Source organism: Pseudopodoces humilis, chromosome 9, assembly GCF_049639895.1.
Source record: "Pseudopodoces humilis isolate 2021_Gansu_Grassland_sample_001 chromosome 9, ASM4963989v1, whole genome shotgun sequence".
NCBI lineage: Eukaryota > Metazoa > Chordata > Aves > Passeriformes > Paridae > Pseudopodoces > Pseudopodoces humilis.
Window position 1 is genome coordinate 32,667,316 of NC_142208.1, and position 72,089 is coordinate 32,739,404.

The 72,089-nt window shown below is 43.4% G+C and overlaps 1 protein-coding gene across 2 annotated transcripts; it reads right to left on the reverse strand.

The window, feature by feature from the left end:
- Positions 1 to 4,462: 4,462 nt before the first annotated feature.
- On the reverse strand, positions 4,463 to 48,380 carry CHST15 (carbohydrate sulfotransferase 15). 2 transcript variants are annotated; one of them, XM_014257685.2, is made up of 9 exons: positions 48,310 to 48,380; positions 24,149 to 24,301; positions 22,343 to 23,410; positions 21,271 to 21,610; positions 17,443 to 17,589; positions 12,848 to 13,004; positions 8,832 to 8,988; positions 6,247 to 6,394; positions 4,463 to 5,103 (listed from the first exon to the last, which is right to left on the reverse strand). In XM_014257685.2, the coding sequence occupies exons 3-9, from the start codon at positions 22,883 to 22,885 to the stop codon at positions 4,913 to 4,915; spliced, it is 1,683 nt and encodes a 560-aa protein (XP_014113160.1). In that variant the 5' UTR covers positions 22,886 to 23,410; positions 24,149 to 24,301; positions 48,310 to 48,380; the 3' UTR covers positions 4,463 to 4,912. The 2 variants fall into 2 exon arrangements, with proteins under 2 accessions (XP_014113160.1, XP_005528885.1); XM_005528828.3 differs by lacking the exon at positions 24,149 to 24,301 and having other exon boundaries at positions 48,310 to 48,375.
- Between the last annotated feature and the right edge of the window lie 23,709 nt (positions 48,381 to 72,089).

Below are 72,089 nucleotides of genomic sequence, written 5' to 3' on the forward strand. Positions count from 1 at the left end.
ACTAGACACAGCTGCAGGATTTCTTTCTTACTTTCCCCCTTTCTCCATTCCTTTCTGTAGCTGTTTTACCACAGCCTTTGCCTCCTTGCCCTGTGGGAGTGCCCAGCTTGTATTGATGGCCAGAAGTTTTCATTGCTTTCTATCTCTGATTCCAACAATCTAGAGGAGGAAATAATGTGTGTCAACCCAATTAAGCACCCAGACAGTGCAGCACCGGCCTCAAATCTTTGGTCTCTAAGTCACCCAGTGTGTTCAATAATCAGGATGTGCTGGCTTTAGCTTCTTTAAAAGCTAAACTCCAAGTTATTTGCAAGTCATCTATGGCTTAGGCCTCTGTAGCCTGAATTAAATGGAGTTTTGGGAGCTGCTCTGAGGCTGTTCATCTGCTGCAATATTCTGAGTAGCAGCAGAACCTTTCCCTTTCCTCATTGCTATTCATTAATAGAGGAAGAAATAATTTTCTAAGTGTGTCAGACGTTCCCAGACTGAGTAAAGAACTGGAAATCTGCCCTGTTTTCCTCAAGGAAGGTGTCCTGTGCAGCTGCCCTGCTGTTCAGTGTCACACAGCAGCTGCCCCCTCAGTGACCAAACTGGAATTTTAAACCTCCCAAGTTGTATTTTTAGCATTTTTTTCAGTAGATCTTCCACACCTCTGCCAGTGCACCTGAGGCACCATCACACCAACACCTGCTGGAAGATTTTCACCAGCAAAGGGCAGCTCAGAACTGATGAGGGTGAGGGTAAAAGTCTTTCCTCTGAGCTGCCATGCAGTGATTACTATTTGTGCCTCTTTCAGACCTTATTTTCTGCTAATTGTGCTTTAATATATACACAGCAGGCCTCTAATTTTAATGGCAGCTTCCAGCCTGGCAGCCCATTAAGCCCCTGCCACGCTGGCAATCATTTTGAGGGTTTTTCTATTGATTGAGGCAGTGCAGGGTTTTCACAGGAGCTGTGATTTAAAAGCATCTGTCCCCAGCAGGACACAGATGAATTGAGCAGAGGTGAGCAGCTCCTGGCCTCAGCTGCTGGTGACATCTTTCCCTGGATGAGGAGGATTTGGTCTCTTCTCCCAAGTAACAAGGGACAGGACAAGAGGGAATTTGCAACAGGGGAGGTTTAGATTGGATTTTAGGGGAAATTTCTTCATGGAAAGGTTTGTCCAGCCCTGGCACAGCTGCCCAGGGCAGTGGTGGAGTTCCCATCCCTGAAGGGGTTTAAAAGCCGTGTGGATGTGGCACTTGGAGACATGGGGCAGTGGTGGCCTTGGCAGTGCTGGGGTTTCTGACTTTATGATCTCGGAGGTCTTTCCCAACCTAAATGATTCTGTGATTCCACGAGGCTGAGGCTGTGCCAAGCCAGCACGTCTCCACACTCTCCTGAGCTGCACTGGAAATTTTATTCCTGCGAGCATCTGAAAAGAAGTAGAAATTATCTTTTTCCTTTTGCACCTTCCTCTTACTTTTCCAGAGTAGGAAAAAGCCACGTTCATGGCACAAAGCAGTGCTGGGGTTGGCCACAAGATGGTACTGCAAGACAAGAATTCCCGTTGGAAACACACTGCTCGTGGAATTAAGGTTGGAAAAGACCTCTGAGATCCCAGAGCATCCACCAGCACTGCCAAGGCCACACTAACCCATGTCCCCAAGCTCCACATCCACAGGTCCTTCAAATCCCTCTGGAGGTGATTTCACTGCCCTGCACAGCCTGTTGCATGCTTGACAACCCTTCCAATGATGAAATTTTTCCTAAAACCCAACCTAAAGCTCCCCTGGTGCGAATTGAGGCTGTGTCTTATCAAACATCCCCTCACCTGTGTGAGGGGCACCAAGCACGAATGACTTGTCATGACGCTGCTGTGCCTGGTCTTTAACAAAAGAACATTTGACTTAGTTGGAAAATGGATTAATTTCTTGGCAGAAAGATACATTCAGAACTGCACCAGCTTCACCATTTATCCTGTTTGCCAGGCTGAAGATAGCACACACAGATAACACCACACCCTTCTCCACACCAAGCAGTGCCTGTTTTCCCCTGCAGGAGATCCTTTGTTTTTATTGTACTTCTTCCAGACAGCCACGATGCTTGGCCCAAACACTCAAGGTCTTACAGAAAACACATTTCACATTCCTCTGCAGTAGCAGTGAGAATATTTGGAAACGAGCCTTTCCTCAGTGCCTTTGCACTCGGCAAAGCTGCACCTTTGTCTGATCAGTTTTGTTCTGCAGAGATAAGAGCAAAAGCACGAGACACAGATTTTCTGAGGTCTTTGCAAGGAGCCACTGCTAGATTTTGGCACAAAACATCAAAAATGAAAACATATTGTCTTGATATTAATTCCAACTTCTTGGCAAATTGCTCTTTGGGGGATGTGGCTCACCTCAGTGCTACAGTGACTAATAACAATGAAACTGAATTTTTTCACAGCTAGGATTGTCAGCAGAAAGGGAAAGGGAGCTGGGAGAACTTGGGTGAGCCTTGTCCTGTGTAGAGATTTGCTGTGAAGCCACTGACTGGCTGTGGCTGAGGAAGAGGGGCTCTGACACCCAGCACTCCACATCACTTGAAGGAAATGCTGTTTTATTTCATTCTGACTCACCAGATCAATTTCATTTTTACAGCCTGAGCTAGATAGTGATATCCTTACCTCCAAAACGACTTCTTGACCAATATTTGCTGCTGTTTGATTCTTGGTCATGCCACAACCCAACAGCATAAGGCTGCAATGTGTTAAAATCAGGAGATTCTGTTTTGGAGCTCACGAAGGTGATGGAGACATAAAAGCAGCCTCCATGAAGACTCCACTTTCAGAGGGACCACAGGCACAAACCAGAGTGTGGGAGCTGTTTGGTGCTCAAGTTAATGATAAGGACAGATGTATTATAGCTTTTAGGGCTGGTAAAATAATATCATTAGATCATGGCTTGACAATTAAATGGAAATATTTGACCGTGGCAGACCAGGTTAGGAAACATCTGTATAGAGTCATCCTGACCACACGGTGTTGATTCCAAATCAAAGCACAGCTGGGTGACCTCTTTGGTGTAAATAAGTTGTTGACTGAATTTTTTACATCTGCAAATGGTGGCAAATTCATTCTGATTTTCTGTTTCACAGACCCCCTGATACTTTTTATTTGTACTGCTAAAGTAGTCCATTCTCAGCTCTGCAACAATTTTTGGTCTGTGAACATCTTTGAACTAGAACTAATCTGTTCTGGTTGTCTAGAATACTTCACTAAAATACTCATTTTAGGCTTTCCAAACCCCAGACTGAATCCTTTTTTAAACAGCACATTACCAGTTGGCAAAGAACCGAGGAACAGTTTTCTGTTGCAAAACATCTCACATGTCACTGATCCTATTCCTGTGTGAAATGTTCAGGATCCATCAAGTTTTCAGCATTAATTCTCAATTTAAAAACACATGAAGTGAATAATATGTCCTCACAGAGGGGGAATAGGGAAAAATTACATTTAATATTTGTAAATGTACTTGCAAATCCCTCAATAAAACTGCACTGTGGGGTCCAGCATCAAGGTTGAAAGGACGCAGGAAGCCAATCAGAGAGGATTCTCTGGGGTTTTGAGAGCTCAGCTGGACAGGAGCTTTGACCCACTCAACACACACTCAGGGAGGAAATATTTAGCCCAGGAGAGGAAATGATAGCATTTAAATTTATCTCTCAAAAAAATCCCTTACTCAGGTGGGACTTCCACCTGCAGAAGGCTGCAGATTGTAGCTGACAATGAGCTAACCAGGTGTGTTTGAAATCAAAGACTGAATTGCTGCACATCCACAGAAAAATCTGATCTTTTTTGTCAAATAAAAACTTTCAGTTGGTCCCAGGTTTCTCCATAACTTCCAAAAGGTTGGGGTTTTTTTTTTCCCTCAAGTCTGCATATCTCAACTTCTTTAACTAAATATAGACATTTTTCCTGAAGAGTGAAACACATAACCTAATTCCTCAGGTAACACATCCTTTCTGTAAGGTACTGAGAATCCTGCTCATTTGTGATTGTAATAGCAAAATTTCATATGGCTTTTAAAATGTGTGTTCCTTCACAATGCAGAAGAGCAATCCTGCAGAATTTAGCAGAAATATCCATAAAAGCTCTCCATGGCCAAGAATTTTTTGATAGAAGTGGTTTCCTGGGAAAATATGTGAGTGATATGAATAAATTATACATATTCATACTTACATGAACAAAATATGGGAGGCAATGAATTTGTTATGCTAAACACCAAATTGGCCTGTTTAGGTTTCAGCCATCCATTCATGCCCCAATTATAAAATTTTCTATTTTAAGAACTGTGGCTAGGAAAGTCCATTTATCTTGAAGACATAAATGAGACTTGGAAATTTATGTGAATGAACTTTATCTTTCCTTCAGAATGAAGCAAACACACTAACTCATGTTAGTGAAGACCATTTGTAAACAGGCTGACAAAAAGAAACAGAATTTTAGGTTGAATTCAATTAAAAATTTTAATGACTAAATGACATTGATTGCTTGGAAAAAAAAAAAGTGAATAACATATATTGAAAATGAGAGATTATAAGTGTAATTGTAGGAAACTGATGCTGGCTCTGTGTTGCAGCATCTCAGAGAAGGTTACACTTCAACACCCCCGTGGAAGAGTGTAAGACATCATTGTCCTGATGCTTGTCCACTCTTTTTCTGGGGTGAAAGAAGTTGCAATAAACTGATTAAAGCAAGATGCTTTCCATTCTCCCAAGGAAAAAGTGGTAGAGCTGTTGAGACATGTGCTGGCTGAAGGTGAGACTCTCAGCTCATCCATCGGCTGCTCTTTGGAATGGGAAAATAATGTAAAATATCCACGCACAAAAATAGAATTTAAAAAAATAAAAACTCCTTTAAGCACTGTAGTCGTGGCAAGAAATTTACACATTATGTCCTCTTCCATAAAAAAGCATCATCAAAAAGAACTTGTGCCAGTTTTGTATTAAAAGGCCTGTAGAAATCTCTTAAAATTGCCTTGGTGGTTGGCAGCATGGGGCCCAGGCTTCTGTCTTCAGGTCTTCGGGTGTTTGATGCAGGACTCTTGGTAATCAGAGCTTCTTGCTTCTCACTCAGAGGTCCTGTGGAAAAAAGAGAATATTATCTTCAAATATTTCCCCCCAAAATGTCCATCCTAAGAAATCTAATGACTAAATCAGAAGGTTTGCCAGGGGGAGAAAAATGTAATTTTTGTTAGCAGCCACCACGTTTCAGAATATTGAATACAGGTGTAGATCAGTAAAATTAATCACTACTGGTAAATATGGAAATAATACATGTTCCTCTCCCATTAATTAATCATCTCTATAAAAAGCAGCATAAATCACTCTTGGAGGAAAATACCTGTTCTCAGATAAAAACCCTATGATTGAAGACAACTTCCCATCCGTTCTGGAGCTGCAGGTATTTTATGCTGCGATTTCATTTCATGGTGTGAGTTGACTCATACCCGACAGAAACTCTGCAATCTCCACCCAGCACTCAGTTTTGTTTCTTTTGGAGGCTGGCAGTGGGACCAAAGTGGACACAGGTGTAGTGATGCCCCCACTTTGGGAATAAATGTGCATCGGCAAGATAAAAACCCACGGAGTTCTCCAGCACAAACCATATTCAGGAAGCAGATGCCAAGCTTTTCATCTGTTCAGCCTGCTACATCCAAGCTTTCTCATCATCTAGACCAATCTTTGGACCAGACAGACAATTTTTCAGCCACATTTTCTTTCTCTTGCTACTGTCAAATCAACACTGGGCAACGTTTTGTCTGCCGGCGTTTCTCCGAGGATTAGCAACAGATGTCTCAATCAACACAGCAAAAACACAATTTCCCCCTTCTCCTCGGCTACAAACACAACCTTTCATCAGATTTAGGTTCTGGGCTGGTAGCACTTCAGTTTGTTACAGCTGTGGGGCATAACTTTGCACCTCAGTGGCAAACAAGCCCTGAGTGCCTGCAGAAGTAGGGCTGGCTTCTGTATGGGAAGATAAATCCCTGCATTCTGAATGGTCTGGATTTTTTTTTTTTCCTTTATATACTCACTAAGATCTTCTAACACCAGGCATTTGAGAATTTAATTTTGCTTGACTCCAGGCAATGAGATTAATGCATCCTTCAAGCCAGATTCCTCTGCTTTGCTTTTTCTCTCTTATTATTAAAAGCAAACCCAACCTAAAAGAAGGAGGATAATAATGATTTTGCACACTTAAAGCAGCCAGCAAGCACCTACCCAGATCCAGGAACTGGAACACCATGTGCATGGTGTACCTCATGTTTGATGCATGGTCCTCCAGGCGAAGAACAAGGATCTGATCTTTGTTAAAAACTGTCAGCCAGTCCAGGAGATAGACAACATAGAGCCCTACCTGTAACCTCACCTGTAAGTACAAAAAAACCCCAAATTAGTTCACCCTACAACACTTCTGGCTGTAAAAAAAAAAACACTCACCTGTCATCTGGGAAAAAAAATCCCCAAAATGTGCTTTTAAGGACTGACAAAAAAGAAAATATTCTGCCTCACTGTCAGGTGTTAGATTTGGGTGCATTTTGCTGCATCCTCTGATTGCAATAATTAGGTTGAGACCTCAGCTGCAGCAGTGTTGATGGTGCCTTGTCTGAGTACCCAGAGCCACACTGTGTCAGACCAGAGAGGGGGAAAGGCAGATTCTCCTGCCTTTATCTCTGTTTTTCTTCCCTCCCCAATTTTACATAACAAGTTGAAACATAAAAAGAGTAGCCTTGGTGTTCTTAAAAAGTCCAGCTTCCAACTGTGCTTATAAATATTTTTCTAAATTCTTTCAGGCTCAGAGGAGAGGAACACAAATCCCAAGTCTTAAGCATCTTTCATAAAAGAGACTTAACATCTTCAGCTCGCATTACCAGGGTCCATGAAGTCAGACAACAGCCCCTTTCACTTCTGACACTGCCCCATGACCTCCACTGCTGCCTAAATTCCTCTAAAAAAAGCCATTTTTTCAATTATTGCTGAATTATTATCCTCCTGTGTGATTCTGATGTACGTCTTTGGCTGCTTATAAGTCTCCATATTTAGCAGATTTCTTTATAGATGTGCTACACCAGAAATCTTATTTGGTTAAGACACCAGGCTAAGATGGGATAATTCTGGTGGGGCAGCACCCCAGCCCTCAGTCAGTGCCTCACTCCACTCAGCACTGGGGCAAATTTGTGGTTTAATATTTCTTTTCTTACTCCAAGCTCTTGTAAATACTTTCTCTGTCTCCCTTGTACACTCCTTCAGGTGCTGGCAGGCCAAAATTGGGATCACCCTGGTCACTGTGCCATTCTCTGGGTCATGTTCTTTCCATTGATTCCAGGTGCCAAACCACCCCTTTCTTCCCCCTTAGCATCCTTCAGCAGCCACCTAGGACACCCCTCTGGTTCCAGAAACACATTAACAAACAGCAAACCCCTTTTTTTCCTGGCATAGCCACAGAATTAGCAACCTAATGAGCTCACCAGGGACACCAATCCTCACCTTTTCAACACACAGCAAACCACAAACACAACAGATTTAGCAACTTGGCTGAAGAAGAAGCTAAAAAAGGCCACTGAGGAGCACAGTTGGCACGTGGGTTTTATTAAAACACCTGCTTGTGGCTCTGTGGCAGGAGAGAGGCCTCCTCTGCTCCTTTCCAAAAGCATCTTCTTCAAGAGGGCTGCTGGAGACAGCGAATGGAGATGGGTTCTGCACCCTGAGGATGAACAGAAGAGGAAAATCTTTCCTTCTGGCTCTCTCTCCGCCTTTCTCTGCCACACTGGAAGGAATACATTTGTACAAGCAGATGGCTGGAAAATTCTGTGACGCTGCACAGCAGCAACTGGTGTGTGAGGAAGTCCTGGGGGCTGCAGCGAGGGATGAGCAGCTCCAGCCTGCCTGCTAAGTGAGAGCAGTGTCCCGTTTGCTCTGCTGCTGTGGGGCTCCAGCCCATGGAATACACTCTAGTTCTGTTATTTTATCCAGTGGAAGAGGCAATAACTTCAATCCAGAGGCAAAGGAGGGAACTATTCCCTCCGAATCCTTCACAACCCGAGCAAATAAAAGAGGATTGAACAGCAAACTGGCCAGATGTGATACTTCAAGTCAATCTCTTCCGTATTATTCTCTGCCCTCCAGCAAAATCTTAAGTCAGTTCTATGCTAAAATTGTGAATTTTGGAATCTTAAGCCTGTAATACTTATCCATTCCCCTGCCAGCAGTTTCTGTGTTTTCTTGTATAATTTTCTGGCATGCACAATTAAAAAAAACAAAAAAAAAAAAAAAGAAAGAAAAAAAAAGAAAAAGAAAAAGATTGTATCTCATTATTTGTAGCCTTTTCTTACAAAAGAACACATAATTTATTCTGATTTTGAGGCAATTTGGTACCACAAGGATCTTTGCCAGAGCTACTTTTTTGGAGACATCTGCAAAAAGCTCTCTCATTAAATTGTAATCTTCACTAAATGTGCTCTCGGTGCACTTGCACAATAGGAAGGCTGTGATATCCCTGTTGGCATTCACCAGGGAACAGGCTGAGGAGACAGCTGGGCCCCCACACCATCTTTTACATGTTTATACACATATTTACCTCCTCCACTTTTACAAATGGTCAGATTTGGACTTTGTATATTTGTAATATCTGCAAGATAGACTTTTCCCTGCGCCAACACATTAACTGCAAACCAGAGAATGTAAAAGCACGCAAAAGAGGGGGAAATTTCGGATCTCTCAACACTTCCTTGTGGGATTTTGGTGCCTTGATGACCTTTCCACCAGGTTAAAGCAGCGAGGAGCCAGCAGAGCCTGGAAATACTCACGGGCATGGCGTTGTTGAGGGTGTTGTTGTAGACACAGGCTCGCAGGGAGAAATCCAGCACGCAGCCCTCAAACAGCTGCAGCGACTCCGCCACCTTCTCGTGGAAATCCTCCGCGGATTTGTTGGCGCTGGCGAAGTACAGATAATCAGAGTACAACCTGCCAGGGGAAAACGTGGCCGTGAGGGGCTGAGGGAGCGGAAGAACCTTTATTTACACGACAAATTTGGCAATTCCAAGTTACAGGAGTGCAAGGAAAGGGGATGTGTGTGTAACAGCGTCCCACCCACAGCCTGTCACCCAGTGACACTTTTTCCATTCATTTTAATGGGTTTCAGCTCACAGCAAAACCCTCTTCAGGGGAATCTGAACTGCACTTTCAAGGTCCACATCCCTGGAGGCCTGACCCTAGAAAAAATGTGAGCCAATGTTTTCTCGTGAAGGCAAAGTTTTAGACTTTAAATTCACGTTCTCTGTGAACAGAACTGGTCTCAGCTGATGTTGCTGCCCCTCTGCACCTGATATTCCATGGACAGAGTCCTTGTCTCTCAAGATTAAAGCTGATTTTAGAAACTTTAGGTGGGTTAGAAAGAGTAATTGTTATATTATTACCAAGCTACGATCACGAGTAAGAAAGAGTCCAGATTTCCCATTCCTTTTACAGGAAGCCTCACCTCCAATCTTATGTCCATCAAAAACTTCCAATTTACAGCATTCTACCTGCTGCTTTTCTATATATTATTTTTAAGATGTGTTTCTTAACTAACACTTAGTTTCTCTAAGTTACAAAGCATTATCCCCTCATTGCACACTTTTAGCACGAGATTTACAATTACTTAAAATCACTTTAAAAAGATAATATATATTCAAATTCCTTTGGGGGTGATGTGGTGAAACAACCCAAAACCTACAGGCAAGGAAAATGTCAATTTTAGCATTAACTCCTGAAACCTTGATTAGGCTTTTGCAATATAAACAAGTTTTAAAGAGACAAAAGAAATGCTCAGGCGTGACATAAATATTAGATTTGCTGAACATATTTTAACTTCCATTCACAATTAGGCTCAGAATGACCAGAACCACAACAATACCACAGGATTTTGAGGAAAATTTTGCATCACTCGAGAAATCACTTCCCCAGGCATGTTTGCAGCACAGATTTGATGCCTCCAGAGCACCCATCTCTCAACAAAATTCCAGAAATCCTACATCTTTTTCAGCCTCTTTCAAAAAACCACAGGTGCTTAAGAAATAAAAACACCAACCTATTTAGGCCTCACTTATTACTGCAATAACCTTTTGTATTGCAGTTACTTTATTTATCCTCTAGCTTCCCTAGATTTCCGTGGGTACTTAAAAACACCTCATTTGGAAAGTTTAGGCCTTAATCCAGCAAAGCACTTAAGCACAGGAATAGCCCCTCTGCAGTCATTATTTATGTCAGTGCATGGCAAGAACAGGATTTTAATTCCCATGTGAAACAAATGAAAACTCTCTGTTCATTTAAAAAAAAAAAAAAAAAAAAGGGAAAAGTTAAAGGATCAGGCCAGATGAGTTCACCTAAATTAGACACACAACAGCATCTCCCTCCTGCTTGCAGGAAATGTGGGTATCAGGACTCAGCTTGTCCCAGGGATGGTGGGACTGAGCTGTGAAAGGCTTCTTCCTGGGAAAAATCAGCCAGCAGGTATCAGGTACAGCATGGGCCAGGCTGAAGTGTCATTAAAAAGGTTTAATATGACTGCTTGGTATCAAAAGAAATGCATCATTTTCCAGACTTGTTGGCATCTTATGAAAAACTACATTCCTGAAGAAAAGTTCTCCCTCTGCAGGGCAGTTGGGATTTTCTTCCTATTTTTCTTTTTTTCCCATCTGTTTTTAATTCTGGGGACATCTGCCTTTGCTGATTAGAATTTCAGCTGTTCTGGCTACTTGAAGTCCTTCCCTTCAACCTCTGTCCATTCCAATGAAATAATGACACCAGTTGACAACAACCACCTCAAAGAAAGATGTCATTCAAATATTCCCTGCTGGGCATAGCCCAGACTTTGTGCAGGTTGGATCAGAGCCTGTCCCAGCCCCTGCCCTCCTGGCTGCTCCAAGGAACCTGTCCCACTGCCTGGCATCACCAGTGGATGCCTGTCCCTTCTGCTTTTGCTCCTGCAGCTCAGATGAGCCATCAGGAATGCCAGGAACTGCAAACAAAAAGGAAACAATTTGTCATAAACACAATAAAGGAGATGAAGCTGACTTTTTCTGTCACCCCTGCTAAAGGTGGCAAAGAGCTACAGCCCCGTTACTGAGGGTGGTTAAGGCAATCAGGGAGTTTGTCACTAATTTACACGAGGAAGCCACTCCTGCTCTCTCACATGAAATTACCATCTGTTAACTCCTGAAGTCAGGAGATGCTGCTGGAGCTGAGAGCTGCATTTCCTGACAGGAGCTGGGAAACATCTCCCAGCCCTGCTCTCACCACAGCCATGTCCTGCCAGCAGGGAAGCTCCTTGGGGAGCACCACCCAAGCTCTGGAGCTGCTGGGCAGTGGGTACGGGCTGCCTGCACAAACACCACGGGTCTGCTCTTCTCCCAGAGCCACCAGAGCCTGGGCCTCACCATCATCTGCATCCCCACCATCATCTTCATCCTCTGCCATTATCTCCATCCTCATCATCCTCCGCATTCCCATCATCTCCATTCTCATCATCACCTGCACTCCCAACATCACCTGCATCCCTCATCATCATCTTCATCTCCCACCATCATCTGCATCCCCATCATCATCTTCATCCCCCACCATCATCTGCATCCCCCATCATCATCTTCATCCCCCACAATCATCTGCATCCCCATCATCATCTCCATCCTCATCATCGTCTGCATCCCCACCATCACCTGCATCCCTCATCATCATCTTCATCCCCCATCATCACCTGCATCCCCACCATCATCTGCATCCCCATCATCGTCTGCATCTCCACCATCACCTGCATCCCCATCATCATCTTCATCCCCCACCATCATCTCCATCCTCATCATCATCTTCATCTCCCATCATCATCTTCATCCCCCACGATCATCTTCATCCCCCACCATCATCTGCATCCCCATCATCATCTTCATCCCCTGCCATCATCTCCATCCTCATCATCACCTGCCCCCCCTTCCTTCCCTGAGTTTTTCTGGTGCTTTTCCCTTGAGCACTGACCCTGCCACAAGTATTCTGAATATCCCTGTGGAGCTGCAGTGAGAAGGAATTCACACCCCCTCAGTCTGATCCTTGTGGACTCTGCCTCCACCCCCTCCACCCTCCCCATCACCCTCATCGTTATTATCCTGCTAAAGAGGACACAGTGGGAAGGAATGTCCCAGAAATCTGGAGAGAAAAAGCAAAATGCAAGTGGAAAGCTGGACACTCCTGACTCTCCATAGCCATTTAGCCTGCAAACAAAGTCGGGGAGATCAAGGATGATCCCCCTGTAGCTTTTGGCTGTGCAAGCTACAAATGCCCAGTGAAACTTTACATGAGTGTCTCACCAAGCACTTTAAAGATTTTTAAAAAATTGTATCATTTACTGACTCCAGAGCTATTTAATCATTCTCAATCATTATTAAGTAATCAGTTTGAACTGCAAACCCCATGAAAACATAGATTTCACTGCTTAAATTAAATGAAACATTTCCCAGGACCACTTCTGCTGAGATCTGAAGATGCAGTGCCCTCCTAGTCTAAATAGCCTCACTAAGAACCAGGGATATTAGCTCAGATAATGGCATTACATTGCATTTGGAAACCTATAAATTCTTTTTTTCAGAGTAGCTCAGGATTCCAGGCATGGCACTCATGGCATTCACACCTGCTTCTCTTTAAAACATTATCACTGTTACCTGTGCCAAAATACACAGAATAAAACCCCTCTTCTCACAACCAAGTAGCTCTCAAACACCACGTGAATATTTACTTGCATCCAACAGAGTGAGAACTAAAAATATTATTATAACAAGAACATTTTCTTGCTCACCTTTCAACAGGGTCCCTCAGCATGATGATTAGTTTGGCATTTGGTTGGAAGGCATGGATAAAATCCTGGATTAGGAAGGGAGGTTCTCCTTCAGTACTGTTGTCATAGAAGAAGATCCAAGCGTTGTTGTCCCACATTGTCGAGGCACTGGCCTCCCCTGGAAATGAAAAGCATCTCTGCTGGTAACTCATTCCATTCTTCATGCTGGAGTGGAAATTGGCTGAATTTTAAAGCGCTATAGGCAGATCAAAATTGACTCCATGAATTTCAGCACACCTTAGTTCTTGCAGACTGCTGTGGTTAAAGCTCCCAGAGCTGCAGCAATCCCACTGCCCTGTGCCTCTGGGAATGCAGGGATGGTTAAGGCAGGTTTTATGCAATTTCGCCTGAAATACTGTTCTCCATAACCACACTGCTTCCTGCTGGTGGCTGGCACATGTAAATAGATTTAATTTGGGCTGGAATGGGCTGCTCAGGGTTTTAGCACATTTTCCAGTGAGGATTCATGGGATCACAGAATGATCTGGGCTGGAAGGGACCTTAGAGATCATCCTGTTCCCATCCCTGCCATGGGCAGGGACATCTTCCACTAGGCCAGGTCCAAACTCCATCCAGCCTGGCCTGGAGGAGGCAGGAGTTTGTCCCTGCTGAAGCCTTGAAATGCTCTTTGTAGCACCCACAGGTTGGCCTTAATGGTTGGCCAAACTTCAGAGCAGCAGCTTGCTAACAAACTGTAAAATTCCCCACAGAAAAACATGGAAATCACCACACCTGCTGATCAACAGTGTGGAAAACATAATCAGGAGAATCAGTGAGCATGTAAGAAATATTTTAAAAGCAGCTGAGATGTGTCATTGAGGTTTGAAATATTATTTTTTATATAATTATTCATGTAGAACAAGTCTTTTAGTAATGAATAGATAAAGGGTTTATAGAATAAATAGAACACTTTGGTAAATACCAGATTCTGGTATTTTTGGTGTCTGAAGAAGCTCACTGGGAATGCAGTGCTACAGGGACAAACATACTCAGTAAAAATCTCTGCTGGCATGAGGTATATGATGGTTCAGCTGCTAAATAAATAATTTGATATTTTGTTTTGAATTTTATAACCTTCTCTGCCTTTTTAAATAATCCTGGCATTTATGTGGCACAGTACTGTTCAATAAAACATGTACAGAAGCTTTTTGGGGACATGCACTCTTTGACAGTCTAATGAAAGCTAATTCTTGCTAATGAGGTTTCTCAAATCAAAGGGAAGGAGATTAAAAAAATAATAATGTTGTAGGCTTATAGACTTGTACATTATTTCCTTATTTTTTCATCCTTCCTCTGCTGGGAAAGCCCAATAAAGATTTAAAAATACAGACAAAACACAACATGAGAAAGGTACTGGCTCCAAACTTCAGCTGAATATAATGTGATTCATTAATAAAGTCTGGGAGTTGTTAGAAAACACATTAATCTTCTGTCACATTCATTTTGCCTCTTTTCAAGAGGAGGAGATCAGGTCCATTGGCTATAGCTGGGTGTCCACAACAGCTCCGCTCTTCCATTCTAAATTAATTAGCCAAAGCACTGCCTAATCACCAGCAGGCTTCGACTTGTCAATTAAAACTCAATTAGCCCGGCTCCCACGCTGGGTGAGGCAGAAACACAAAGGATTAAACAGAGGCCAGGAGCTGAGACAGCCCTGCCACAGAAACCTCTCCTGAGCCACCAGGACGTGGGGAAATGCGGAGGGTCCGAGCAGCTGTGGGCAGGGATTTGCTGGAGAGGGATGAGAACATCTCCAGGGATGGGGTGGCCTTGGGAAGTCCCTGTTCCATCCCCCTGACAGGCACTGCAGGGCTGAAACTGCTCCCTCAAAAGTGTTTGCCTCAATCATGCCAAGGTGATTAAAGTCTATGAGCTCATCGAGCCACCTGTTCCTCTCTGGAGTAGATCTGATCATCCTCCACAGCTCTCTGCTCTGTTCCCTGGTCACCTTGGATGTTCTGCTGGATTTATCCCAACCAGCCTGGCCAAACCTGCAAACACCTCCCTGCACTCCTGCAAAACCACAAAAAACCAAACCACTGCCTTTACACATAAATGGGCAGATTCTCCTAACATCAGAGCCCACATTCCACAGAAACTGTGAATTCCACCACCCGAAATCTGCAGGCAGGACACAAGTCAGGGACAATCTCATATTCATAAAGCTTGCAGCAGACCTCCAAGACTGTCAGGTCCAACCCAAGATCACAGGCACAAAACCAAATCTGGCTAAAGCATTAAAAGGCTCAAGGTGCTGCTCCAGCCCAGCAAAACCTGGGTAAATCTTCCTACAAGATCACTGTCACAAACTGAATGGGGGGGAAAATGATATATATAAAAAATAAAATAATCACTCTGTCCCTGCTGACTTTTATAATTTTCATTTCCTGAAGCAGGCAAATAAATTTTTTCCTGACAATTTGACAGTGTTTGGTTTTGTTTTATAATACAGGTTTAATACCTGCAAAGAGAACAAGCCATATTAAACATGAAATAAATTAACCACCACCAATTAATTATGTTTAATTACAGTTGCCAGTTCAACTGAATTATTTTTTTTTCTTATGGACTTAAAGATCAAATGAATTAATAAATTGCCTAAAGAATGGTGCATAACCTCCTCATTCAGTCATTAATGGATTAACATCATATTGTGTTTTCACAAGTCATTCCTCTGAATTTATCTTATTAATGATCCCACATAAACAAGTCCTGCTCAGAATGCCTCGGGCTGGATCAGCTCTGTCCTCTCAGGTTCATTTCTAAACAGATGTTGGTTGTTTTTTGGGTATTTTTTTTGAAAATGCAGTTATTACCCGCTAGGTTTAATATCCAAAGAAGCCTAACTTTTCAAAATAATATAACATGATGAATTACTGAAATATTTATGGTTTAATTTGATTTTTTTTCTTTGCAGTCATCTGAAATAAGAAAAAGGGAGATTATGAGCAAACCTGATATTCATACAGATTCATTTTGGGTTAGATGGCTTTGTTTTGTTTTTTACCAAGGTCATAAAAGACTGCCTTAATGAGTATAATCATTCAAGGCTTTTCCTGTAAACTTAATAAGAAAACCCAGCAGAACCTTAATGACACAAGAAATGAGACCACAGGAAAAAGAAACACAAAGTGAACTCTACAGAAAGCTGCAACAGGAGGTAGGTAATCAAAGATGTACGTTGCCAATTAGATTAGTGAATTTAATTAGTACAAGCACTTCACCCATGAAAGGACAGGAGATATTATTGTAAGTAGCAGGAAAATCTGCAGATGTCCTTGATGGCAGCATTTTTTAAGAACCCCATCTTGCAAATGCTGCTCAGTGTTACAAATGTTGAATAAAGTGAGTGATGGACTTAAATGGAGGCTGGGGAAGTACTGAACAAATGTGACTCAGACAAGGCTCTGCTTTAACCAACCTAAGGCATCATCACTGCCTCATCCATCCAGAAATAAGTGAAAATTCCAGGTAATAAACCTTCAAAATTCTGAGGGCAGGGAACAAAAATCTTGTCTCTGTTTTCTGTAGAATTGTGACTTCAAGCCTACTTGAAAAGTCTCTTTTTGACAGGGAACTTTCACTTGCACAATTACTTTTTGCATGGAATGTGCCTGGTTTCCCAGAAATGTGACTGGTAAAATTCCCATCCCCTCAGTTTTCTGGTTTTAGCAGGCAGCAAAAGCAGAATTTAGAAGTTTGTGATGTTCCTCATGGGCACTGTAAAGCAGCACACATGGACCAGGCTGGATGGGCCCAGTGGATTGACCCCTCTGTGTCATGGAAAGCAATCCAGGGATCCCTTCCCAGAGCCCAGTGCTCACCATAGACTTCCCCCAAGTACAATAAAACAGCACTACTAGACCATTTCTAGTGGTAATTAGGTCATTTAATACCAATTAATGATATCAATTTCTTCTGTAAGAGCTTAAGAAGATCCACTGGGAACTTTTGCTACCACATCTCCCACCAGCTCCAGGATCTCTGCAGCACCCAGTGTGTGTCATAACACCCCAGTTACTGATTTATCCCAGACATTGCTCCAGCATTTGGAACTGGAACCACAATCCCAGCACTACAGGAATCCCCTCAGAATTGTACTTGAAGTGGATGTGGCACTTGGGGACATGAGTTAGTGGTGACCTCAGAAGTGCTGGGGGAATGGATGGATGGAATGATCTTAGAGGGCTTTTCCAACCTAAATGATTCTATGAAAACAAAGTGAAAACTCTGTTTGAAGGAGTCACCAAGGTCATTCTCATTCTTGGGGGAAAAAACAATCCACATTAATTAAATGCTGATGTTCATCAGATCTACAGCACTCGCTCAGGAATTTTCTAAAGATAATCACAGCTTCTTAACAAAGAAAGAAGGAAAAGAAGGAAAAGAAGGAAAAGAAGGAAAAGAAGGAAAAGAAGGAAAAGAAGGAAAAGAAGGAAAAGAAGGAAAAGAAAGCCAAGAGCTTCCAGGCACTCCAGAGAAGAGCAACGTCAGGGGCAGCTCTGAGCGCTGCTGAAAGGGAGCTACAGGGAATTTTGGGGCTGTTTTTGCCCTACCAATGATGATGTTGTTCCTCTTGCCATGCTCCTTCACTGCATCGCTCTGCAGCACGCTCTGGATCTGATGTGCTGCCAGGTCGAACAGATCCAGGTAATCTTCCACCGGGTAGCGGTCGTGGAATCCATCCCTCAGCCGGATGATTCCTGAAAAAAACAGCAACAAAGAGAGAATTAAAAACAGCAATTAGAACAACAACAGGGCAAGACTAACTGCTGGTGCAAACTGAGGTGGTTGGCTCCGAGCCAGCCAACATCAGCACCAGATCAGCCCAAGTGCAACCCTCAGATAAAAGTGCCAAAAATGAACTGAATAATGAATCTGAGCTACTGAATGATTACGCCATAAATTCGCAGGGATAGGAATTATTTTAAGCTCTCTGTTTTGTAGTCCCTGCATGAATGAGCTCGGATTTATCTTCTTCTAAATTTAGCTTTTGGAAGGAATATAGAAGATAAGATTCTACTTCCATTTGCACCCATGTAAACTGCAGTAATATTGGACTCCCACTAGATTTACTGTTTTGAGATTGAGCAAAGGCTCTGATGCCAAATATGCAAATCAACACACACTGGGAAATCATTCATGGCTTTTTTCCTTTCACAGGTATGCAAATAAAGCTCCACGGTAGTATCTTGTTTTTCTCCTCTCCTTCCCTACACTCCAGGGTGAGTTCAGTATCACCTTCCCCCTGCGTTTCTCAGCATCTTGAGCTTCATCTTGTGGTTTTTATACTCCTTTTCCCACTCCTGTTTCCAAATCTAGTCTCACTTCTCCATTTGCTGTACATGCTCCCCGCACAGGACGTCTCAGCTCTCCCTTTCTTGTTCCCACAAGGCCAATAATTATCAATTATGTGAGAGGAAAGCTCAGCAAGGGAGTTCTTTTGTCCATTGCCTCTGATTTTCCCCTTTAGGAAAGTGGGATTTAATGAGGGTAGAAGAAAGTTCAACAGCGTATTTTGACTTGTTTTGAGGGGGGAAAAAAGTGCAAGCATGGTGCTACAGACAGCCTTGGTTTGTTGCCACCCCACTCCTGGGAACAGAAACAGTGGCAAGAAGCCAGGAGAAAGAGACAGTCAAGCTGAGACAAAGTCCTGTGGAGCATCAACCATCCCAGCAGAAGGGGAAAGGAGTGATTTGCAAAATGGGGCCTCCCCAGAGGGCTGTTTAACTTCAGCTGAAATTAGTCAGTCTCATAAAAATCCACTGAATCAGAGGATGCCATTGAACAAAGAGACTTTCTTGTCCAGCTCAAGTGTTAGAAACCAAACCAAGTTAATAGCCAGGAGCTATTAATCACAATAGCAAGGAGTCACAGCCACTCGCTGGCTGTCTCAGTTTCACTTGTGTGTTTGTCATATTCTCTGTTTCTCTTTTTTTCATTCTTAAACAGTAACCATTAATGTACTTTTAGGGCAGAATTAAAGGACTGAGCCACCAGGAATAAACTTGATCTTTAATTCTCAGAGGCAAACAGCTGAGATGATCAGGAGGTCATCCCTACAGATCCCTCTCCCATGAGACCACGAGCTCTGCAATGTTTCCTCATTCTCCAGCTTTACAAACAACTTCAAAAAACCTGAATTATGCAGAGAATGTTCTCTTCATGGATCAGCACTTTGTCCCCAGTGGCTGACCACAAGACTCTGCAAGTGGAGGGTTTGTGAATGCCAGCACAAAGATTGGAATTCACCCTTGTTCTCAAGATAGATGCACTCCAGCCTGATTTTTTACATTCTTCTTCCTGTTTGGTAGGTCAGGTTCAGAGCTTTAGTGAGCTCAGCCTTGCTGAAGTGAGGTTGGGTTCAATACCTCCTCCAAAATTAATTCCAAACATTTATGTTGAGGTTAATGTAGGTGGAGGGAACTATTTGCTGTAAAACAGTTTAAGGTATCAGTTGGGTTCAGCCTTTCCTGCCAGCATTACCATGGAACACAAAATCCTCCACAGATTTTGCTGACAGTCCCTTGTTTTCATCACTTTATCTGAACATGAGAAAAAGCTGTGGCTGACCCTGGATGCCTGGAAGTGCCCAAGGCCAGGTTGGACGGGGCTTGGAGCAACCTGGGATAATGGGAGGTGTCCCTGGCCATGGCAGGGGGTGGAACTGGATAAACTTAAAGGTCCCTTCCAACCCAAACTATTTTATAATTCCCAGATTTTGTCTTTAGTCAGCTGCTGACTGTGATGAACAAGTCCCTTCTCTTGGGTCTTCAAGGAGCACCACGATGCTTCTCTTCGTTTGACTTGGTTTCACTCCTCAACTCACACTGGTGCCCCCAGTGTTTCTCAAACAGGATGAGTTATCTCAAAAGCAAAGCTGTATTTTCATCACTTTCCTTTACATCCTAGTTTCCAAAAAAGTCTTCAGAAAATGCCCGAAGTATTTATACTGGCAACTTTCTTACGGCATTTGCAAAGGAAGAAAATGGAAAATTTAACAGCAGAATCATGAAATCCCACCTCTGTGGCTGAGACCTCCTCACCAAGATAGCAAGGAGCAAAACCCTGTTTTGTTCTGCAGGGGCTCAAAGATTCTTCTGGGGTCCAGGGCACAGGGAAACAAGATGGAAATGACAAGGCCACATGTAGGAGAAATAAAGAATTTGAGGTATGATCTCGAAATAAAGAACAGAAGCAGCACTGCTGGTGTCCCAATGCCTCTGAAAGTGTCCTTTCTTGCCTTTAGCCACAGAAATTCACTATTTTTCCCATTCCAAGGAAGCTTAGAAAAGCACCAAAAGAAAGTAGTGATCAAAGTCCTCATCTACCCTCCAGTGCCAGTTTTCCTGTTCCAAAGTCGGTGTCTGCCATAAAGCAACAGCAAATGAGAAACAGAAATTAAGATGTTGCTAAAATAAGAAGAATCTTCCTCTTGGAAACAGTAAAATCACTGAAAAGACTTTGATCTTTGATACCAAAGTCATAGAAAGTGAGGGCATGTCAGCACTTAGCCAGATCCAAGAAGAGGAAAATCCAATGCCTGGGTGGAATACAGAAGGCAAAACATTCACCCACATGTAGAGGGGAGCAGGTAGGAAATTAAATTGTGTCTTCTGCAGCTCATCTAATATCCAAGCACAAGACTGATCTTCCTCAGCATCCAGAGAGAGGCAAGAAGGAGAAAAACACTTCAGATGGATGAAATCCTGTGCTCAGCCCCACTGCCCCGAGACGCCCTTTGGAGGTGAAATCATGAGGGGTGGATGCCTTTTGCTCCAGCTGGCCACGACCCCAGCTATTCAACTCTGCCTTCAGAGCTGGAAATACTGATATCATCCAGGAAAAGCAGCAAAAATATGTGCAGGGCCCTCAGTGTGAGAGAGATTCCTCATGCAGAGCATCTCTGCTGATCAGTGCTGGTCAGAGCTGTGGCACTAATGAAGCTCCTGCCACAGCTGTATTTATTGAAGCATGAGGACTGAAATTTTAAATAGTGACCCATAATTTATTGATGTAAGAAAGGCTTTACAGAATTTTGCAGTACAAAGCTATCACTGCTGCTCTTCAACTCCCCCATGACAACCTAACAGTTTCTCTTCTTGCCTTTATAAATTCATAAGGTCAGTTTTATCCACTGTTTTTGTTTCTCCTTAGATTTTCCAAACTGCTGCAAATAAACCAAATGAAATGTGCATTTTCTCAAGAGGTTCAACCCAAAACAAAAGCAGGCTGAGCATCCACCACCTGGATTTCTCAAAACCACCAACTCCAGCGGTTTCTAGGCAAGCCAACACAGAGAAAATCTATACACTTCACCCCACATACTTAAAAAAATTTGAGAGAGACACCTTGCCTGGATGGCAAAGGGCGTTTTCACTCACCAAAGCGTTTCCTGGTCCACCAGTGGGGCTCCTTGATGGCGGAGAAGCGGACGTCGGGGTGCAGCCTGAGGCGGTCGTACAGGTCCGTGGTGCCGCACTTGGGCTGCCCGATGATGTAGAAGTGCGGGAGGCAGCGCAGGCGGTAGTGTTTGTCCTTGTAGTGGTACAGGTGGTTCCAAAATACCTTCCTGAGGTAATCGAAAATGATCCGAAAGCGCTTGGAGTACAGCGCGTAGGAGTTGGTGGCGTAAGGGTCCGTGGTGGTGTTCCCTCGGTACTCCTCGTACCAACAGGGGTTCTTGCTATTTGGAAGGAATTTGTTAGGAATTACCGAAAACATCTGCAACATAAAGAACGACAATTTCAGTCATGGCAGCGAGAAATCAACAGCCGTACTTTCCTTACTTAGCACGGTGAGAGGACAGAAACACTGCCTGCATATTTCTACCCACAAAGCTGACCCCATTTATCGCTTCTGATGGCACCAGGACCAAATCCTGTGCCACCCAATGGACTGGGAGAGGAGTTTTTAGAAATCCTTCTATTTTTAAGGCCAGAAAGGGCCTCAATAATCCCCCCAGCCCCTCTGCAACCCCAGGAACTGATTTTTGAAGTCAAACACTTAATACTCTAATCAAATTACCTTCCAGTTTTTACCTCTGAAGTACAAGGTTTGCAATGATTTTCAGGAAGGCACCCTGGCAAGCAGTTATTAGAAAGGCTCTTTTCTTTTTTAGCATTTCAGGTGACAGGTAAATCTAAGTCACAATGATTTTGCACGAGAGAAGGTAAAAGTTCAGTGGTGTTGTACAGCTATCAGAAGACTGCCTGATTTTTTGCTTCAGGTGTCAAGACCATTTATAGAACCCATCCATCCATCCTGCCCGTGACTCAGAGGGATGTGACCTACAATATCAACCTCTCAGCTGCTGTGGATCAGGAGACTCTAGATGGTGTAAATCACCACGTGAATATCCAAGCAGTTGCACTTTTTATATCTGGGCAAAAGATTGATCCAAAAAGCCTTGAAATAAGGATGTAAAAAGCAGTTTAAGGCTCAGTTCGTACTTACATGTGGCTCTTGCTTCCTCAGCTCTTCTAAATCAGGGCGCTGCCTTGTTATAAACTCTATCTTTGAAGTAATGGTGTCAATAATTAATTTAATGCTTGGATAATCCTTTACATATGAAATATTCATTTTTGAAGGCTGGTAATAGTCTTTCATGTCACTAAGGCTTTCATTGTCCATTAAGCTGGGATTGCTAGCAAAAGCTCCGTAATGGAAGGGAGATGGGATCAGCAACAGGCCATGCTTGGCTCCAGTCAGCATGTAGGATACCATCACCAGAGTCATTATGATCAACCCAAACATCAAACTGCAGAGCTTCCCCTTCCTCAGGCAGAAAAACCCATTCCAGCTCTCACAGTGATCAGTCCTCACTTCCAGAACAGCGAGCCACTTCATCTGCTTCCTGTCGGTGTACAAAGGGATTTTGTTTTCTCCTCTGCACACAGGACACTTCTGGTTATTGTGATCAGGTCCACGGCATCTGAAACACTGTCTGTGCAAGTCATTTGGTAATAAATGTATGCAGCAATTAATGCAATACCTCATATTACTACTGTTAAACTCCTACATTAATGAGCCGAGTGCAGCCATAAAAATGTTTCTGAAGCAGATGAGTCATCTTCTGCAAGTCTGAAATGATTTCGTTCCTGGAGTGGTTCTACAACTACTCAGCAATGCAAAAGGGCAGGTTCAAAACAGAATAAAAAGTGTGACATGTGTCACAGAAAGAAAAAGAAGGCCCAACCACCACCAACACACAAAAATAGATGTACTCTGGATGTGGTTCCCAAGAATTTGGCTCAGTAAGAGGAATGTGGCGAAGTAAGGATCAGCTACAAAACTGGCTCAAGTTTTTCCCATTGAACAAAATGAGAAGGAAGAAAAATTGTTGCGTAGTGTGAAAATATGCAAAAAATAAAAATAACTCATTGTCCTCTGCTTTATGCTGGAATAGGCAAATATGGGTAGAAATTTCCAGGTTTTCTTAAAACGAGCAAGTTCCAAACTGCACTGCTGCTGCTGGAAGCTTCATCCTCCCAGAGGTGGCTCCAAAGAGAGGCATTGTCCAACCTAGAGAAACAAACCCAGATATTTATATACCCCCAGACATCACATCCACACCATCCACAGCCATGGCAGAGCACAGCCTACCACAAGTCATTTCAGATTTCTATTTGAAAGATGCCCTCCGTTTGCCAAGTCTGTTAATTACAGCACTCAGGATATTAAACCCAGGAAACACTTGGCTCCAGGTTCACAATGAGCTGCCCCTGATTTTCCATCACCCATCTGCTCACATCAAGGACTGGTTGCTAGCACAGGTAATGCTACACGACTCACTAACCCACCCAACAGATCTTAATCTGCTCTTGAAATATTGGGAGCATTTCTGGACAGTATCCAGTGACACAGGTTTAAATAATTACACTCTATCTGCTCCTGGAGACCTTAAATTAACAGTCCTGAAATGGGGTAGGACCCTGTTTGAGGGATAAAGTAACAGTCTGCTTTCAAACATAGATAAAAAGCCAAACCAAAAAAAAAAATAAAAATCAAAAGCCACAAGTAAAACATTCAGCAAAGTGAAGGGATGAAAAAACAGACACAAGGGAAAAGCTAATGACAGGATCTCAGGTTTCTGGACCAAATGATGGGTCCTCTTATTATTCACCAAATCAGAGAAGTATAATCATTACTATTATGAGTCCCACAATTTTACTATTTTGCCTTTAGCTCTATCAACACCTATTTTTAATGCTTAAGCAACACTGCTATAATTCTAGATAATAACTCCTGGTTCATTCTTACCAAAGTGTCCCGATGAAATGGAGCAGTCACTTCAGATCCCACATTTATCATCATCCTTCTGGCTGCATTTTTGTACAAGACAAAGTGCTTTTGTAAAAATTATTTCTACTCTGACGTTTCTCCCACTGAACGCTGTCACATATTGGAGGATTTCTGCAATCAGAGCAAGTAGGCTGTATCTCAGGGACTCAAGAATAATTAGATAAATATTGAACAAAAGTATTTGCAAAATACTTTCCTTCCCCCCAAAAAAGTTCAATTCCTTAATGAGTTTATTCTCTAAGCCAAGATGAGGCAGACAGAAATTGCAGCATAATCATTATTGACTATATTTAAACCAAAGGGAAAGAAATCAGTGCAAGACTTCTCAAAGAGACCAGTCTTAAAAACTTCTCCAAAGGAGCAAAGCTGTGATGATTTTGACAGAAGTTTAAACAACTAGAGATTTTAAACCAGATTCATATGGGCCATTTTAAACCTAGAAAGTTTATGCTTTCTTATGCATAAAATATCCCCCCAGTAAATATCCAAAAGAAAAAGAGGAGCTGTGGAAAGGAGCCAAGGTTGGAAAGACCTTGATGGTTGTCCAAACACCACCAGTGGTGATGAGAAGGAGGACAAGAAAGGGAATCCTGGCAAGAAGTGAGAAGTTTCCACTTCCCAAGTAAGTATTTCAGGCAGAAATAAGACCCTGAGCAAACATTTTCAAAGAGGAAGGAAAGGGGGCCAGAGACAGAGGCAGTGTCAGGGCATTTCAGGCAGCATCCTCCCAATAGGGGAAGTCATGAACACAGAGATAGATCAAAACAAACAAACAAACAAACAAACAAACAAACAAAAACTGTAAAAAAGAGAGGATGGAGATGAGGGCCTTCATCACAAAAGACAAAAAAGGAAGGTGAAAAAAGCCCCTCTCAGAAAAGAAGAACGAAGAAGAGGCCACAGGTTAAAGCAGCACCTAGAAAAGATCTGCTAACCAAAACCCACCCTAGAGCATCTCTTCAATTACATTTATCATGTTCTACACATTTGTTTTTATGCGATCCTTCTACCCTGAGCTCCTCCTCTTTGCCATCCACCTCAGTTCCCTCCCAGCCCTCTGCTCTCCAGCTCCTCACTGTTTATTTTCATAAACCAGTTCCATGCACTGGCTATTTAAAAGGAAGAAAAAATCCAGCTCAGTGGAGAAAAAAAACCAAACTGCTCAGTGACACTGACTGAACAGATTTATCTGAGATATCCTGATGGGATCAATTCCGGGTTTGTGTATTTGACATCAATTCTCAAATCTGTAAAAAGAGCAATCAAAAATACCTTAATGAATACAGACCACAGGACCTTAGAAAAACCACATAAACTTCTCTGTCCTATCCTATGTCCATTTGTGTGTTAAAAAATGGACTGGAATTTATTGAACCCTTCCCAGATGCAGACACTTCCCATGAAAATCTGCTACAAATATTACAGAGCCAAGGAAATACCACATTAACTACATTTTTGACAGGTGAAGAAAATGGTTTATCAGGAAGCTGATAGAAGGGAAAAAAATAGGAATATGTTTAGGCTACAGTAAAACTGAGATATTAATCACACCAGCCATGAGGGGAAATTTAAAGTTCCACCAGCAACCATAACTCTGCCAGCTCATGCACAAGCACTGCATCAGGCTGCTTAATTAGATGATCAGTTTGATGACCTATCACAGGACAATGACAGATCACTCAGCTAATAGAATAGAGACATTGATCTCATTAGTTTTTTTAAATAACTGCTAGTTGCCAACATGCCATTTTACATGATTTCCCACTGTGACCTTCATGAAATAAAAAAATAAAAAAAATCCAAGAAACATCTAAAAGGATATAATTCCATAGTGCCACTCCCTTCTCTTTCCCAAGAAGTTTTTGATAGAAGTTCATTCCCTAAGATTTTACCCCTCATTTCCCTCATTCACCCCATGAAATCAAGACATCTACAGTGCCTTGTTTTTGTTCCTGCCATCCAACATTCCCAGCAGCGACAGCCACCAGCACACGTCACCCCTTTGTATTCCACTCCTGAGAGCAGAAGGATGTGGATTGCAGGCAGAGGGAAGGTTATGAGGCTTGAGCTGGTAATAAACCATGTGTGTCTCCTTATATTTTAGCTGCAAAGCTGCTGGCTGTTCACTGGCAGAAAATTACTCTCTTTACACAACAAGCAGCGTCTTTGTATATTGAATAATGTAGCATGTAATTTCCCCTTGTTGAAGGGAAGGGTGAATTATTTATGATCACGTCTATACTGCATTTGTCTGCTGTACATTAATGTGTGCCAGCCCTAACCACAGAGCAGAAATCAACAGCAACCTTTGCAAGCTCCTTGGCCAAAAGCAACCCTCCTCATAAAAATAAGGGTCTCTGGGAACAGCCTAAGGAGGAAATGTGGATATACAAGATGACACACAGTGGGATGGGGGGGAAAAAGGAAAAGCTCTTTTAGATTTCAATATATTCCCACTGAAGCCAGGGGGACTTTGCTCTGAACTGAAGCAGGCTCAAGCTAACAAAGGTATTTATGTGCAGCAGAGAACTTAATAGCAAACAGGTGAGATCTTTTAATGCCAGTTTCCCTGAGCAATTCCTGCAGTCCATGAGAGGGGGGCTGCTGGGGGCTCAGGATGCAGGAGAGGAGGCTGGCAGGTATCACTGGCAGGAACCACAAAAACACTGAAAATACAGCATCCACCAGGCCCTACTCATCTCATAGACAGGGTAAAAAGAGACATTCCCCTCAAAAGAAAATATGCAAGATTTTTCATCATCCACACAGGTTTTGTTGACTGTATATAAAATATCTGAAATTCTGTATTATTCCTATTAAATAAACATTTCATAAAATTCCTCCCCCTTCCTCTTTGAGGATTGTAAGGGAAGACTGCAACCAAAATGGCTACAGAATCTCAGAATCATGAAATTACTGAGGCTGGAAAAGCTCTCCCAGATCATCAAGGCCAAGAATTAATTGAGCACTGCCAAGGCCAGCACTGCCCCATGTCCCCAAGTGCCACATCCACACACACACAGCTTCTGAACCCCTCCAGTGACGGTGACTTCACCATTGCCCTGGGCAGTTCCAGTGCTCAACAACACTTTTGATGAAGAAATTTTCTCTAATTTCCAGCCCAAACCTCCACTGATGCAACTTGAGGCCATTTCCTCTTGTCCTAATGCTTGTCCCTTGGGAGAAAACACCAGGCTATAAAAAGCAATTCCCTTCCTATGCTCAGTCACGTAATCAGAATTCTCCTCCTCTATGAATTAGATAAAACAAATTGAGCAGATTTTACACACACACACATATATATATATCTATGTGTATGACCTGTTTTCCAGGTCACCAGTTCTTTAATATTTAATATGCTTTCCTTTCTTTCAAAACTCTTTAAAATAAAAATGAAACAAACTTTTGCTGGTGCTCTTCAGGCTAAATTTTGCAGTAGCCTCATTACTTCTAATCACAGTCAGCTTCTCCTCCCACCACCTGAAAAGGTGGCTGTTAACTTCTCATAAACACATTTCAGGTACACCAGGAACACGTTTCTCATCCTGGGGTATAAATGCTCCCCTGAATTTATGTCAGTGCAGCTACAGCACTTTGTTTCCTCCCTTCACATGACAGAATGGAAGATTTCAGGTAAATCAGTCCTGATGGGCAGGTCACAACCTAAAATATAGATGTCTAAGGCATAAGTGAGAAAATAATCCACCAGCTCTCAGATTGGGTGGGATGAAGCCTAATTAAAAAGCTACAGATGCTATAAAATTAAGAATAAACACTTTTATAAAAAAAAAAAACTGAGAAAAATTAAGCAAAAGATAATACTGCTGAATCATCTGGCCATTAACATCACATTGCTCCTAATTTAATATATCTAATGGCATTCTTAGAGTAACAGCTATGTTATTTTATCCATAGTCTCCGAATTGTTTCCCCTAATCTGGAGAAGTATTCCTACTGCCTAAGTGCCTTCCCTGCCAAACCAGGAAGGTTTGTTTCTATCAAGTTTCAGTGTGCTCTACTGATGTTTTTTGAAATCTCAGAGCAAAGCTGATCCCACGCCCTCCATGAAGACTCCAGAAATGAACTTCCCTGAGGAAAGGTTTCCCTCCGGAAGGCTCCTGTGAAGACGAGGCTGTCGTGAGTCACAGAGAGATGAAGGGCTGGAAGCGAAAGGCTGCCCACAGCCGTACCATGATAAACTTTCCATGACTCACATCAAGAGGAATGGAAACATGAAAGGGCAAAGTGAGGCTGGTGGAGTGAAATCCTCCTGACATTTTCATATGGAAAGAAAAAGCCCAACAATATTTGGTAGCAACGCAGCACAACCGAGTAATTCCTTTTCCATTCCCCTGTCACCCGGTGCAACACTGCCCGTGTAGAACAGCAATTCCTCAGCCCATGCAGGATGAATTTATGACCTCTGGACACAAAAAAAAACCTGCAGAACCTTACAATTACAGGTATTTTTTAGCTACCAAGCTTACTGGAAATGGTTAGAATTGAGAGCAGTCTACAGGCAGCACACAAACAACCTAAAGTATTTGTACAGGGGTAGTGAAGTATTTGTACAGCAGGAGGAAGTTCATCCTGTGAGTGGGCAGGTTGTACCATTTCAATAAAAAATACCCCAGTAGAAGCAATAAAAATCTAAACTAAATGAAAAAACGAAAGAACATTATGTAAGGAAAAGGGAAAAATCGTCGTAGATATCCTCTCTCCTGCTTATTGGACACATTTGGCTCCTCAAGATAACATTTTTGGAAATAAACTTTGCCTGAACTCACATCTCTTTACCTCAGAGAAATCAGAAGATGCCAGAAAGATGATATGTCAATAAAAAGAGGATCATGAATCACTGACCTCTGAAAACTCTTGGCAGGAAAAAAAGGGGAAAAAAACTAAAACGAAACAATAAAAACAAGCAAAAAGCAATTGCAGTGATTTAGAAAAGCCACAGGACTCATTACAAAGCTCAGCAACCTCCTGCAGACTGAAGTTATGTAAAGCTCCTTTATTTACTTAAGCTCCCTAATTTTTAAAGAATCATCAATAAATGCAACTCCCAAGATGTTGCATAAACCCACAGAACCATTTTCAAGGCAATCAGTTGCAAATCAGGTACACCCTAAAAGCAAGAATAGGTGGCCACAGCCCATGGTTACACACTCAGCCTGCTGAACAACGGCTGAACACATGTTCAGGTCTAAAATTTTCTTTAAAGAATCCATTTCATGGCCTTTTAAAGCCAAAGAAAACCTCCTGAATCACCACTGAATCAGCAATCTCACCTAAAAAACAACAGAGGTTTCTTCCATAACCCAGCTGGTTTCTTTCTCAGAATCTAATCCAAACACAATCTGCTCCTTGCTCATCCATACACTTCCAAATAAAATGTGAGAAAGGAACAAATTCCTTGCAAAAAAAAAATAAATCAGCAAACTCCCCTAAAATCAGCATCACAGTAGTCATTTCAATCACATAAGGATGACTCCTATTATTTGGGCTGCAGTGCTCAGGAAACATTACTGAGCTTGAATCACCACTCAGTTAGGGCATAAACACTGTCTGAATAAACAGATGCTTGGAAGCAAGGAAAAAAGAGTGGGGATTGGGAAGGGGAGCTCGCTGACCTGGATCAGGGACAGCAGGGTCATGCCCTCCCCCAGAAACCTGTTATTGCACATGAAGGCTTGTGCAAGTTCCTGGAAATTACCAAGGTCCTGTTCCCTGCACTCCTAACATGCCACAGCCACATGCTCTGATGTGTTGTTGTTTGGTCTGCCTTGAGAATGTGAAAATTACAGAACTCAGTATTACCCATTTTTAAATTAAAGCATTTTTCAGAGGGAAAAAATACAAAGCCACTAATTCTATTTAATGACTTCAGTGCTCCTTCTTTCTATTCTATCTCATTTACATCAGTGTAAATCAGATATTCATCACTTTTTTTTTTCTTTTTTTTTTTTTTTTTTTTTTTTGGGCTACTTGCAGAATAAAAATGGCAGGCAGGAAAAGAAAGGAGAACCAAAAATCAGCAATTTCTCCAGAAATAAAAGTGCAGAAACCCTGGCAGATAAAAAGCACCAGCAGCAGCCACCCCACCTGTGGCAGCACACAGGAGCCTGGAGCTCCTGTGTCAGGGCAGAGCTCCCATCAATGTGTTTCAATCCTCCCTCTTGTACAAACACGGAGCACAGCGCTGCTCTCATACATTTCTGAGGATGTTTGGAGCAGAATTTTGCCTGCAGTACACACTGGCTTCTCAACTCCTGATCAAAACTTGCTGCCTACGATGTGCAACAGCTCCAGCAATTCATCTTTTCCCTTCCCTTAGTTCCTATTCATCTCACATAGTGCCTTGCTACAGAATCACTGACAGGTTTATATTGAATATGAAAGAGTCGCACACTGTAAGAAAAAAAACTGTGTCTTTACATAAATTACTCCAGTGCATTTCTGCTCACAAAAAGCCACTTTAATCCACTTTCAGAAATCATTCTGCATGGTTGAAGTTTAGTGTCTTTATTTTTAATCCTCACAGTAACTGTGAGCAGCCTCCCAATAGACCCCACATGGTCCTGGGGGTCCTTCCATGGAAACAGGGATAAACCAATGCTCCCGTCCTCTGGGGCTCACAGAATCCTCTCCCAAAAATCTGGAGCTGGATTAGAAAGTTCTGACATTCAGAACACAACCAGAAATTGCATCTATTTAACAAAAAACAGCCAGTCTCTCATTCAAATGATCAATACACCAAGAAACAGAATGAAGTATTGATGCCATTGGGAGTTAAATTTTTACCACTTCCTAAGAAAAAGTGCATCTACTTAAATGTTCAGAGAGACACCAATGCCAAAATAAGATAAAGACAGATATAGAAAGTCAAACAATTCATGCAATGATTTAATATCTGAGACAATTGTTCAGTCTAAATTTGTCCTATGTACTTTCTTTTAGTATATGGGAAAATAAATAAATAAATAAGCAAAGAGCTCCCTGGGAAGGCACAGGGATCACCTGAAATACAACTTCAGGTGCAGAAAGTGAATGTGATAAGGCTGGTCTTGCCATAAATGTTTGGATTGCATTTTTAACAAGATCGAACAGCCGCTGAAATTTCATTTCCAACACAGGACATCACGATAATTTACAATAATAGAAATTCTTACCTGCCTGCTCTTTCAAGGAATACATCCCACTCTCATCCCACAAATCAGCCAAATTCCTGTTCTGTGTGAGAGTGCAACAGGGAACCACAGAGCACGAAGGCTGAATCTGTTATGAAGCTCTTTCACTGCAGTTATTTTTATCGAACAAACTGAAGAGGTTTGGGGGTTGGCAAGAGGGAAAAAAATATCATCTCTAAATACAGCTCTCATAAACCCTGCAGTCAGGCTGTAATCAGAAATAAGTAAGTGTTTATCTTCAGAAAACGCCCAAGGCAAAGAATTGGTCTGGTATTGACAGAGCTCACATCTCAAATCCAGCTGTTTTGTAGTTACCTGTTTCTTCCCATCCACTGTGAATCCTGTTTAATTTCAGGCTCCCAGGGCTGCTTCATTGACTCTCTGGATAGACATTGCTGCAATTTACTCAAACAGCTCTCCTGGAGCAGCTTACTCGATAGAGAGACAAGGTTTTCCCCCCATGCAGAGCTCAGTTAGGTGAGGACAGCACAGTGATCCTATGGCTCTACTTGAACACGAGAAAAACTGGTGGATTCCCCATCCCTGGAGGTGTTTGGGGCCAGCTTGGACAGGGCTTGGAGCAACCTGGGATAGTGGAATCACTTCACAAGAAAATAAACCTCACAGTCAGTGTGCCAGCTGACTCTTACCCAAGGGAGAGGTGGAGAGCTCAGTTGGGTTTGCAGGAAGGGATCTGCCAGGGCTGAAGGGTTATTTTAAGCCCAGCTCTTTGTCTCTTGCATTGATTACTGGTCCAGAACCAGCACGTGGGGGAAAAATGTTCTGAGAGTATTTCCAATGTCCTGCCAAGCGTTTTCAGCCTTGACATGCTGCAAAACAGTGGGCATAACTCACAGTTATGAGTTACTCTGATTACCATCTTGCTCCTTTTACACATTTGATTTTCCTCGACTTTAGCAGCTGCTACCTCAGGTTGATTTAAAGTGAGGAACATATTCCATCCACCACATTATCTCTAATACTTTCTGCCACTTTGCAAGGGGTATGCAGCACAAATTGCTAAATCTTGTGGGTTGTGAGAGATCAGCTGCTAATTTAAGGCTGCTTTTGAGGGATGAATAACATTGTATGGAATAAATAGAATTTGCATCACGTAATGCCTTTGGTGCCTGTTTATCTCAAGCTGTGGTAAAAGGGTTTTGCATGCAGTAATGCAGCCAAATGATATCTACTGGAATTCATCTGATACACCTTCACACTTCATATACAAGCAGTTTTTCTGAAAGGGGATCCATTGTATGTGAGGTTTAACTTTGCTTTAAACACAATACAGTTATGGTGATTCTAGAGCAACGTAACTGCTCGCAGCTGCTCGCTCGATTTTTAGTGGCTGAGAAGGGATTTTCCTCCACCCCCAAGCTGAATTTTCTCCATAAACTTTACTATCTTAACAGAGTCATCTGAATTCTTTTGGTTGTGACTCATATATGGTACCTTCTCTGTGAGACATGCATTGAAATGGATGGAAAAACGTATCTCATCTGTACATAAGTACCATGTAAGTGCTTTTTCATGAATAGGGCATTTCATCTTTCATCTAGTGCTGAGTGGGTGAAAGGAAACATACACAGCTGCATCCTGAAAAGACAAACTCAGCATTAGAGTCTGTCATTAAAGTTTCTTGTAAATTCAAACAAAAATTACTCAACTCAAACTATTCATTGATGCCAAATCACAACTGGGGCTTTGTTTCAGTACTTAAAAAAAAACAACCAACTCTGCTCCAAGCTTAGTAGTAACTTTTCTAAGTGTTCAACAACTTTAATTCTTTAAGCAGTGACACATCAGATAAACCTCAGCCCATTAACCAAGGAACCACTTTGTTTATTACAAAGTGAAGCAGACTCAGAGCCCGAAGTGGAAAACCCAAGAAAGCTCTAAGCATTCTCGAGAAATTTCTAATTAATTACCTCTAAAAATATCACCAGACACAATTCTTGCAGGTGACTGCTGGCTACACCTAATTAAACAAAACTTTTTTGATATAATATCATCATACTGCTTCCAGCTTCCTAGAAAAGTGTTTATTCTGCAGAAGTCAAGCAACATTTACTCCCAAAGTCTCCTACCACTATTCTTTAAGTGTTTCATCAAAGGCTTGGGCTCCATCACTCACTCCTCTGTAGCCTGTGCTTTGTACCTACACAGAAGTGCAATAAATTTTTATTAAACAGTTTCTAAGATCCCATCATTCTGAAGACATTTCTGCAGCTCTGCAGCACAGGCTTTGTGGGTATTTTTGTACTGAGGCACGTGTGGTTGGCAGAGCACACACTTGATGTGGAACCCAAAGCCGTTTGATAATGGGTTAAACTCTCATGTCATCTCCTATCTTCACATCATCACATCTAAAGAACAACACTTCTATCACAAGCTTCAAAGGAATTCAAACATCTTAACTTACTGATTTCCACGAGTGGAGGGGAGAGGATGTCACCAGCCTCTCAAAAATATCACAGCTCTTGATGCTGTCCTCATAACAGGGCAAAACCCAGCCCAGGAATCTTGTAACTGCACAAAGCCCCCACTTTACAACAGTCATAACAAAAGGGAAAAAGATTCCATGCTACATCAGTAAATATTGTAATATCCAGGACAATAATAAGAAAATCTGTTCCTCAGCCACTGAACCATTGACTCCTTGACTTGACTCTCTATTCCTGCAGGTTTCTCCCATGTTTGGCTTCAGTGTGCTTGTTTTCCACTTGGAAAGGAAACAACCACAAATACCTTTGCATGCCTTACACTGCACTTAGCTGGCCTCCAGATTGTAAACAAACAAGATAAAAAACCAAAGGGAAAAAGAAATTAGAAAAGCAAACCAAAACCCCAAGTCTGCATAATGATGAATGTACCAAGAGAAATTGGCATGCAGTCCCTCACACCCTGCCTCTTCTGCAACATTTTCTGCAATATAAAGACAACATTTAGCTTAGAAAACTAGATGTTTTTTATTTGTAGGCAGAGGAAACCCAAGGCAAATGCTTCAAGAGATTTTTTTTTTTCTTTTTCCCCAATGGATATGTTAATTACATCATTTCTGTTATTAGGAAACTGTCCCAAACTAACCTTCCACTCTCCCTCTGCTTCAGCTGCAGAGGGGTCAAAATTCACTTTTTTAGGTTTTGAAGTGCGAAATTGCAAAGACAAAGACCACCTTTGATGGAGCTCCAAGATAGCACAAGTGCTTTATTCAGATCCTTACTGATCCCTACCTGAACACCATTTGGGAGCTCCATGGGGATGCCTGGGACCAGGATGCTCCAGGATCTGCTCAGTGGGACAGAATCTCCTGAGACAGACCAGAGTTCTAAGGAGAAAGGGAGAAATGCTCTGCTCCAGCCAGAAAACTCTTGCTCCCATGAAAAATCCTCATGTCCCTGGAGGCAGCAGAGCACAAAAGTGAACAGTGGGAGGTAAAATGAGATTTTATTTTTAAACAGCGGTGCTTGTTGATGTATTTGGTTCCAGACAAATAGAGGAGGACACGGAGTCGCTACAGGACATTGCAGCTGAAATGGCACCAACACGAGTTCTGAGCTGGGTTCCACTGCTAGAAATAAACCTTTTACTGAGGCAAATCACACAAGGAATCTGAAGTGACACAAATTCCATCAACTGCAGTTGGCAGCCAGACTTTCAAGAACAGATGCATGACTGTTAATGATAACCCAAAAAGCTCAGTTTCTAATGCAGAAAGATTGAAACTGTGTTAACATTATAAAACTGCAAAGAACTGGAAGCATCTCCAGAATACATCCCACAAAATACTTTGCAGGAACTTACAAACTCCAGCAAAATTAACATATCTAACAAAAAAAAAAATCTCCAGCAAAAATGCCTCCCAAGTTTTGAAATGCATTTCCATCTGTTAAATTTCTCTGTTGCTGATGGTGTTTACCTTGAGTCAAAGATATGAATCTTTGATTCCATGAGATTAATGTAATAACTTGGTTTAGGGTGCTAATGCATTCAAAGCTCTCAAACACGCAGGAGACTAAGACGGCATCAAGAGCATACAGATACATTTGGAGGGGATGCTTTTAATGTGAAATAAATTAGAAATTCCTTAATCTATTTCTGCTGCAAGGACTACACTGACATAAAATCTTCCTGGGGTGTCTTAGGCTGGAAGAGATGGCTTCCAAAGCCCATTTATTCCTCCTAAGCACTGCTATATAACCTAAATAATAATACAAAGGAAAACCCCTAAAGCCTTATCAGGTAAGTGAGGACTGAAGCTCTGAGAAATGCAATGTTCATGACACCTGGCCACAATGAAACAATGATAAAGAAAATATGCATATTATATGCAGATAGCTGTAGAGAAAAAGGCAGTATTGGTCAGCAGAGGAGTCCAGCTGATGCCTCAAGCTGCAAGAGGAAGCCTCAGATCCAGAGGAATGTGAAAATCACCTCTATCCTCAGCTGTCCTATCACTAACACTACTGAGCTACTTTTTAGTGGGCACCAAAAGGAGCTGTATGGTTTTGGGAACCAGGCATTGTAGAAGCTGCCCTGTGCTCAGCTTCCTTAGCACTTTCCACCCTCAAGAAGGGTGTTTAAAAAGCACAGCAGGTGCCTCCACAAGCTGCATCAATCATTGTCTCCTGCAAAGATCACTCCACGCCCAGCAACGTGCAACAAAATGCCAAGAAATGCCACCTATTCCATCAAATCTTTGGGAATGTGACTCAGCAGCTGGGCTGGAGCAGTTCTGGGCACTGCAGCCCCTCCTGCTTTATGTCCTCTACTCCACTGAGTCCAACCATCAACCTCAAGCTGTTGCCTTCACCTCTAAACCATGACCAGCACCCCAGCACCGTCACCCAGCTGGGAGAGCCCTCCTGAGCCTGAAGGTTGTTTTGGTTGTGTTTCTGCTTCATGAACTGCTGTGGTGCTCCTGCTATGAAAACCTCCACCCTCTGGCCAAAGAACTGTTCCAGGAGCTCATCCCTGTGCTCCTGCTGTCCAGGGGGAGGTGGCATCTCGAGTGTGGTGTCCCCTGGGGCATCTCCTCTGTGCCTCAGGAGAGCAGCTCCCACCCTGCAGAGCCCCAGACCAGACCCCACAGGGGAAGGCACCAGGGATGGGTTCTCTGGCCCTCCTGGACAAAAATGAAAGGCTGGACAAGGCTTGGAGCAGCCTGGGGTAGTGGAAGGGCTGGAATGAGCCCAGCTTTAAAGTCCTTTCCAACCCAAACCACTCTGTGACTCCACAGTTTTTCCATGTAAATAACCAAGTCCTGCTCCTTTCATAGCAGTTACTTTACCAGTGTGGGGGAAATTCAGCATTCTAGAGCACCATCCTAGTGCAGGAGAGAAATAAGTCTCACTGCTGATCATTTGATTTAATTTGCAGTTTTCCTGCATGTTTAAATCCTGGGAAATGCCTTCAGCATCCAAACCATTTCTAATCAAAGTAAGTGACTGCAGAAGTTCAGAATAATCTATAAACTAAAAAAATTCACAGTTCTCATTAAGTGAAAAAATAAATAATATGCTGATAAGACACCTCAGTTTCTTTATTGCATGGCTCAGTGGTTTAAATTACATTTTGAGAAGAATAGCAAATCAGAATGAAATCTCACAATTATATGGGTTTCTTTCTTTGCATATGAAAACTTGCATTTCATGTTATTCTTACTATTCCTCCTTTAGGTTACTTACATAGGGCAACAAAACTGACCTGGAACAGACAAAATGTTTTATCCAAACATGGACATTTAACTACAACGTGTATTATTTTGTCAGTGTTTTTACAGAGACGCTTCTGCCCCAGGTGAAATGAGAAATGTAGTTGTAGCCATTCATGCCATACACAGGAGCCACTCAAATATATCCTGGGATTTGGTTGTGGTCCAGAAAGGGTGTGTAACTCCCTACCCCAGATCTCAGGGTGCTTTTCAAAGGTGCTGCTCCATTTCTGGGTGACAAAAGGACGGAGTTCTGACATGTGTCACCTGTAATATCATTTGGAATAAAATGGTAGAAGTCCAAGAAAAACCTAGATCTCCTAATTCACCACCCAGAATCCCATTACCTGGGAATTGAGGGATTCTGAATGAAATTCAGATATGTGTTACACAAGACAGAAAGCCACCAGCAATCCAATTTCTAAATAAACCATCTAAGCCAGACAGCATCGACTCTGACTTTCCCCTGGTAACCATATTAAACAGAATGAATTTCAGCCTTTCATAAGCTCAGCAGAGAGAGAAAGTGAATTTTCCCAGCTTCCCAAGCTGCAGTCATGCTCCCCATCCCAGAGCTGTGCCAGAATTTCCCTGCACAGAAGTGGCAGGGAGCACTTTTTGGGGCCAAAGCTGGCAGATGGCACTTTCAGGAGCAATGGTGCAAGACCTGCAGTAGGAAATGAAACCCTCCCTGTCATAAACAACTCCTGCTTAAGAACTGGAACCCTCATTAGTATAATTGGCTTCATATGAGGTGCTAAAATACAAATTTGCTGCGTTTAGAAGCCAGCAGTGTTTCTATTAGTTAAGGAGTGTTTTGCTCACCTCTATTTTTGCTCAAGCAAAGAAGAAAAAGGGAGGGGAAAATGTGTCATGTACTCTGCCTCCAGCTAGAGAATGCCATGCTGGAGTACGGTTTTCACCTCAGATGAAAAATGAAGGCAGGTAGCCTTTCAGCACAGCTGCTCCTGAGGACTGAAATGGAAAATTATTTGGAGAGCAGCTCTCACATCATTCACTCAGAGCTGTAGATTTACATCCTCCAACCTGCATGAGATCCACAGGGTGAGTGGGACTCCATCCCAAGCTGAAATCTGAGGGAGAAGACATATTTAAAATGTAAAAACAAACTACGGTACTACCACCACTGGGGGGTGAAAAAATAAAAAATCACTTCTCCTTCAGGAAAGCACTCAATTTTCAGCCTTTCTGCTTTAAGTCCAGAAAATTAAATTTCCTCTTTTTAATGGTGCTGCCTTTGAGTACAGGCCAGAAAAATGAAAGAGCATGAGGGTTGTGTTACCAGGGAGCAGAAAGAGGACCTGCACCTCTCAATTTGGCATCTCTGGTAGTGGGAGGGGAAACCCAGAGTGGAACAGGGCACAGCCAGGACAAGGATTTTGGGGCTTTTCCATCACTTTTAAGGCCTAAATATCCTTCAGAGGAATGTCCACCTAACCCTTTGATGGCTCTCACTGGTGAGGAATTGTCACCTTCTCCAGCTCCCTGGCACTGGCCATGCCCACCCACGGCAGGAAATTCAGCTTTGCAGTGAGTACCAAGTGTTGTTTTTCCCCTTCAGAGACACATCCCCATCTACCTTTGCTCCACTTCTCCTTGAAGCCTTTAAACCCTGAGGATGGACTGCACCACTCCAGAAACAGCACCAACATGCAGAAGATGTTAGCCTCTGATTTCAGAAGTATTCCTTTCCCTCTTCTACCTCCTGTATGACTTTAAAAACTCCTCTCACTGCTTGTAACTTGGCTGAAGATGGATATCTGTGTGAGCCATTGGCTGAAGTGCCTTTAATGACAGGACAGTTCAGAACAATAAAACCATCCTATCCGTAAAATGTACATTCCCCCTTCCGAAAATGGAGTAAGCCTATTAATTATTTTCTTAAAGACTGAATCTCAAAATGGCACTGCTGACATTTAAGGCTCATAAAAAATGCAAGTCTGTCTGATCTGTGAGAAATGAGTTTATATGATCTATTTTAAGATGAAAATATTTATCAAGGGTTGCCAATTAGGAATACAAACAGAAACAAAGCCACTTAGAGTAAGTTGCCCTTTATTTTTAAAATCTTTTCCATGCCAAGGGCATGCTTCTCCCCAGAACAGTGGTGCACAAAATAAGTGACATCTGGTGGCTTTATGCTGTAATAGAATAAGGCACCTCATTTCAATGCTGTTAACCAAATCAATTTTTAAATTTACTGCTTCTTAGCAAAGCTTTTTTAGATGTTTTATTTATTTCTTTTCATGCAGATACTTCTGAGGCCCCTGGGCATCACAGTCCCTCTTGCAGGGTGACAACTGCTGTTATCCAATTAAAGTGGGACTGTCATATTCACATCAGGGAAAACACAACTCCACAAAGGAATTTGGAAGGCACAGGAAAAGAGTGCTAAGATTTAGCTGGGCAGCACCAGAGAGAATCACACAGAGCCAGGCTATAAGAAACAACTCTGCAGAATTTTGTGAAGGAAATCCTTCACCTGCTCCGATAATTCCCATGCTCAAAGTAATTAATATCAACTCAGGTCTCTCTGAATTGTCCTTCATTGGATTTTAATTAAACCCAGAAGGAACAGCTGCATTTTTCATTCTGAGTTTAGCAGCATCCTGGTGACTACAACTTTTACAAATTTGAAACAGCTTTTCCCCTTTTCATGCTTTATTGATCCTCAGCAATGGCCACATCTAATTCAGCCAAGCCTTCTGCACCTAAACCTGCACTCCAGACATAAAGCAATTACAACTCCCCTTCAAACTCCTCCAGCCAGAAATACACTTCTCTTTCAGAAAGCCATAAGCCTCTCCTGGATAATTAATAGAAGTGCTGTCAGCCAGCCTCAATTAAAATTACAAAATTGCTGGCACTGCAATATCAAGGCTTGCAGCACCAATTTCTGCAGTAATAAGTATTTATGGGGGAAAAAAAAATATCTGTAAGCACTATGTAACAGAAATGAGATGAAAGATAAACAGACTCTAAATATTTATCAGCAGAGGAAGTCCAAAAATATACCAGTAAAAATGGAGCGGATGGCAGCTAAATCCAGACCATTGAGGGTTCCTCGAAGGATGTGCAAGGAGGAACTTCGTTTTCAGCTTGACATGGCTAAATCAAATTAATTCCTTCCTCCTATTCAATTGCTGCATAGAAACCCCTGATGCCAAAAGGACAAAGCTAAAAATGTCCCCAAAGCCGTGTCTGAACGCTGCACTTGCGCCCTGCAGCAGTGCAAGAAATAAAAGAGTTGGACTTTGGGGCTTTTCCATCACTTTTAAGGCCTAAATATCCTTCAGAGGAATGTCCACCTGCATGGTTGGCTCCCCTCAGAGCTGAAAGGGGGCTCCACATCTGCAGGATCTCCAGAAAAAAGGGGCCTCTGGGACAGCACAGCTACTGATGGATTATTTCAAAGAGAAATATTATTTCCTGCTCACATTCCCTCATCCCCACCAGACATTATCTTCACCTCAGGACCTCCTGGCTGAGCTAAATAACATATGCACAGAAAAGCACAGCTGAATGGCTTTAGCTCCAGCCACTCATCAGGAAGAAAACTTTTAAAGATCCCATTTCAATTTATTTTTTGAAATGCTGGCATGCTGAAGTCAGCAGGAAGACATTTCAGTGACTTTAATGAAGCTGGAGGTTCATCCAGAGAATTGCTGTTTGGAATGAACACAGCTTTTATGTTATCTCATTTGAAACCTTCCAAGTTTTCTGTTAAATTCAACTTAATGATATTTGCTATTTCGGAATTATCTGCTATCTTTTAAAATACAGCAAGGAGGGGATTAAAGTTCTGCACTGTAAAATGTTTAGTGATGATGGGATACTCTTGCTTCAGCAACAAGCATATTTTTAATGCATTAATATTAATTGTCATAAGGTGCCTGTTTATTTTGCAGTTTTGGAAAGCTTTAGATTGTAGGAATTGTAATAGTCCAAAAAAGATACTGTTGGTATTTACATATTTATCAGCATTTTCACAGCACATTTTTAGGGCCTTTTTTTATGGTTTTTTTTTTTTCCATTTATTACCCAATGTACCAGCACAGCATGACAAAAAAGAATTGGAAAACTGGAGATATGACTACACCCACTTAATGGGTATCATTACAGGGAAACACTATCAAAACTCAGCAGAGGCTTTTTACGCATTCCTCTGTATTACACCGAAATGAGTTATTGCAACATTCTAACTCTGATGCTAAACCAGGAGAATGCTCAATTTTTACAGCTGCAGCAGCAAGGAGCAGCAGGTGAGTGGAACCCATCTGAGAGAGTTACTGACTCCAGGTAAAAGCTGCTCCCTGCCAAGCTCTGGAGGGTTACACAGATTTTCCTGCCTTGCCTCACTCCTTGGTGAGCACAGGGCTCTGAATTCCTCCCAGAGTGGAGAACTGTTCCCACTCCCACAAGATTCTGGTCCCCCACACACCAATGAACCCCAAAAGGTGAATTACTCCTGATCCAGCCTAATGCCAGATAAATCCAGGTGGGATTTCCACGGACACCAATCTAGATTGCATTGACTCTGCTGCGTGTTCTTCATTTTGCTGATCTCCCCAGCAATGCTCAGAAATCTACTCTGAAGGGTTAATTTTTCCCTATTTAAAATCACCTGATGTCAGACAAATTTTTATTTCCTTTTCCCTCAGTGAGAGAGAGGATCAGCTCAGATTCCACTCTTCCCTTCTGCTCACCTCTCACATCTCATTTCTTGTTTTAAAGATGGTATAAATAGCTTTGCAAAGTAATTCTAATACTAAATGTCAAGCGCAATAGTGGTTTCATTCTGATTTATCCTTATCTGATCCTCAGGCAAGTTAATCCTCAACCTGAGAAACTGTTTTCAGAGCTTTATAATTGATGAAACTTTTCATCTAAATTATTTACTTTACGAACGGCTCCGATGAGTCGCTCAGGGCATAAAGCTGTACTACTCAATGCTGGAGTGCTCGAGAACATGTTTTTGTCTTCTTAAATTAAGAGCCCATCACAACATCTCGTGCTGCAGTTTCTACTGGCAGTCTTCAATGCACAGCAGGGTTTTTATCTGAATTTTTATCGCTTGCTATAGCTGCAGTTACAACCCAGATGTCTCAGAGTTATCCCAGCCCGGAGCTCCACGGAGACACGAAGCAGGCAGAGAGAGAATCCCTGATCCTGAAGGTGTGAATCTTACAGTGTGAACCAGAATTCCTTCCCTGGAATCACCTGGGCTCAAAACATGATGGACACGTTCAAAACCTGCTCCTCTTCCACTGCAACAGCAGAACCCAAAATCCTTTCCAGAAGTGGCCCCAGGAAATGTCCTCAGGCTTCAGCAATCCCAAGGATGAGCTGTACAGTAGCAGCCCCAAAAATGCACTAGGAAGGGGTGGAAGACAAGAGCAGGAGCTCAACCACCAGCCTAACACAGCAAAATACATCTACAAAATGATGAGCTTAAAAATTTGAGATTCATTATCCATTTAATTTACTTAACATTACCAATATCTGTTTAACATTATCTAATATCTACAGAGCTAAGCAAAAAAGACAAATTACAACTAAGAAGTAGCCAAAATCAAAGAGGCTGGGAAGGAATATTAGATAAGGTATTTGATGGGCTTGCAAGGAAGTGTTGGTTTTAAGAGCTGCTAAAGAATTTTCAGGAGATGAAGCTCCCCTGTGAGGAGCTGGGCCTGCAGGCAAACCCATCTCATTATGTGATACATTCTCCTAATAAACTATTAAACCATCCTTCTCCACTTCCTCCTATTTCTGGCTTTAGACAGACAAACCTCCTGGCTGCACCAGTCAAAGAGTCCTTTTTCTTTGGATTAATAAATTCTGGCACTCAGACCATTATATCCCAATTTAGGCACAACAAGGTTGACACCAGGCTCTTACATTTCCTCCAAATTATGGGCAAAACCCTCCAGAATCCTGATTTCTGCCTTTTTTTTCCCCCTGAGATCTCTCCTATTTGTTGGTATCTCACCACTCATTTGGTGCCAGTTCTAAAGCACTTTTAATTAAGTGCTTCTTCTCCACACTGTTCCAAGAGCTGAAATTGGGCAAACCATCCAACATTACAAGCTCACATCCATGTGCTTTCCATCCTCAGAGCACTCTTTCAACCCTACAAGGCTTCTTCCATCTCCTAAGTACACATGCTGCACATAAATCTTTGTATTTCTTTTTGCCTTTGTATCTTGCAGAGCTTTTCATTTTTCAAAGCAGTCTTATCTTGTTTCCTCTGTATGACTTTGAACTTTACATTTTATCTTCACTCTTGTCTGACCTCAGAGTTCTTCCCAGCTCAAACCTACCTGTAACTCAATGACTTGTTTGAAAGAAATGACCTTCCCTCCATTCCATGCAACCCTGAGAAGTTACAAGTCTAACTTAAATTGGTTTATTTAAGCCAAACACCAATAAATGTAAAACCAAAGTAAAATATAATAATACAAAAGCCTTTTTCACTCTCATCAGTTTTTCTAATTTTATGGTTAGATGGCAGGGTACATTCACCCACACTGAAAATCAAGGTTTTTCTACAGGAAGAAAATATCTCCTCGTGAAACTTATTTTTTCCTACTGGAAGGCGTGAAGCAAAAGAAAAATGTCAGTTGGAATATTTTGCTATTTAGGTACAGATCTGCACCTTTTACAGTGAGGAACAGCCCACCTTAGATACAGATTTGGCCTAAAGCCCCATTTATTTATAAAATGCTGTGTTTATTTGGTGAGTAAATGATGGCATAGTAAGTTTTAGAATATTAAGTGTGTATTTGGAGCTGCTAGGTATATAAACAAATAAAAGCCTGGGGTGGCTCCTTGCTGCTCCATCCCACCATTCTCCACAGGATTGGGTTGATTTCCAAGGAAACTCGTGGCACAGGAGGCAGCCACGTGCCCCCCTCATCCCCAGGAGCTGTGGCTGCTTTCAGCAAACCAACAGGAGAAGGTTCACACCACCAGGAGCTCCAAAAATGTCTCTGGGGTTGAGGTGGAGCACCCCATTCCTGGCAAGGCCAGAAGGAAATCAGCAGCCAGGTGCTGGGGATTGGGAAATAAGTTGTTCCAGGCAGCTCAGGCTGTTGTGGCAGCTGGAGGAGGATGGATCTGGGATGAGAAGAGGCAATAGTTGGGGTGGGAGGGTTGGGCAGGAGAGGTGCTCCAGGCCAGAGAGACCAGAGGGCTGGAGCATCAATCCTGTGAGGAAAGGGTGGGAGTGGGGGTGTTCAGCCTGGCAAAGAGAAGGTTCCAGGGAGATCTTAGAGCCCCTTCCAGTGCCTGAGAGAGCTGGAAAGAGACTCTGGGCAAGGGATGGAGTGACAGGACAAGAGGAATGGCTTCAAACTGCCAGAGGGCAGGAATAGGGATTCCTGGAATAGGAAGATGGGATATTGGGAAAAAATGTTCCCTGGGAGGGGGTGACACAGGGTGCCCAGAGAAGCTGTGGCTGCCCCTGGATCCCTGGAAGTGTCCAAGGCCAGGCTGGATGGGTTTGGGGCAACCTGGGGCAGTGGAAGGTGTCAGGATTGGAACTGCATGAGCTTCAAGTTCCCTTCCCACACAAACCACTCTGAGATTGTGTCTTGTGACCTCTGGTGCCAGCAGAGGGGACAGGGGCAGTGGGACAGAGAGTGCCAAGGGTCCCACATCCACCACCTCACAGGGCTCTCATCCTCACCACAGCTGCCTTGTCACTGCCACCAGCACCCAGCAGGACAATATTTTCCTTCTGTTTCCTCTTGCAAGGCATCACCTGTGCCTATCTCCCCTCGGAGGACGCTCCTCACAGCTAAAGCTTACAAGCCACGTCCAACAGCTGCTGGAAACCAGGTGTAACATAAATTAATAAATATTCCATGAAAAAGCAACATTAACTGCTTGCCCCTAAAGTGCTGTTTAGTGGCATGTCAGGCACAGCTGTGTAATCAAAGGATTACAGTGCTCCCATTGCAAGGCTCTCCACCTCCTCGGGAGCTTCCCTCGCCTGTAAAAACCCAAGCCAGGCACCAGGACAGAATTGTAATCATGTCTTTGAGCCTGGGAAACACAACCCAGCAGGCCATGGGGACAACACAACACGTTTTCTGTCAGACACACAGATTTTTAAGAGAACAGGTCAGCAGGGCTATAGATCATTAGCTCGTTTTAGTGAAATTGCAGTGTAAGTGGAGAGATGGGTGCAATTCAGGCTGCTTCGAAATAAGAACTTGCAGGAGGTTACAGATCCCTTCCCCTGAATGGCTGTATTTAGACTCCAGATCTGACACCACACTTGGTCAGCAAGAAAAACAGGGCACTTCAGTAAAAAACATAAATAAATAAGAAATACTAATTTGTGGGGGAAAGCGGTGAAGAAAATGCTCTCTTATTGGAAATCTACCATGTTTTTCCACAGCACTTTGGATTCTTCCAGCTGAGCAACACAACTCCAGCCAAGGAGTACAGTGGGAATTTAGAATTACCCCTCCCTGTGTGAGGTGTGGAGGAAAACAGTTGGGTTAAAGGGGAAAATGGGCATCTAAAGACAGCAATTAACGAGCCCAGTTCAAATCAGGGTACATCTGCAAACCCTCTGAGATGTCTGAAACAGAGATCCACATCAGGCAAGTGCCCAGAGTAGCACTGAGTGATTTAAGAGCACATTTCCTTGGAATTTATGACTGTGGGATATACATTAACTGTAGGAGTAATTAGGAGGGAGAGGGGGATATCAGTATCTGTGTCTTTGACTTTTCTTCACCCAAGTGATGCATCTGCTCTGGAAGAGAAGCACAGTTGGGCGTTCCAAGTCCCTAAATCCACGTGTCATTTTGGCGAGACCAGCCCTCTGCAGCCAGCTCACCTCTGGAGAAATTGTATCAGCACCTGATGGTGACACAGCCCTGAGTCACAGCTCCCTGAACATATAAGGAAGCACTCAGTGTAGGAAAAGTAGTTTATAATGGGAAGGATTCCGTTCCTGGTCAGCAGAGGAATTTCATAAGAAGCCCTTGTTGGCCAGCAGTAACTCATCAGCTTTGGCAGAGTTTGCTGCCATCCCTCAAACCCCTTGATCTTCAATATAAAGCAGTGCTTTGGGGGGTGTGCTTCACCCATCCTTAAAAACACCTTCAGTAACACTGAAATCACCTGCCAACAAAAGCTCTGACCACTGAAACTCCCCATTCTCACAGAGCTCCTGCCACAGGTTGCTTAAAATAATGTTAAAATATAACGTAAGCAGTAGCTTATTTGCATCTCTGTGATTATGCCTACATAATCCTACCCTTGTTCATGCTGCTGGTGGATTATACACCTTCATCCTTCCCCTTCACCATGAAATAATTCAGATATGAGTCTGCTTCACCCTTCTCATTAATATGATTTCCAGATACCTACTTTTAGTTTAGCAATGAAGATAAAAATCCATTACTGCCTCCCATTGCATTAGTGGAATTGTCTTGCAATGTAAATCTCCACTGTTTGATCAAGTTCCTGTTACAAACCACCAAGTAAAACACTCTGAATTTGAGATTAGCCCTCCTCCCATGACAAAATCTGAACCATAAAACTATTTTGCCATTGATTTCAGAACTGCACGGTGGCTGCAGCTCACAGACACACGATATAAGTGCTATTTTAAAAAAAAAACCAAAAAAAAAGACAAAAAGAAAGAAGGTAGTTTCACAACTAAATCTTCATACAAGTAGTTTCCTCCTTTCTGCATTCAAGTTGATTTTTTTTCTTTTGGCACGTGAAGAGCCAGATGAATCCTTTGACTCAATGCCCAAGAGTGAAATGGCACCAGCAGCAGCAGAGAAGCTCTCAGGGCATGAGACGTGTGACAACATTTTAATCACTGACAAAAAGAGGCTTCAAGGCAGCTACTCTGTTAGTGTTTGCTGGTTTTAAGTGAGATTTATTGTTTATGAGTGACTGTATATAAAAAGCATATCTATGTCTATAAACAGCAGCACAGATATAAATATATATGTATGGTTCACATACATTTGGGGATGTTTTATTGGTGGAAATTTCCCCCTCTGCCAAAGATCAAGCAGTCCCCAGTTAGTATCAAGTGCAGTGCTGTTCAATCAGGTGTTTGTTTATCCAAACCAGCACATATGATTTTCAGTTAAACCTTAAAAATATTTACTTTTCATGAGCAGCTCCAGCAAACTTTGAGATTTAATCTGTGATGTGCCCAGCTGGCCACTCTGCTCTATTTTTTAAGACTCAAAACACAAAAGAACGTGTTTGTTCTACAGGAGATAATGATGATGATGGGTTTTTGGTCTGGCTAATAATTCAAGATGTGAAACCATTCTGATGTCATACGCGAGGAAGTCAGTGTGAAGGGGACTTCAGGACATAGAATGCTATAATAATTAAAATTAAATTTAAAAAAGAATCCAAATCTTAGAGCTTGATAGGTGTCTGGATGCACCATCCAAGCAATACTCTCACATATCCTATTAACCTACAAATCTGTCTGTGCCTGAGACAGTCAGATCACTGCAGAGTACGGCTGTAGTATTACAATGAAGCAGCAGAGGAAAATTAAAAAAGAAGAAGAAGAAAAAGAAAAGCCCATATAGGAGACCGCCAAAGTTCAGCTGGTGAATTGTTGCTTAACAGACTCTGACCATAATAACCCTTCACTGAACCTTGCCTGCATTCTCAGCAGCTATGAAGCTATTTTTAACAGCTCGCATTTAAGAAATACCCCTCTGCACCCGAAAACATTCCCACCAGCGAATGGCAGCACCCGGCTCCATCCTCGGTGGGATGCGCTGCCGGGATTGAATGGCTCTTTCAGGAAAGCCGCTTTTCCAAGTGTGTTCTCTGCCGAACACACAGCCGCGGTGCGGGACCTGCCCGGGGCAGTGCGAGCATCCCGCCGACCCGCTCCGGGCCGCGCTCCCCGCTCCTGCCGCGGCTCCGGGGATGCCCTGGATGCCGGGGAGCGGGGACGGTGCTGTGTGCCCCGGCTGGAGCCCCGTGTCCCCCGAGCCCGGCCGTGCCCGCCGGTGCCCCCGCGGCTGCTGCTGCTGCCCAACTTCCCGCAAAGTCCCGCCGCCTCCAAACTTGGGGAGCCGCGGCCTGGGGACCCCCCGCCTTCCCGCAGCGCTCATCCCATCCCATTCCCTCCCATCCCATCCCATCCCCTCCCCTCCCATCCCATCCCATCCCCGCGCTCCTACCTCCACCGCCTCGGCTCCGCTCTGCCCCGCGCCCGCAGCCTCCGCCGGCTCTGCCCTGCGGGAGGGGGGCGGAGGACCAGGAGGAGGAGGAGGAGGAGGAGGAGGAGGAAGGGGGAGGGAGCAGCCCCGCCGCTCCCCGGCCGCGCTGCGCAGCCCGGGAGGCGGAGTGCTGCCGCTCGGCTCTGCCCCGCAGCGCCCCGGGGAGTGCGGGACCCACGGGATGGGCTGCGGGGAGGATGGGGTGTGGGATGGGGTGTGGGATGGGGTGTGGGATGGGGTGTGGGAATGGGGTGTGGGATGGGGCTGCAGGGAGGATGGGGTGTGGGAATGGGGTGCGGGATTGGGGTGTGGGAATGGGGTGTGGGATGGGCTGCAGGATTGGGGTGTGGGATGGGGCTGCAGGGAGGATGGGGTGCGGGATGCGGTGCGGGATGCGGTGTGGGATGGGGTGTGGAATGGGGCTATGGGATGGGACTGCAGGGAGGATGGGGTGCGGGATGGAGTTGCGGGGAGGATGGGGTGCGGGATGGGGTGCGATCAGAGCGGCGGATGAACCACGGAGCCCCCCGGGCATCCCCCTGGCATCCCCCGGGCATCCCCCTGGCATCCCCCTGGCATCCCCCGGGCATCCCCCGGGTATCCCCCGGGTATCCCCCGAGTATCCCGGGCCCCAAGAACCGCCCGCGGCAGCAGCAGGGGATGGATGGAGAGAATCGAGAAGGAGATGGGCCCCTCCTGAGCTGTCGGACGGGAATTCGGGCTGGCCCGAGCGAGCGGTACGGCATCCCCAGTGTGTGCAGGCAAAGGTCAGCCCGAGGAGAGTCGTGGCTCGGGTGCTGCCAAGGCTCCGAGGCTGGAGAGACTCAGACCTTCCCTGCTGCACACCTGGCAGGCTGCAGCAGCATCCACTGCCCTGCTCCGGGCTTGCAGGGGCAACAGCACAAGCGTGGCTAAGAAACCAAAACCTTCTATGCAGTTGAATCCAAAGTTTGCTCTCAAACAAGAGATCCTACCAAGAAAAAAAATTATATATATATATATATATGTATGTATGTATGTATGTATATGTGCCTGTATGTATGTATGTATGTATGTATATTAAGTGAATATACATATGTTAAAGTGACAGAGGGCAAAATTAAATTTTAGGAATTTAAATTTGAGGAAGGAATTGTTCCCTGTGAGGATGAGGAGGCCTGGCACAGGGTGCCCAGAGAATCTGTGGCTGCCCCTGGGAGCGTCCAAGGCCAGGCTTGGCTTGGAGCACTCTGGGGTAGTGGAAGGTGTCCCTGCCCATGGCAGGAGGGTTGAAACAAGGTGGTCTTTAAGGTCCTTTCAACCCCAGACTGTTCTGTGGTTCTAAGATGATAAATATATGGTTAAATGTATGGTCTGGTTATTAAGTCTGTGACACACACACATCCCTTCTGAGATGCAGCACACACCATTTCCCTCAAAGGTTTAATGCAACACTTGCAAAGACAATATTATCAAAAGGAAAACTCTTCATATTTCCCTCCTTACACTGTTAAGCTTAAATCCACATGTTTAATACTCAGCAATATTATTTCTAAGAGTTCTGAAGTGATGAAGCACGAGCTGAACATGAAAGAACAGTGAATTCTCTATTTTAGTACTTCCTTTTGTGATCAAGCCCATCTTTGGTTTTAACTTTCAGAAGCATCTAGAACTCACACAGCTCTGTGGGAATCTGTTTTGCAGTGAAACCATATGTACCTTAATAGTAAAATGCAAAGCAGAAGTTTACAAATTACACAGCTCTGTTTCAGAGCCAAACAAATTAAAGATTTCAAAAAGGTGATTGTGCACCTGTAAGACCACATAAAAACTTTAAGATTTTAAAAGCCACACATGCACACATTTCCTACAGCACCACTTATCTATCTCTGTTCAGATCACAACTGAATCTCACTTTTAGGGGAAAAAAACACCCAGAATAAAAACCCTGACGAGGTGAAACCTGTGATTTATAAAATACTCACACATATTCAGCATTTCTGTTCTGAGTTAAATATGCTGCCCTCCAAGGCCTTTTTTGGCCTCGTGGGATGCTCTGAATAGCAATTATCCTTAGCCAGATTTCTGTGTAATTACACTCCCTTCCTTTTTCTGTATTTTTAAATAACAAAAAATCAAAGAAGCTGTCATGAAAACAAGATCTTCATTCCCTGGGGAAGTCTCTGTTTACACTATTCCTCACCAGGCAGCAGCTGGAGTAGGAATCTTGGTGGTGTTTTCCACATGTGGTAGCTCAAACTTCCAGGCACTCCCTAAAGGTTGAGTCTGCCCATCCCGGACACTCACAGACTGCCTTCAGTGTTACCTGGAGAGAGAGGGAGGAAAACACAAACTTTAATAAATAATTAGGTGTAATAAAATAAATAGTTAAATAAGTAAAATAAATAAAATTAAAATAAAATAAAATAAAATAAAATAAAATTAAAATAAAATAAAATAAAATAAAAATAAAATAAAGTAAAATAAAATAAAATAAAATAAAATAAAATAAAATAAAATAAAAATAAAATAAAGTAAAATAAAATAAAATAAAATAAAATAAAATAAAAATAAAATAAAATAAAATAAAATAAAATAAAATAAAATAAAATAAAATAAAATAAGATAAAATAAAATAAAATAAAATAAAATAAAATAAAATAAAATAAAATAAATAAAAAGGGTGTAATAAATCCCTCTCCAGGAACAGTGTTACCAGGGAAAATCACAGAATCAAAGAATGGTTTGGAGGGACTTTAAATCCCATCCAGTGCCAGCCCCTGCCATGGCAGGGACACCTTCCCCTGTCCCAGGCTGCTCCAAACCCATCTTTAAACATTTCCAGGGATCCAGGGGCAGCCACAGCTTCTCTGGGCACCCTGTGCCAGGGCCTCACCACTCCCACAGGGAAGAATTTTTTTTTCTAATATCCCATCTAACCCTGCCCTTTGTCAGTCTGAATCCATTACCCCTTGTCCTGTCACTACATGCTCTTGTAATGATTGCCAGAGGAAGAAAAATCAGAATAAACAGCCTAAAAATCTAAAAGCTAAGACTGACCTTTAATTCTCATGATTCAGAGTTCAAAGAGGGAGGAAACAAAGCAGTTTCAATATAGAAATTATAGTAGAGCTATCTCTGACTAGATTGGTTTTCACAAAAAGAAAGGTCCTGACCTCCACCTCTGTAAATCTGATTTCTGCTGGTTGCCATGCTTACTCTGCAAGATATAAAGAATCATCCCACTTTTAAAACAAGTTTGTACATATTTCTTAGCTCTGAGCAGGCTTATGTGGTAAAACAGAAGGGAGAGTCCTTTAGCAGTGTTGAAAAGCAGGCCCACAATTAGTGGTGCAAACTTGTGAATTTAAAGGGAGATTTTGTTTTTTTAACCATGTGAGTCCTGGCTGTGGTTTGGGGCAGAAATCTGGTGGACAGGTCCAGTGGCTGTGTTTGCCAGCAGAAGAACTGTGCATTTCTAGCCAGATTTAACTCTGGGATAAATAAATCAGATTGTGTCCTCAGAGCACGGCTGTAATGGGATGCTAATCCTGGGAAACGAGCTGCTCTTCCTCCACGTGCCTATTCCAGCATCAGCATCTCTAGGTTGTTCTCACAGAGAGGGCTTAGAAAGGCAGATGTTTCTGCTTTGTGCTTCCTCTCTCCCAAACTCATAAAGCAGAGGAAGGAGCTCATTGCCCGCAAGGACTGAGGAGGATTTTGGGGAGCCCTTTTCCCATGACCTCCATCCCCAGGCGGCGCTTCCCAAAGCCCTTCTCAAGGGACCTTGCTGCAGGGTGCCAGCACAAAGTAATGAATTTCCTTACATCAGATCCTAATTCCACCAGAAAAGGATGTGGGCAGCGGCAGGGAAAGACCAAAACTTCCCCAAAACCTGCCAGTCCCCTTTGAGCTGCAAAGGAACCTCCCCCAAGGGATCCCCCTGAGTGGGCACCTTCAGGACTCCCCATTTTTCAGGGAAAGCAGAGGTGTGGTGGAGCCACAAGGGAACAATTTGCTGGGTGGGGACCTGTAAATCCAGCTGGGAGTTTCTGTGCAGTGAGCCTGGAAAGCCAGCAGGTGATGGGGATGTTGTACTCCGGAGCTCTGAGCCGCTCCTCAGCCCAATTCCAGGAGGATTTCCCTGGATGTGCTGCTGCTGCCTGACCCGGGCTGGGCTCAGCCTCAGCCCTGCAGCACCCCCGGGGATTATTTCCAGCTCTTCTCCCAGCTGTGAGTTGGTGCTGTGAGAAAATCGTGGGGAGATTTGCTATTCTTGGTTGTCTGTTCTCCCGTTAAAATATTGGTGTGATTCTCACCGGAATTAATGGAATGTGGATGTTTTAAAGAAATGCATTATTACTCTCATTTTGCCCCCGGTATCCTGGCAACAGGCACATTCGCATCACTAATTTCATATCTTGTACATCCTTCAGCTCTGAGTAAAGAGTATATCAACCTTCAGATACTCTGAATGACTTTTTTGCTGTTTTCCCAGCTTGGGTTGGGAATTATTCTTCTTGGCATGCACATCCTTGGAATGCCTCTGGGAATTCATGCTCAGCCTTTAATTGAAGACAATGCCTTCGTCCCTGGAACAGGCAAAAATTAAAACTGAAACTTGATTAGGTGAATGTGTCAGAATCCAGTTCTCCACAAGTGCTCTGTTAGATTTTAATGATGGAAGCTGAGAGCCAGTTGCCTTTTGCCTGATGCCATCCTTTCATCCTGAGCTGTGTGTCCTTCAGCTTCCTAAAGAGCTCCCTTTTATTGGTGATCTTTATGCCCTCCAAGTACTTGTTGAAGGGTATCATTCCCCTCTTAGTCATCATTTAGCCAAGCAATGCATATTAAGTTCCTTTAATCTTCACTCATAACTCAGTCTCTTCCGACCTTTAATCATTTTTATTGCTCTTCTTATGAATTTCTTCCAATTTGTCTGCATCTCCCTGGCAATGAGGCACCCAGGATTTACTGCCTTGTTTTAGACATGCTCTCCCTGCAGCAATGCAGAAGATGTTACCTCCTGCTACTTTCACCCACCACTGATTTAACAATATGCTGGAGTTGTGAGGTAGCTGGGAATCAATTAAAGTAGAATTTAAATGGTTCAGTGCTCAGAATTACTATAATTCTTTTGTGGCACCACGTGCAACGAGAAGCCTTGGAGCCTGTGAACACACCTGCTGCTTCTGGAAGCGCGTGTTTGTGATTCCCAGGGCAGGAAAAGCTTTGAACCCTGCTGCATGCACAGCTCTGGGAGTCTCTGAAGGGATATGAAGGAGTTATGATCCAGAAGAGAGATGGAGATGGGTTCAGATTGGCACCAGGAGCAGCTGACGTGTGCTGCTGGCCTGAGGGCTCCACACTGCTCCTGCAACTCCCTGAGAGGTGACAGCGCCCAAGGGCTCATCACAGCAGGGGCAAAACTGGGAGAGGCAGCAGCCAGGAGCTTGACATTAGATTGCCTCAAGCTCTGTTTAAATGGTTTGCTTTAATAAAATAATAATAATAATAATAATAATAATAGTAATAAATCTTTAGAAATCTGTAATGCATTTTGAGCTTTGATTAATGAAGAGCTTGAGATAGCTGAGCAGCAGATTAAATGATGGAAGATGCTCTGAGACTTTTCAGATGTGCTAAAATGATCAGGTGGCTTCTCTGTCCCCACCACACGTGGTTTTGACTCAAGGCACACCCTGGAGTCAACAGGATCTCTGCTCCAGGTTTCTCTTTTCCCATCTGAACAACGCTGTGGTCTCACATTGCTCTGGTGGATAAGGAGGGAAGGCTGTTACTCCTGGAGGTGTTTAGCTCCTCTTACAGAGCATTTTTTCCTTTTCTGTCCCTGTGGCTCTCCAGGTCAGTTTTGTGCTGTCATATTTGGTCTCTGAGGCTCTGGGAGGGAATTGAGGGTCACTGGGCCTTTACACGCACACTCCAGAGCCCTGAGTTTTCACTTTCATGTCTTTTATTACTCCTCCTCCAGCTCCTGAATTCAAAATGAAGTGTTTCAAATTTGATCAGGGATGTGTTCTAATAAGTGCTTGGATTATGTGTGTGCCTTGTTTCCTTAAGTGATTTTTACCCTTTTCTCTACCTCCAGTAAAAAACAGATTAACTGCATTTTGCAGGCTCTTTTCTCTACATACCCCAGTCTTTCCTCTTTCCCATCTGCTGCTCTTCATTCATGAAGCTCCTTGCAAACCCCAGCCTCCAACAGAGGCTCAAGAATTAATAAAGTGGCATGAAGCAGATTTATATACAAGTCGTGTGTGTGCACATATGAATCTTTCCTTAAAAAATTATTTACATTCTGGACAAACATCTCATAGTGCTGGGGAAAAAAAAAAAAAAAGAAAAAGAAAGAAGACTGTTTCTTTTAGTCATAATTTATAAATATTTCAAGTACCAAGGCTGATTTGTTAATTCTGAGTTTGTGGGGTCTACTTGTATAGACATGGCCTGTGCCATCCTGATTTTTTCCTTCAGGAGCAGAGGATGGGCCCTGCCCCTGTACAACTGCAAAGAGATAAATTTCCAAGCCTGCTTTTGCTATATTAGCCTTCATTTTAGATACACAAATAAAGTAATTTAACTTGTTAGATGTTCTATGAAAATTACCAAGATAGACCAACTGTCTTTACCTTCAAAGTTATGAAAACCATTATTAAAAAGATCAATCACGTAACCTCCTTGCTGACATAATGATAAATGTTTCCTGTGAGTGTTATTTTATCTCCTAATTTCAGAAAAATTAATATACCTTTTTTCTGCCTTTTGTTTTTTTTTTTTCCTTTTTGCTAGCTCAGGCCTTGTTACAAAGCCATTTTAATTTGCAATCATTCTTTCCAGTGCACCTGCAACGATGGAGCTGATAAACACTTTCTTAGATGATAATTTTTAATGACTACCACGCTTGCAGACTGAATTTTGGCTTTAGGAAGAATGCCAGAGATGGCAGAAAACTGAGAGACAGAACAAGCAGAAGGAATAGCATGGGAGGGATGCATTTCATACAATAATTATACTGAGCAATTTGGTCTGGTGGAAGGTGTTTGGGCTTGGATGAGATGAGCTTTAAGGTCCCTTCCAAGTCAAAACATTCTGTGGTTCTGTGATTATCGATTCTTACCGCATTTTGTTTTCCCGCTAAGTTCCTACTCCTACAGTTAAAACAGTGCCACGCTTGAATCCATCAAAAATCGCTCAGTGTCTCCTTTTTTCCAGTTCCTAAAAGCTGAAACATGAGAGCTGGGTTTCTGCACACTGCTGCTATCTTGCTGAATCAGGCAGTTTGGGGCAAAGCCAATTCCTGTGACTCCTGTGGTCTCGCATGAGGAATTGCTTCTGTTGGAGTAGCGTTGACCATTTAATATACTGTGCTCATGACTCACCATATATTCCCAGAGCACTTGGAGGTATTTCCATGCTGTCTCTGTATTTTTACAACCTAAACATATTCCCCTGGAGATTTATGCATTCTTTTCTCTCGTACACATTTCCAGGAGTTTTATGGGGGAGCAGAGAGGGAGCCTAACCAGCAGCTCACTTAATTTAGCACAGTCCTGTCCTTTCCAGTTCAGCCACCTGCAAAATGGGAGTAATAATAAGCACTTAAGGGAGAATATTCACATGTCTAGCTTGAGACCTTTAATGTTCATCTCCCCAGAGGCTCAGCAGAGAGAAACAGCTTCTAATTCAGATGCTTTCAATGGGCTTTTAATGGAGCTTGCTCCTCTTCTGGCAGTCAGGGAGACCAAGTTCTCAGCTCCAGCACCCCTCCATCAGGCCCTGGGTGAAATGCCAGCAGCCAGACACTGTGAACATCCTCTTTCATGCCACTTCCACGCTCAGCTTCCCGCTGCTGGAGCAGCATCTGCTTAACTCAGTGGTTTTCCACATCTGCAAAGTGGAGTGGGCTGTGGGATGAGCACCATGCAGAGCCCCAGTGATCACTGAGGGTGAAAAAATGAGCATTTCAACAGCACTTTGTATATGTTGAACCCAGTGGAAGAGCTATGAGTTGTCAATATGGCCAGCTATTAGTATTCATTAGGGCTCAGAGCAAACTACCGAGACTCAAATCTTCCTGTTGCAGTCTCTGGGTTGCCATCGTGTGACATTGAGCAAGCCACTTCTCTTGTCCTCATTTTTCTTTGTCATTAGGGCCTCTGCATCATCCCTGAGTGTGATGTGAACCTTAAAAAGGCTTGAAAAGGGCTTGGAGAACTCGTGGTGACAAGGGAAATATTAATGTCAAGCATTGCTGTAACAGAGGATGAGACGGAGCAAGAGCCTCATCCCGATCCAAAGGGCTCGGAGTGGTGCCATGGAGCACTTCAATGCCTTGTGGATCCTGCCCAGGAATTCTGAGGACAGAGAGGCACACAGAGCCAGTTCTGCTCACAGTCAGAGCCAAGAAGCACCACCAGGGAGTTGAGATTTGGAAAACCCATCCCTCTCTTGCTTTTCTTTGGGTTGCACAGGCAAGCTGCCCATTGGTATGCACAAATGGATATTTAGGCTTCTAAACACCCACTCCTGGACACAGAAATGCAATTTGGGACTGTGTTTAGCATGGAAAGACTGGCACAGAAATCAATCTTTATTTCAGAAAATCTTCTCTTCAGTGTTTAGCCTTGGTGTTGATTATATGAATTAGATCCCCATTACCAATGAGCCTCATGTCCCAGAAACTAATGTGCTGTGCTCAAGAAGCAAGACTCTCTGCATTTCATCATCATTCTGTTCCTTAATGATTCGGCTTTCCTGGCAATGATGAGAAATGTTTATTTCCCTGGAGTATTTCTGGATGGTGAAATTATGGTGTTATTTGTGGGCAGTGGATGCTGCATTAACCCGCCAAGGCTGCTTTGCCATCTTTAATCATTCTGTTTGCTAGGAGAGCCGGCCACCTTCCTTCACACCTCTGGTTTCCACAACACCCTTTGGCCACTTTTAATCTATTCAGTCCACTTTTATGCTGGAGACAGTGGCTGCCAGCTTCTGCCTGCTTGGGGGCACAGGAGCAAGACAAAGTGACAAAGTGACAGTGAGATAAACACTACTGAGAGGCCTTAGTCTGCATTTTGAGGACTGCTGTAAATCAGAGTGATGGAGAGAGACAGATTAGTGGTGCCAGCGTAGAGAGGTGAATGTGCCTGCTGGGATCTACATATTCCTGTAAAATGCATCTACTTTTCATTTCTAGCCAGTGATAGGAGTGCTGTCATAATGTTGTGGAAAAGAAGGATATGTTGACAACAAGGTCAGGCTCTTGCACAGCTCCTCAGGCTCTGCAGGAGTCATTGATGGAGTTAATTCAGGTTCCTACAGTGCTACGGCCACATTTTCTTATTTCCATCTCCAGTTAGAAGCAGAGCAATATGTTACTCTATGTGACCATATAAAAGGAATTCTTCATTTCATGTCTTGTAACTTCTGTCACCAGCTGTTGGCTGACACTCTCCATCCTGTTGTAAAATCCAGCTGCCCTCCCCAAACTGCAAACCCAAACACCTGGGATGAGATGGGTGACATACCCACACATACATTTGATGTTTGAGGCAATGGCACCATCAGCTAAAGCAAAATCTCGATGAATTCGACCCCTCCACCAAAAGATTGCGCTTAAGAAAGTTACATCAGTGCAAAGGTCAGGCCTGGAATCTGCCATCTGCTAAAGCTGGGAACCCTAAACTTGAATTCACCATTTGAGCCAAAGCTTGGCTGTTCTGCAGTTACCATCTGTAGTTTTTTACATTGCTGTTTATTCTGTTAAATTTATGCCTTACTGTGTAAAAATGTCCCCAAACTATGGAAGCAAATGAGCAGCCTGACAGGGCTCAGCCCAGTAAAGACAAAAACTTTGACATTATCAAATTTTTCAGACTTGAAAATCTCGAGGCTTAACCTCACGTAAACCCTTGGTTTTACAGCTACAAATCTCTGCTTAGTACTGGAAATCTTGCAATACTTATTCCCTCTGACTGCACTCCCAGCACACTGGAATTTCCTCTCATGCTGTACTAAGACAGAGCTTTTTGCTCAGAACTGATTATTCTCTCTGCTGCAGAACATACAACCACTCAACTCTTGGAGTTTTTAGGCCAACACAGGTGAAGAAAAATCATGCAAAAAAGCTTCGATGCTCAGCTCTGTGTGCTCCCAATCTCAAACTCAGCCTAAATATGAACAAAGGAGAATGTTTGGGAAATGTACAGCCATGCAAAAATCACCCTATTTGTTGATTTACTCACAAGTGACTTTTTCTTTCATGCAAAGGGATGCAATTTAAAAGAGCAAAATTCCCTGTGGTTGATTCATTCAGCTTTTTTTGGATGAGAAGATTCAGAACTGCCTACAATGGCAGTGTAGCCCTGTTGCTTTATTATTATTATTATTATTTTTTCTTTTTCCTCTTCTGGTTCAGAAAAGAAAAAAAGAAATGTCAGTCTGACCCATCTGCTGGAATCTGAGCAGAGCCCCAAAAGACCCACACACAGCCTGGAAGACAAGTTCCCATATGGTGTCTGCATTCATTCATTGCAGAGCTGGTAGGCAGCAGAAATACCTCAGGGAAGAATTTGGGATGAGAAGATATTTTTAATAAACCAGACTGCAGTGATCTATAATGGGAAATAATCACTGAGCCTTTTCCACAAATATCTAAATTTCTGTTTCTCCTATTTCCCCTTCCAGCACTGGTAGAGAAAAACCAGAAAATACAGGTTTCTTGTACTGTAAAACACTCAAAAATTTCCCAGCTACCGGTGTTCTACTGTATCAAGGTTACTGTTAACGTTATTAATATTCATTTTCATTTACACCACTGCAAAGCCATTAATGTGATAAGAATGTTATTATCTTTATAGCAATAAGTATTTATTAAAAGCATGTACAGTGAAAATTGGTAATAAGATGAAGCAATGCAAAGTAGAATGCAATGAATCCCTTAGGAAGAATAATAAAGATTTCTGGCTCTTTTTATTCCTCCCAACAACTTCACAGTATAAAAAAAAAAAAAAAAAGAAAAAAAGGCAAGATAACAATGCAGGCTCGAAGTCACTTATCAGAATTTGCAAGGGCTCTGAGTGTTTATCCTCAGTGAAAGCTGGAAGGATCCATTTCTGGAAAATTATTGCTGCCTGCCCTTTTAGCAAGAAACTGTCTTGCTGTTTTTGTTTAATTAAACTGCTGCTGTCAATTACTGCCTGCAAATAACACCAAGTATTGCCCAGTGAACTTGGGAAGGCACTCAGCAGCCACCAGGGTGTTGTGAGCTCCCTGCACATCTCTTGAGGGTGGGAGGTGATAAAATTCCCCATTTCTGTGCATTGCCCGCTTCCTTCAAGGGAATAAGAATAACCCATCATTGTTGCAGCCCCACTGATTGAAACATCAGCGCTTCCATCCCAAGCTGAAATACTTGTTTTATTCCCCGAGGCTTCTGAGTGTTTGCTCAGTGTTTCAGGTGTTTGCTGAGCCATTCCTGTTGTCCTGGCAGGAGCTTCCTCCCAGGGACTGCAGCAGGATGCTCCACTTCTATTTCCACTCCCCCCCTGGACCTCTGCCCTGGCCAAATCGGGCACTCCTCTTCCTCTGCCTCCTGCCACATCCCTCTAGTCCCAATTCCACAATCAACTTTTATTCTTGCTCCTTTTCTCTTGTCTTTTTCTGCCGGGACAAACTGTGGTTGGATTTACGCTCCGCGGCCGGGCTGGCAGCTCCACGAAGGTAGAGCATTCCCAAACCCCAGGAACACAGAGAGCCAGCCCTTCCTCCGTACTCTGTGTTCCCTGCAGCTCTGCTGGACACTTCCTCAGGCAACAAGGAATCTCACCACTGGCTGCAGCTGAGGCTGGCAAGTGCTGCTGCCCCAAAAAATGACAATCTGTTCTTTCCTTTTCCACTGGTGGCCAGCTGAGCGAAGGCTGCTGGTGCTTTCTGCTTTGGGCAGCTGAAAAGGCAACCTCTGGTTCACTTTCTGGGCCAACAGCCTCTTACATTCACTGTGCTGTAGCTGAGGATTATTAACTGCTCCAAAAGTCCTCTCCCTTATCCAAAATCTCCCTCTTTTCATCCCAGTGCTGGGCCAAAAAATGTGATGGGACAAGTGTTGCTGATGTGTACGGTCTCCATTGAATTGAATGCAATTCCGACCAAATTCCAGGAAGATTCAACAGAAAAGTTCCACCACCAAGTTTGGGTTTGTCTTTTTTTCCATAGGGAGCTCTTTTCAGAGGAGTTGAAGGCATTGTGCTCTTTCTAATGACCATCCACAAAAAAGGTTGTTCCCCCTCAGATTTTAATGTTGGGGATAATTGGCTGTGGGGAGGATTTTCCATGCTGTACATTCAATATCATCTGCACCTGGACTCCAAACTCTAATTTCAAGCTGTACAGAGATAAGGAAACACCACAAGAGTCGAGTGTAATGTAAATTAGGTGCAGTTCCCCTCCTGTCTGGCTGGCCCAGCACAGTCCACTGATTTTATTTGTGAATAGATTAAAGATCTATATATTCACGTATTTATATATACATATATCTATATATGTTCACATATTTACAACTCCCCAGCCATGGCAGGGACACCTTCCCCTGTCCCAGCTGCTCCAGCCCCAATGTCCAGCCTGGCCTTGGGCACTGCCAGGGATCCAGGGGCAGCCCCAGCTGCTCTGGGCACCTGTGCCAGGGCCTGCCCACCCTGCCAGGGAATAATTTCGTTCTATGAACGAGTAAAACTGAGGTGAAAAATCATAGTTAAAGAGATGCATTTATTGTATGTCCCAGATGCCTTCACTTTTTCCTTTCTATTTCAATTCTCTTCCTTCAATGCTACAGCTCCAGCTTTGATCCATCCCAGCAGAATCAACAACCTTTTGTAAAATGTTCTTTTCAGTCCAAGTCCTTTCTGTGATAACAAAAATAGTACAAGAAGAAGATTTGGATTATGTTTATGTGTGACTAGACTATTGATCTCACAGCCTGGGAAATGAAAAATAAGATAAAATGTGATTTTTAAATCTGACCAGGAGGAGGGGATCAGGATGAAGCCAAGAACAAGTCAGATGAGAGTGTGATTCTGCAAAGAATCCACCTCAGAAAATCAACTTGCAGTGTTTGTATGAAACAAACTCTGTTTCTTGTACTCACAAGGGACCTGGTTTTCTCCAGGGAATATTTTCAGCCTTTTTAATTCACCTTACTCCCATTACCTACACATTATGGAGAGACAGTGAGTGCACTCTGGCTTGCAAGGGAAGATTCCTGTCTCGAACACGTCCATTCCTCCCCTTCCTTCACCCAACCCCAGCTTTGATCCCACTTGTTCGACCGAGGACTTTCCTCCGGGGATGGTGGAGGACTCACAGCAGGTCCTTCTCTGAACTTCACTGTTCCTCTGGTGAAGAAAACCTACTTACTCCTGTCACAAGGTCCTTGTATCCCACCCCCAGCTGCTCAGGCTGCTCCTCATTTCCACCAGGACTTGGCTGGCCACAGCAATCATGAGGCAGATTGTTCCGAAGGGACACATCTGACAGCGCGCTGGGCATTTGTTTCTTCCTTTTTCTCCTGTGAGCCATTCTTCCATCCCCAGCCTGCCCTAGAGAATCTAATTAGTGGCCTAATTACCACCCTCATACTATGCCCTGGCTGACCTTTGCTGGTTCGTGTTCCCAGCCTGCCTTCCCTTGTCAATATAATTTTGGGTCTGTGGGGTCTGCGCTGCTTCCTCTGCGCACCACGATGTCACCGTGCTCCACTCAATGCTTATTTTTATTCCCTACTCTAACAAAATTGAACTGTGAAAGCACTGTAAATTTTCAGCCTCGAGAGGCTCTTCATTAAGCAACAAATAACTCTCTGCACCTCCTTGATATTGCCCTCCTGTTGGCTGTTTGTCACACGGCGCTTCCCCCCTGCTCAGCCGGCTGTGGCCGTTCCACTCAGCTGACAGAGCTGCTGCCAGCCAAAAAAATGCACATTACAGCCTGTTTGCTGAGCCTCTGACTTCAACACAGAAGCAACAGCATCATTTTTATCCTTATTTGGCTCAAAGGCTCGTGCTGTCTCGCTGCTCTCTTCAGATATCAGCGGTGTTTCACAGGACTGGATCCCGGTGCTGTCCGACAGGAATGGCTTTTTATGGCTCCAACCCCACTGCTCCCACACAAAGAGGTGCTGCCCAAAATAATGAGCTGCATTTAATGATGCTCCATCCCTGACACTGCCCCCACCAGGGTGCCTCTGCAGCCCAGCTGCCCCCAAGTCTTGGGAAAAAATCTGGGCTCCCATCCCTCTGCAGATGCTGCCTTGCCCTGGGGTTAAGTGGTGTCTCAGCTCCCTGATAGGTGCGTTGGTCATTTTCAAGCCACGGTGCATCTAAAAGCCAAGCACCACCCTGGGAAGGATGTCACAGAACAAATACTCCTTTCTGCCTGAAATGCATTATTAAAGCCTCCACCCCATAAATCCCAACCAGATAACACTCTCCGTGGCACCTTGTAAAATAAGCAATTTTCTGCTACCGAGGAAACAAATTCTTTTTCTCATTCCTATCTAAACTCCACCAAGACGGTGACAGACACAACACTGCATCTGAGTTGGGATTTGACAGCCTCATACATTTCTAAATCTGTCAGCAAGAACAAATGTTTGAGGCTTTTCACTTTAAAGAGATCTGGAGCAAAATGGACTTTCTGGGGCCGGCTTCACCCTTTGTGTCAGCCATAAAACTTCCCACTATTTCCAGCTCTGCTTCATGGCAGGGCTGAGGTAGAACTGAAGTGCCAAGACCAAAGCTGCACTTCAGAGAGGAAGTGAGGCTGGGAGTAGAAAGATAGGCATTGTAGATTCCCAAATATTTGGTTTTTTCATCCCAAAACAGATCAGGATGAAGCTCACTGTGTCTCACACCCTCTGGGTGCTGCTGGGGCTGAAACAGAGAACGTCTGGGGCTGTTTCCACCAGTCCTTGCTAAGGCAGACATGGAGCAGCACCAGGACCAGGCTGGTTTTACAGCAGCAGTGTTGGAGGTGACAAATGAATCTGGACTCCATTTTCTAGTTTCCTGGTGAATCTGTCAATGTTTCATTTCAGTGAGATGTTACCTTCAGTTTTCCTTTGGGTTTGTTTGGGTTTTTTCAACTATAAAACCACAAAACTGATAACTCAGCAATTCTTGCACCAGCAAACATTAACATTTTATTCCAGTTAAGAACAAGAAGAGATTAATGAATTCCAACATTCACCTACAAAATGAAACTGCTGTTTTCTAAACATCTCTCATCAGCTACCAAGGACACTGTCCCATTTTCACCCATTATGAGCCATGCAGGTGCACAGGTTTATTTCTTGTATGAAAGGTCTATGGGACCATTCATTTCAGAAACTTATGTAATGTCTTATGTTCATTTCTAGAGCAATCAGGAGAGTTAACTTAGTAGTTCATTGTTATTTTTCTGCTCTTTGGTGCACAGAGTGTATCTCCTGTGTATTGAGCAGCTCCAGCAGGGTGTCCAATATCAACAGACCTTACCAAGGTCCATATGTGGCTACAGATTTTAAAGACTGACTTTTCCTTTTTCTTTTATTCTTTTAAAGTTGAAGCTAAATTCAATACATTTTTATCTACATGATCAGATATTCAGGGATCAGCCTGAAGCCAAACTAAATTTTCTTCATATTATGAGTGAAAAAATGGCTTGTTCTCCAGCTCAGCACAGAACACTCTGCATAAATCCCTTGTGTTAAAGCCTCTGCTCCTCATTATCAATACAGAATTCCCAACAAGATGGAAAAATACTTTCCTTTTCCTCCTCATCCTCACAGTTCACTCAATCTTACCATGAAAACCAATTAAAATTCCTTCATAGGGAAACCAAATTTGGGTTGGGTTTGTTTTGGTTTTTAGGCTTTTTTTTGTTGTTGTTTTTTTTTTCCCAGTCTGCTACTATAAATAATAGCAAGGAAAAATAAAGTTTTTAATTTGTGCAAATGCCTTGACAAAGTTGTCCTTCATCCTTGTGTAAATATTGCTCCTGTAACACTGCCAAGGAATGGCCTTGAGTGTCTGCAGCCTAAAAAACATCAGAGCTGCTCCTATCTGAGGCCACGAGACCTACGTGAAACTCATGTTTGTGGCTGGTGTTCCAGCTCTTCAAAAATTGCCTCTGAGCCTCTCCTGACTGGGAATCCAGGCTGCTGTTCCCTGACTTCTGTGCAGCATTTCAGGAGCAGTCATGGCAAGCTTTGCAAGGAAAAATACTTCTATTAGACAAACTGAAAAAGCTGGAGGGAAAGGCCAAGGTCTCCAACAAGAAATTCCTTTCCAACTTTGCATGCCTGGATGCTTATCTGTTCTTTCAGAGTAATCCAATAAAAGATAAACTTTCTCCTCCTAAAAGCCTTTACTCCACTTAAACCCTTGACCATCGTGGCTGGAATTCCATGGCTAACTCCAAAGATGATGATGGAGATAAGGAGAAGGGAATCTGTTTATCTAAAGAGGGAGACATTTGTACAGCATGAGCAGAAATGGCACAGCTCAGTTGCATAATCTGGCTGTGTTCCTCATTTCAGTTCAGTGGGGAAGGGAGGGTGACTCCAGGCAAGACCCAGTCAGAGGTGGTGTTTATAGGATGTGTCTCAGCTCTGAAGCTTCCTCTGAATCTCCAGCCCCTGTACCTCATTTGACAGGAAAAGCTGGCCCTTAGGCACGAGGCTGCTCCCAGAGCCTCTGGAAACTGGAGGCTTCAATTAACTCTCATGGAAAATGATGTGAGATTACACCCAAGCTTTCCAAGAACACAGGCTGCAGCTTGCAAAGCTGCAGGCATTTTATGGTGCTGGCATTTCATAACCCGTGAGCTTGCAGATCTGGAGACTACTTACAATTACAATTTCAATTACACTGAAATGGAGTTCAATTTAAAAATCCCATAGGATGAGCTCCTTGATTTTGATGAAGGTCCAGACTAGACCTTTCAGTCCAAGGTGGTGCCCACTTTCATTCCAACCAAAAATTCATGAATCCACATGTAGGGTGGAGTGCTGAAGGGCCACCTACTCTTTTCCTGAATAGGAGAATCAGCTCCTCTTGTGCCAGGACAAGGGAGGATGGGTGTAAACTGCCAGAGGGCAGGGTTTGACGGGATATGGAAGGAATTGTTCCCTGGCAGGCTGGGCAGGCCCTGGCACAGGTGCCCAGAGCAGCTGTGGCTGCCCCTGGATCCCTGGCAGTGCCCAAGGCCAGGTTGGATGGGGCTTGGAACAGCCTGGGACAGTGGAAGGCATCCCTATCACGGCAGGGGTGGCCCTGGATGAGTTTTTTTTTCCTGCCCAGACCCTCCTGGGGTTCTATTCTATGCTTATTCACTACTTTTAGGGCTGTTTTCAAAGCTTCATTTTTGTGTGTACCTTCATCTACCAAACCCCCAACACTGGGACAGCAGTTCTCAAGCGGTTCTATGTATGTTCTACACAGTTCTTTGCCACTGAAGGCATTTCCTAAAAAACTGGTATAATTTTAGTAAAAAAAGCTGTGCTGACAGGTTTTAAGTGTGTGAAAGGTCTTAACTCTTATCAGTAGAAGTCACTGTGGCCAACCAATTGAAATAGTTAAGTTATTCTGGGTTTTAAGGTCAGGAAATGGTCAAAGTGTAGCAGGAAAGCATATTTTACATCATGCAGAATCTCAGTCCTGAACCAAAACACTGAGAATAGCCTGGAGGAGATCAGCACCTTTCATCCAGTTCCAAGAGAGTCTGGAAACATTCACATTTAAATTTGTCAACCACCCTTTAACCTTTTCTCCCTTTTCTTTCCATTTATTGTGGTCTCTCCACATGCACCTCCTTCCTGTTTATGGGGTATTTTTCCATTAATAAAATCAGGGGAGACCTCTTTGAGGACCTTCCCCAGGCTTGGCCTCTTTAGGGTCCTCTTTAGGGTCCTCTTTGGGGTCCTTTTTAGGGTCCTCTCTCCCTCCAGGGATGCTCAACTCAACAGTCACAAAAAGGTACCTGGGTGTGAAAATCTTTCTTTGCAAAATAAAGGTGTATCTGCCACACCTGTGGATCACAGATAACCTGGGAGAGGGAAAAGTTATCCTTCAGAGTGCTTTCCAAACTACAAAAAAAAGAAAGAATATGAGCAATACATTCTTGACAATTGCATAGGATTCGCTGTCTCCAAATATTTAATTTTCATTTTTAAAAAGGGCTTAATCCTCTTAATGAAATCATTACATCCTGAGTACCTTGGTTTACAGTTAGAAAATCAGAAGAAAGTGAAGAGTAAAAGTTTGTCTTGTCTTTTACTGTGTTCCAGGTGAATGCAGAGAGTACCACAAGCACAGAGAAACAGCCAGACTGGGACAGCAGCTCTGCCCCATCTTCATCCCCTGGCACCACCAGAGCCAGTAACTGGTCTGAGCACAGGAGACAAGCTGCCAAACAGCACAGAAAATGGAATAAATTCTGATTTTCTCCATTAAGAGTGCTCTGCCAAGCTAACAGAAGTAAAAACTCATTAAAAAGTGGCACAGCATTCGAGGGCTGAGCTGTACCTGGATGCACAAGAGGCATCATTTTGAGAAAGAGATTCCACCTCCTGCACAGCCCCTGCTCTCAGACAATTACCTTTTCAAGCATGCTGATGTTGTTGCTCTCCTTAATACATTTTAATTCCACTCTTAATGTTTTTGCATGCTCATAGCCAGGGACATTGCCCTGAAGAAAGGAAAAGGTGCAAGAAGCTGGAGGGGGAGTGTGATTTTCTTGTAGAATCAAAGATAATATAACGATGCCACACAGCGTGTAATTAACACAGCTCCCTCTTTGCACTGCTTGGCTCTGTGGGCTGGATTCCTCCAGCAGGTAGAGAAGCAAGAGGAGAGAAGGGGGAGAGGAGGAAGGGGCTCTGGTATTGCCACTTTTCCCCATCAGCTGGAAGACCATGAGCTCAGTGACAACATAAGGGGGCAGCAGGTTCAGAGAGTTGTGGGGCTGGACTTGGAGGGAGATGGGAAAATTCAGCCCTATTTTGTTACTTCTCCCCATGGGACCAGGGCAAATGAGGCCTGGGAAACTCAGGAAGAAGTTGCCAGAGCCAAAAGTGCCTCCATCCATCCATCCCTCCTCCATCCATCCATCCATCATCCATCCATCCATCCATCCATCATCCATCCATCCATCATCCATCCATCCATCCATCCATCCATCCATCCATCCATCATCCATCCATCCATCCATCCATCATCCATCATCCATCCATCATCCATCATCCATCCATCCATCCATCCATCCATCCATCCATCCATCCATCCATCCATCCATCATCCATCCATCCATCCATCCATCCATCCATCCATCATCCATCCATCATCCATCATCCATCCATCATCCATCCATCCATCCATCATCCATCCATCCATCCATCATCCATCCATCATCCATCCATCCATCCATCCATCCATCCATCCATCCATCCATCCATCCATCCATCCATCATCCATCATCCATCCATCCATCATCCATCCATCCATCATCCATCCATCCATCCATCCATCATCCATCATCCATCCATCCATCCATCCCTCCATCCATCATCCATCCATCCATCCATCCATCCATCATCCATCATCCATCCATCCATCCATCCATCATCCATCATCCATCCATCCATCCATCCACCATCCATCCATCATCCATCCATCCATCCATCATCCATCCATCCATCCATCCATCCATCCATCCATCCATCCATCATCCATCCATCCATCCATCCATCCATCCATCCATCATCCATCCATCCATCCATCCATCCATCCATCCATCCATCATCCATCCATCCATCCATCCATCATCCATCCATCCATCCATCATCCATCCATCCATCCATCCATCCATCCATCCATCCATCCATCCATCCATGCATCCATCCATCATCCATCCATCCATCCATCCATCATCCATCCATCATCCATCCATCCATCCATCATCCATCCATCATCCATCCATCCATCCATCCATCATCCATCCATCATCCATCCATCCATCCATCCATCCATCCATCATCCATCCATCCATCATCCATCCATCATCCATCCATCCATCCCTCCATCCATCCATCCATCCATCCATCCATCATCCATCATCCATCCATCATCCATCCATCCATCCATCCATCATCCATCCATCCATCATCCATCATCCATCCATCATCCATCCATCCATCCCTCCATCATCCATCCATCCATCATCCATCCATCCATCCATCCATCCATCCATCCATCCATCCATCTGTCCTTCCAGAGTGACATTCCCGGGAGAGGATCAGTACAGTGAGCTGGAGCAAGGAAGTGTTTTCAAGGAGGGTCCTTGCCAGTGCAGCTGATTTGGAATGCAGAAGGAGAGCAGCCTCTGTCTTCCCCAAACAGACACTGGGAGGTCACTCCTGGGTCAGCACAGGCATGTTTGCAGAGGAGCAGAGTGCATTCTCTGCCAGCCTACCTATAATTAAAGACCTGCAGTTTCCTACACATGTATTCTTAAAACATCTGTAAGCATAATTACAGCAACCACTTAAACAGCTCAATATGAGGCGGGCGTTCTTTTTCACCGGGAGATTGCTTTTAATGACTCCTTGTACAGCAGAGCTTGCAGATAAGGCCAGAAGTGCACCCAATTATATCTCTGCTGGCACTTATTGTGCTTAAACTCACATTTTCAGGCTTTTTGGTTTGCTTTGTGAGGACTTCCACTCTTGTTAATGCTCAATTCTCCCTGCACCACTTTAAAAATTATGGATCCAGCCCCAAGCCTGAGCTCTGGTTATCCAATTACCCTTGGAAGATGCTGTAGAGCTCAGCCCCATTTCCTTATGTCTTCCCTCTTCACTTTGACATGTGCTGACAGCACTCTTCTGTGAACTGAGGGGTAGATTTTGCAGGAATTTGTCCAAAACACAGCCTGTGATGTCAACAGTGAGGCAAAGGGTGTTTAGAAGGGGACTGAAGGTAATTCCTGGCCATGTTATAGCTCCTGTTCCACAGCTTTCTCCAAGGCTCCCAGTAAAGCAGAGGTGTGGGGAGCTTTTTGACATGTAAAACACAGTTTTCACTCAGGGGCTTTTTCAGCCTGGATAAAGAGATTAAGGAACCAATTTAAGAATATCTAAAAATCTGAGCTGTTTTCCAGGGAATTTACTGTTGACTGTTTTCATTTTCTCTTCCCTGTTTGCTTGAAGAGTCTCCCATCTCCAGTTTTCACCCCAAATGAAAACACTATTTTTGGAAAGATCTATTGGATAAACTGTGAGATCCCACAAGGGTGGAATTGTCTGTTGTGAAAGGTACTGCAAAGCTTGAAAGTAAAAAGCAGAACTGTGAGGTTTACACCACACACAAAATCTGAAACTTTTTTTTTTAGCATGGTATGCAGACATAAAGAGAAAAGCAGCTGCCTAAATAAAGAACTGGCTTACAAAGAAAACATTTTATGAACAAGTTGTTGTCTTGCAGCAAGAGGTCAAATCTGGGTCGAGAAACAACACAGAGAGGGACTTAAAAGTCAGAGATCATAAAACCATAGAATATCCTGAGCTGGAAGGGACACAAGGATCATCAAGTCCTAGTTCCGCACAGGGGAGAGTGGTTGTGCTTGGGAGTGGAGAAGGAGGAATCAAGATGTTTGTGCTTGTAAAATCCAAACAGGAATACCCAGAGAGGTCAGAAGAGGAGGACATGGTGAAGGAAAGTGCTCACAGCTTGTGGGGCTCCTTCCCTCCTGTTTACCTGCAAGGTGGTGAGTGCTGGGGAGTGAAACACTGGTGCTGCTGCTTTCCAAACACAGGAGCACATCCCCAGCAGCAGCACAGGAGCTTTGGGTTGGATCTGTGTGGGTTTTGTCTCTCTTGATAACAACATTCCCCAGCAGATGATCAGGGTGATTGCACACGCTTCCTGGGATGAGTCCTCTCTTGCGTGACCCTTCCTGTGTCACGGCCGGATTCCCCTCACCACAGACACCAATTGCACAATTCAGAATGTATTTTCCAGCCCATGGAAAAGCAGCTCATGTCCAGCTGGCTTCACCCTGTCACAAACGTGACCTGTGCAGCTCGCAGATGACGTAGCTCCCACTTCCCCCCTGACTCACGGACCTCTTTCCCCATGAGCAGACCAAGCTCTGTTTGGAGCAAGGTGTCCCAGAGCCATCTCCACCAGGGGAAGACACACTTGGGATGGGCCATGAGGAACCTCCCAAAGGCCTCCCTGCAGCCTGAACTTTGGAAAAATTCCATGGAGGCAGACCCAAGGGAGGATGAGGCAGAGACCAAGGGACCTTCGCCGTCACACTCGGTCGCTCGGACTGTGACCTGCTGTGTTTGTTTTGTCCTCACCCACCAAAGCCTGAAAATGTATTTAAACAATTCTTTAAACATTTCTTCCCTTAAGTTTTGAGTGCCAAAATTGCATGCTCACAGTCACATTGATCATATTTCCACACAACCTTCCGAGCAGTAAATAAATGTTTATTTTAATTCACTGAAAGATTTGGACTGTCAGAAATGACATTTGTCTGTGTCTGATATTTCAGTCTGTTCTTCTGATCAATAGAATAGGAACAGACAATTTTTGTCCTAATTAAATTGAGAAGCATTTTCACCCAATTAACATTTGCCTGTCAGACCAGTGAGTGCTAGGAAGCACGTACATTCCTCCAAATAACTGTAGTTGCATTTTGTGTGGATTCTGTTTGGAGGAAGGTGGTTATGAAGACTTGGCCAAATATTTTAAGACAATAAATACTGTATAAATAAGACACACATAATCTTTCACTGTACTCCTGCAGGTTCTGAGTTCTGGTGAGGCTCAAACAAAAGCAACATCGAATTTTTTATATCTTTTCTTCAGCAAAAGAAGCTGAAGTGTTTTTTCCTCTCCCACTATAATTAGAGGCAGAAGTTATTTTAAAAGCAGCTTTTCTTTCTACTAATTCATTAAACATGAATTTTCCCTGAAAACATTTCTCTATGTCAAGTGGCCCTAATAAACAGGATATTATACAGCTATGAGTCCAGTTCCTGCTCACAGGGAAGAAGTTTAACAGTTTCAACACAGGGCTGAGCTTCAAGTGCTCAGGATGTCCTTCTGTGCCTACTTTTGTCATCCTGTGTGACCTTAGATAAGGCAGTCTCTGAAACTCAGCCATGCTCTGTGAAAAATGAAGATAACTCTCTCCTCCTTCACAGGGATGAGCTTTAACCAAGCACAGCGAGTAGATATCAGCCTGAAAAACAGCAAAGAAACAGCACTGACTTTTTTCCAAGGATCTAAAAAGAACATCCTTTGCAGATGCTTTTTCCTCCATGAGTCACATTTTTAAAGGCCTTTTCACTACTATTGAAAATCAACTTGTTTCAGCTTGCAGGGTTTTGTTGAGCTTTATGTGAAAAAATATTTAACACCCATCAATCTTTCCCAGCTACCTTTGATGTGGGAGCTGCATCCATCCAGGGGGTTGCTGTCTGCATTCTGACACAGCAGGAGAAATGCTCAGTTTTACTGAGCATCTGAGGACTTCATCATTAGGCAAGACAATATTAGAAAATTGGATTTATTTATGTCTAAGGCTTTTGTCCTTTGGTCCATCCTCATCCTGACAGAACACTGACTCTTTGGTTTAAGCAATGGGATGGGTGGGATGGCCTTGGCAGGGGTTTGGAATGAGATGAGCTTTAGTTCCCT

Excerpts from the sequence above, each read along its gene's own strand:
- CHST15 (XM_014257685.2), bottom strand. The coding sequence starts at position 22,885 with ATGAGGTATTGCATTAATTGCTGCATACATTTATTACCAAATGACTTG. Across the intron at positions 13,005-17,442 it reads GAGGAACAACATCATCATTG|GGGAGGCCAGTGCCTCGACA; the intron begins GTAGGGCAAAAA and ends TTTCATTTCCAG. Across the intron at positions 8,989-12,847 it reads CTGAGGGACCCTGTTGAAAG|GTTGTACTCTGATTATCTGT; the intron begins GTGAGCAAGAAA and ends TTCCCCTGGCAG.